This window comes from Arachis hypogaea, chromosome 17, assembly GCF_003086295.3.
Source record: "Arachis hypogaea cultivar Tifrunner chromosome 17, arahy.Tifrunner.gnm2.J5K5, whole genome shotgun sequence".
NCBI classification, from domain to species: domain Eukaryota; kingdom Viridiplantae; phylum Streptophyta; class Magnoliopsida; order Fabales; family Fabaceae; genus Arachis; species Arachis hypogaea.
In genome coordinates this window covers 15,625,688-15,697,776 of record NC_092052.1, presented here as the reverse complement: position 1 = coordinate 15,697,776, position 72,089 = coordinate 15,625,688, and the positions used below count along the sequence as shown (strand labels likewise).

Sequence of the window (72,089 nt, the reverse complement as noted above, 5' to 3'; positions counted from 1 at the left end):
CCTAGCATGACGCGTTTTGACGAGTGAGTGTGGGGGGCTTCGGCTAGCATCCCTATCGTCAAAGGCAAAACCATGAGGCCTTGTGTGCCAAAGCGGACAATATCGTGCTAGCGGGTGGTCTGGGCTATTACAGATGGTATCAGAGCCAGAACCCGGATCGATGTGCTAGCGAGGGCGTTGGGCTCCCTTAGGGGGGTGGATTGTAAGGCCCACATCGGTTGGGGAGGGGAACGAAGCATTCCTTATAAGGGTGTGGATACCTCTCCCTAGCATGACGCATTTTGACGAGTGAGTGTGGGGGGGCTTCGGCTAGCATCCCTATCATCAAAGGCAAAACCGTGAGGCCTTGTGTGCCAAAGCGGACAATATCGTGCTAGCGGGTGGTCTGGGCTGTTACACTATCGAAGGAGAAAGTTTTCATTCACTAGGGTACTCAGGTATTGGCATCTAACCCATCTTATTTCAATAAAGTTTTAAGCACAAAATAGATCAATAGGATTACTTTATTACTTCCGCTGCGTGTTATGAACACTTGTAATCCTACAGTGGTATCAGAGCCATGGCCCTTTTGTGTTTAAAATTTTATTGCAAAAATTTACAGAATTAATAGGATTAATTTAAGTTTTGTTATTATATTGGATGTGATTCCTAATAATGACATAGGATGCTATTATCAAAATTATAAATTTATATGGGATAAAATTATATGTATGTTAAAGAACATACTGTTATTATTATTTTTATTTATTTATGAAATAAAACTAAAAGGAAAAAAATGGATAAATAAATTTTATACTTTGTTTACAAAGAGTTACCTGACAACCAGGAGATTCGTACTCAAGGATAAAATTTATATATATATATTTGATACATGGAATGAATTAATTTTTACTTGAACCTAGACAACCTAGGGGTATAAAATATAATTCAATTAAATAATAACCTGACAACCAGGTAATTATTTGGGATTAAAATTGTATGTGATACATTTAATCATCTGTTTAAAAATGTATGAGTAATGACTTGACAACCAAGATACTCATTCATGATTTTAAATATTTTTTTAACACTTAATTTAAGAAATAAAGATTTCTTAATTTTCTATAGTAATAATTATTGTAGAAAGTGTTATTTGTATGTGTGAATACGTACTTATATTTGTTTTTTTTTTCCTTTTAGATTCATAAATAATATGTCTACTCTGTCACTGCGTGGCATACTTGAAAATAACAAATTGGCTGGAGCCAATTATGATGATTAGTATCACAATTTGAGAATTGTTCTCATGCATGAAAGGCTAATTGATATAATCGATAAGCCTGCTGTAACGGCCCCAGTTCCTAAAGAGGATGGAAGTATTGATAATGAGGCAACCAAGGCTTATGAGAAGTACTTGGAAAATTGTCTTACTGCCAAATGCATCATTCTGGCATCCATGGGTTCTGATCTTCAAAGGCAACATCAGGATATGGATCCACCAACTATTGTTGAACATCTTAAGAAGATGTATGGTGCACAAAGTAAGATGGCCCGATATCAATTGTCCAAAACTTTGTTTAGATCCACACTTGATGTGGACTTTCCTGTTGGACCCCATGTTCTTAAGATGATTGATCTTATTGAACAACTCGAGAAGTTAGGATGCAAATTGGGCAAAGAACTTTCACAAGATTTGATCTTGCAATCTCTTCTAGAAACATTTTTACAATTCATTGTTAGCTTTAATATGATTAAAGTAAGCTGTGATCTTCATGAAATGCTCAACATGCTAATTGATTATGAGAATCAAATTGCATATGAGAAAAAGAAAGGAGTTGCTATGGTAGTTGGCAGCTCTTCTAAGAAGAAAGGAAAGTGGAAAGCAAAAGGAAATGGAAAGAATAATTTTTAAAGAGAACCCATGGCACCTAAAGGTGGTGTGACCAAACCCAAGGGCAAACAAGAAAAGGCTGACAAAAATGATGCTAAATGCTTTTATTGTAAAGGTAAAGGTCATTGGAAAAGAAACTGCAAGGAGTACCTTGCTTCTTTGAAAACCAAAGAGGAAGGTAAGACATGCTTGAAAACAGTTTTCATGATTTCTTTAGCTACTATTAATTCTTCTATATGGGTATTAGATACTGGAAGTGCTCATAATATTTGTAATTCGTTGCGGGGACTACGAGTAAGTAGATGGCTGAAGAAGGGAGAAACTTACCACAAGTCAGAAACAGAGCAAATGTTGCTACTGTAGCTATAGGATTTATTTCTTTAGCAATGCCTACGGGCAAGACATTAGTATTGGAGAATTGTCATTATGTTCCTAGTTTTGTTGCAAATGTTATTTCTATTTCCATGTTGGACAAACGTGGTTTTTATTTTAATATTAAAAATGACATTTGTTCTACTTATTATGGTGATGACTTATACGTAAATGGCTATCTCCAATATGGCATTTATATTCTTCCCGATTTAAATGGTAATTATGTCATGCATGTTTCTACTCTCAAAAGAGAGAGGAATAATCAAGTAAATGAATCATATCTTTGGCATTGTAGACTTGGTCATATAGGAGAAAAAAGGATTTCTAGGTTACACAAAGAAGGTTACCTTAACAAATATGACTATGAATCATATGTAACTTGTGAATCCTGTCTCATAGGAAAAATGACCAAAACTCCATATATGGGACATGGAGAAAGGGCTACAGAATTATTGGGACTAATACATACATATGTTTGTGGACCAATGAAAATTCAAGCCAAAGGAGGATATTCCTATTTTATCACTTTCATTGATGATATGTCTAGATATGGCTTTGTGTATCTTATGAAACACAAATCTGAGTCATTTGAAATGTTCAAAATTTTTCGCAGTGAAGTTGAAAATCAAACAGGTAAAAGCATTAAGGTGCTTAGATCTGATAGAGGAAGAGAATATCTAAATGATAATTTTCTTGAGTACTTAAAGAAAAATGGGATTCTTTCTCAATGGACACCTCCTGATACTCCACAACACAATGGTGTTTCAGAGAGGAGGAATCGAACTTTATTAGATATGGTTCGATCCATGATGGGTTTTACTGATCTTCCATTGAATTTATGGGGCTATGCTTTAGAAACAGCAGCATATTTGCTAAATAAAGTACCCACTAAATCAGTTTCTTCAACACCATATGAGATATGGAAAGGACGAAAACCAAATCTCAAGCACATTAGAGTTTGGGGATGTCCAGCATATGTTAAGAAATTGCAAAGTAATAAACTTGATGCTAGGTCAGATAAATGTAGATTCATTGGTTACCCTAAAGAAACAATGGGTTATTATTTCTATCACCCTTCTGATCACAAAGTGTTTGTGGCAAGAGGTGGAACCTTTTTAGAAAAAGAATTTCTTTCTGAAGGAAGACAAGGTGAAGAAATAGAACTCGATGAAGTTCAAGAAACCAATGAAATAGTACAAGCTCAAGAATATGAAATTCAAGTTGAGCAACCAACTTTGGATGTACTCAAACTAACACCAAATTTATCATCTTCAAGAGTTGAGGATAACGAACCAATAGTAGTTCAAAGAGAGATTCATGAACCAATCCTTGAACTACCTTTGGAACCGGTTCAGCAACCTCCAAATTTGGTACAAGAACTACCTCTTCGACGGTCCACAAGAGAACATCGTCCACCACTAAGGCTAAACCTAATGGTACAAGATGATGTGGAAAATGGGATCGATTATGATGATAATGATCCTAAGACTTATGAAGAGGCAATGCAAAGTTTCGAAAGTCTAAAATGGCAGAGTGCCATGAAAACCGAAATAGAGTCTATGAGGATCCACAATGTTTGGACTTTGGTTGAACCCTCAAAAGACATAAAACCTATTGGTTGCAAATGGATTTACAAGAAAAAGATTGGAGCAGATGGTAAGGTAGAGACCTATAAAGCCCGTCTAGTTGCCAAGGGATACCGTCAAAAGGAGGGAATAGATTATGAAGAAACATTTTCTCCTATGGCAATGCTCAAATCTATTCGGATTCTTCTTGCTATAGCAGCATACTATGATTATGAAATATGGCAAATGGATGTGAAAACAGCTTTTCTTAATGGAGAACTCAAAGAGGAAGTGTACATGACACAACCTGAAGGTTTCACACTTCAGTCTGATCATAGTAAAGTTTGTAAGCTGCAACGCGCCATTTATGGGCTAAAGCAAGCTTCTAGAAGTTGGAACATTTACTTTAATAAGACAATCGAAAAGTTCGATTTTATCCGGTGTGAAGAGGATCCTTGCATATACAAAAAGTTTAGTGGGAGTACAGTCATTTTCTTAGTACTCTATGTTGATGACATATTACTAATAGGAAATGATGTACCAGCATTGCAAAATATCAAAACTTGGCTATCTCAACAATTCTCCATGAAAGATTTGGGAGAAGAAGCCTATATTCTAAGAATAAAGATCTATAGAGATAGATCTAAAAGGTTGCTTGGACTCTCACAATCTATGTACATTGATACCATATTGAAAAGGTATAACATGGAAAACTCCAAAAAGGGCTATTTACCAATAGGCACTGGAATTACTCTCAGTAGAAAGGATTGTCCTAAAACTTCTGAAGAGAGAGTACGCATGAGTAGAATACCATATGCTAGTGCAGTGGGAGCTATCATGTATACAATGACATGTACACGTCCTGATGTCGCATATGCGCTAGGAGTAGCCAGTGGATATCAGGCAAATCCTGGTGAGGAACATTGGAAGGTGGTTAAATCCATTCTGAAATATTTAAGAAGAACCAAAGACCAATTCCTCGTCTATGGAGATTCTGAACTTATACCAAAAGGGTTCACTGACGCAAGCTTTGCCTCAGACAAAGATGATAGCAAATCTACTTCAGGTTATGTTTTCACCTTAAACGGTGGTGCAGTGAGTTGGAAAAGTTCCAAACAAGCTACTGTAGCTGATTCAACAACTGAAGCTGAGTACATAGCAGCAAGTGAGGCTGCTAAAGAAGCTGTGTGGATGAAGAAGTTCATAAACAAGCTTGGTGTAGTGCCTTCAATTAAAGAACCACTTCCATTACTGTGCGACAATAATGGAGCCATTGCACCAGCAAAAGAGCCAAGATCACATCAAAAATCTAAGCATATCTTGAGAAAGTATCATTTGATAAGAGAGATCGTTGAACATGGAGACGTTGAAATTCAAAAGGTTGCTGGGAAGGATAATGCAGCAGAACCATTCACTAAGGCACTTGGATCAAAAGAGTTTGATAAGCACATGTGGGAATTGGGATTGAAATATATGACTGATTGGCTCTAGTGCAAGTGCGAGATTTTGTTGGAACTACATGTATGCCCTAGATCCAATCTGTCATTGGCTCTAGTGCAAGTGGGAGATTGTTGGAGATAAGTGTATATGTCCAACAAAATACTATCATGAATTATTATTATTATTATTATTATTATTATTATTATTATTATTATTATTATTATTATTATTATTATTATTATTATTATTATTATTATTATTATTCCTTTTTATAAGAATAAAATTTTATAATTTATGATAGTGTCCTTAATTAAAATTAGAAACGAATAATTATGATAGAGATCGTAATAATGAGATATACGTTTTTTTAGTACTTTTAATTTAAATTGTTCTTAATCGTAGAATCACTACAAATGGGACATTAGTGATTCGGATATATATATATATATATATATATATATATATATATATATATATATATATATATATATATATATATATATATATATATATATATATATATATTATATATATAACCATTGAACTGACTCACTCTAAGAATTCCTAATGGTTATAGTTACCGTATATTTGTCAATAGGATATTCTTATGATGAACATAATATTAGAATTTTCCTTTGACCTGCGACTATCATAGTAATTGACAATGTATTTGTTATACTTTGATTCCGGACACCTAACACCCTACGGTGTTAGTTGAATGGACATTGGGTATGATTTAAATACTTGTAGAATTAATGATTAGTCAAAATGGAATCCATCAACTATGGTAATGAGTTTGAGCTCTACGATTATAATGAATGAAATAAACAATGCCATGGCCAAGGGGTTTGAATGAATTAAAAAATGAGTTTCTTAAGTAATTCATAATTCATTATAATAATGGTAACAAGTTAGAGTTTGACAATCAAACCGTACTCTAAAAGTTAGCCAAGAGCTGAAAAGATGGAAGGAGTTATATTTTTTGTTCATCTTGGGTTCTTAGTAAAAATATTATTACTTCATACTATCGGGTCGTCAAGGAGCGTTGCTAGACGCCAACCTTGATTAGTAAATTTAGTATGACTAATTTACTACCCGCTTAGTATTGAACCTATGAGGTCACACATTAACGAGTGTTCTAATCCTTGGTAAATAATCATTTAATTATTATTTTGATTAGATCAAATAAATAATTATATTAATTCAAATGGAATATTATTATTTTCTTTGCTAGCACCATGAATATAATAATATGATAATTGAGAATATTAAATAATTAATTATTTATTCTATGATGAGTTTTAAATATGAATAAGATCCTAACTGATTCTGTTTCAAATTAAGTTGTAATTTGATTCACAAATCAGTCACCAATCTTATACTATATATATGTGTATATGATAAAAGAAAGAACACACAAGTTTTTTCTTTTACCTCCACATACACAAATATTCCAATTCTTAGTGAAGAATTGCTGGTGCAAGGAGTTGCAAGAAATTTCTCAGTTAAATCCATTGGTCAAGGAGTTGACAACAACGATCAGTCTCGGTGTGGATGCACATAGTACCTTCGTACTATCGAAGGAGAAAGTTTTCATTCACTAGGGTACTCAGGTATTGGCATCTAACCCATCTTATTTCAATAAAGTTTTAAGCACAAAATAGATCAATAGGATTACTTTATTACTTACGCTGCGTGTTATGAACACTTGTAATCCTACAGTTTTCTTATTCAATTCAAGCTTATTCCTATTCTAAGATATTCGCTTGCACTTCAACATGATGAATGTGATGATCCGTGACACTCATCACTATCCTCAACCTATGAACGCGTGCCTGACAACCACTTCCGTTCTACCTTAGATTGAGCATATATCTCTTAGCCTCCATTCCAAAGGAGCGGAGTCTTCGTGGTATAAGTTAGAATTATTGGCAGCATTCTTGAGATCCGGAAAGTCTAAACCTTGTCTGTGGTATTCCGAAGAGGATCTGGGATGGGATGACTGTGACGAGCTTCAAACTCGCGAGTGCTGGGCGTAGTGACAGACACAAAAGGATCAACGGATCCTATTCCAACATGAGTGAGAACCGACAGATGATTATTCGTGTGGTGACAGCGCATTTGGACCATTTTCACTGAGAGGACGGGAGGTAGCCATTGACGATGGTGATACGCAACATACAGCTTGCCATGGAAAGGAGTATGAATGATTGGATGAAGGCAGTAGGAAAGCAGAGATTCAGAAGGAACAAAGCATCTCCATACGCTTATCTGAAATTCCTACCAATGAATTACATAAGTATCTCTATCTTATTTTATATGTTATTTATATTTTAATTACTAAAACCCCATCACCATTTGAATCTGCCTGACAGAGATTTACAAGATGACCATAGCTTGCTTCAAGCTGACAATCTCCGTGGGATCGACCCTTACTCACGTAAGGTTTATTACTTGGACGACCCAGTGCACTTGCTGGTTAGTTGTGCGAAGTTGTGAAGAAGAATTGAGATTATGAACGTGCGTACCAAGTTTTTTGGCGCTATTGAGATCACAATTTCGTGCACCAAGTTTTTGGCGCCGTTGCTGGGGATTATTCGAGTTTGGACAATTGACGGTTCATCTTGTTGCTCAGATTAGGTAATTTTATTTTATTTTTAAGCTTTTATTTCTTATTTTCGAAAAATACAAAAAAAATTAATAAAATCATAAAAACTAAAAATTTTATGTTTCTTGTTTGAGTCTAGAGTCAATTTTTAAGTTTGGTGTCATTTACATCTTTTTAATTTTTCTTAAAATTTTTTAAAACTCATGCATGGTGTTCTTCATGATCTTCAAGTTGTTCTTGATGATTTTATGCATTTAATCTTTGCATTTTTATGTTTTGTGTCTTTTCTTGTTTTTGATATGCATTTTAGAATATTTAGTGTCTAAATATTGAAAATTTCTAAGTTTGGTGTCTTGCATATTTTTCTTTTCTTAAAAATTTTCAAAAAAAATAAGTTCTTGATGTTCATCTTGATCTTCAAAGTGTTCTTGGTGTTAATCTCGACATTCAAGGTGTTCTTGCATGCATTTTTTGTTTTGATTCATAATTTTATGTCTTGCATCATTTTATGTTTTTCTCTTTCCTCATTAAAATTCAAAAATCAAAAATATATATTTCCTTATTTCACTCATAAATTTCGAAAATTTGAATTAAATTAGTCATAAAATTTTTAAAAAAAATTAGTTGTTTCTTATTAGTCAAGTCAAAATTTTCAATTTAAAAATTCTATTTTTTTCAAATCTTTTTCATTTTTTTATATTTTTAAAAATTTTAAATTGATTTTCAAAATCTTTTCTTATTTTTATTTTATATTTTCGAATTCATTACTAACATTTAATGTTTTGAATAAAAAAAATTTTCAAGTTGATACTTGCCTATTAAGAAAGGTTCAATCTTTAAATTTTAAAATCATATCTTCAAGTTTCTTGTTAGGCAAGTAATCAACTTTAATTTTCAAAATCAAATCTTTTAATTTCCTCTTCAAATCTTTTTCAAAATGAATTTCAATCATATCTTTTTCAAAATCAATTTCAAAAATTTTTTCTAACTTCTTATCTTTTCAAAATTGATTTTCAAATCTTTTTCAATTAACTACTTAACTTTTTATTTGATTTCAAAAGTTTTCTATTTCAATCATATCTTTTTCAAAACCACCTAACTACTTTTCTCTCTCCAATTTTCAAAAATCACTAACAACTTTTTTTCAAAAATCTTTTTAATTAAGTACTTTATTTAGTTTTCAAATTTTATTTTATTTCTCTTTTTAATTTTCGAATTCTAACTACATTTTAAAATAAAAACAAAAATATTTTCCTTTTATTTTAAATTAAATTCAAATTCTCTTCCCCTCTCTTATCTCCTTCTATTTATTTATTTATCTACTAACACCCCTCTCCCACTCAAAATTCGAACCCCCTCTTCTTCTCTGAGTTCGAATTTTTTTTCTTCTCCTTCTTCTATTCTTCTCTTCTTCTACTCACAAAAGGGAATCTCTATACTGTGACATAGAGGATTCCTCTTCTTTTCTGTTCTCTTCTTTTTTATATGAGCAGGAACAAGGATAAGAACATTCTTATTAAAGCTGATCCTAAACCTGAAAGGACTCTGAAGAGGAAGCTAAGGGAAGCTAAGGCACAACTCTTTGGAGAGGACATGACAGAAATTTTCAAAAAAAAAGGAGACATGGCCGAACCTAATAACAATGGTGGAGATGCAAGGAAGATGCTTGGTGACTTTATTGCACCCTCTTCCAACTTCTATGGAAGAAGCATCTCAATTCCTGCAATTGGAGCAAACAACTTTGAGCTTAAGCCTCAATTATTTTCTCTAATGCAGCAGAATTGCAAGTTTCATGGACTTCCAATGGAAGATCCTCATCAGTTTTTAGCTGAATTCTTGCAAATCTGTGACACTGTCAAGACCAATGGAGTTGATCCCGAGGTCTACAAGCTTATGCTTTTCCCTTTTGTTGTAAGAGACAGAGCTAGAACATGGTTGGATTCACAACCTAAGGAAAGCTTGAACTCTTGGGATAAGCTGGTCAGTGCTTTCCTGGCCAAATTCTTTCCACCTCAAAAGATGAGCAAGCTTAGAGTGAAAATCTAAACCTTCAGACAGAAGGAGGGTGAGTCCCTCTATGAAGCTTGGGAAAGATATAAGCAATTGATCAAAAGGTGTCCTACTGACATGCTTCCAGAATGGAGTATCATATGTATATTCTATGATGGTCTGTCTGAGTTGTCAAAAATGTCATTGGACCATTCTGCAGGAGGATCTCTTCATCTGAAAACCCCTGCAGAAGCTCAGGAACTCATTGAAATGGTTGCAAATAACCAGTTCATGTACACCTCTGAGAGGAATCCTGTGAATAATGAGACGCCTCAGAAGAAGGGAGTTCTTGAAATTGATACTCTGAATGCCATATTGGCTCAGAACAAAATATTGACTCAGCAAGTCAATATGATTTTTCAGAGTCTGAATGGATTGCAAGCTGCATCCAATAGTACTAAAGAAGCATCTTCTGAAGAAGAAGCTTATGATCCTGAGAACCCTGCAATGGCAGAGATGAATTACATGGGAGAACCCTATGGAAACACCTATAATCCTTATAGAGAAATGGTGCACAGAAATCGTGACGGTCCATCTTCTTTGGTAACGGCGCTGAAAACTCAATACGCACGTTTATATTCTTAATTCTTTGTCACAATTTCGCACAACTAACCAGCAAGTGCACTGGGTCGTCCAAGTAATAAACCTTACATGAGTAAGGGTCGATCCTAGGTGAGAATGGTGATGAGTGTCACATAATCATCACATTCATCATGTTCTTGGGTGCGAATGAATATCTTAGAATAGGAATAAGCTGAACTAAATAGAAAATAGTAGTAATTGCATTAATACTCGAGGTACAGCAGAGCTCCACACCTTAATCTATGGAGTATAGAAACTCTACCGTTGAAAATACATAAGAACAAGGTCCAGGCATGGTCGAGAGGCCAGCCCCCTAGACGTGATCAATATGATCCAAAGATAAATTAAGAATGCATAAGATGTTTTAAAAGGACCAGTAAAAAGTTCTATTTATACTAAACTAGTTACTAGGGTTTACAGAAATGAGTAAATAATGTAGAAACCCACTTCCAGGGCCCACTTGGTGTGTGCTTGGGCTAATCATGAGCTTTAAACGTGTAGAGACTTTTCTTGGAGTTAAACGCCAGCTTTGGTGCCAGTTTGGGCGTTTAACTCCACTTTGCAACGTGTTTCTGGCGTTTGACTCCAAAATTGGGCAGAGAGCTGGCGTTCAACGCCAGTTTGCGTCATCTAAACTCAGGCAAAGTATGGACTATTATATATTGCTGGAAAGCCCTGGATGTCTACTTTCCAACGCAATTAAGAGCGCGCCATTTAAAGTTCTGTAGCTCTAGAAACTCCATTTTGAGTGAAGGGAGCTCAGAATCCAACAGCATCAGCAATCCTTTGTCAGCCTCTGAATCAGATTTTTCCTCAAGTCCCTCAATTTCAGCCAGAAAATACCTGAAATCACAGAAAAATACACAAACTTATAGTAAAGTCCAGAAATGTGATTTTTAATTAAAAACTAATAAAAATATAATAAAAACTAACTAAATCATACTAAAAACATACTAAAAACAATGCCAAAAAGCGTATAAATTATCCGCTCATCACAACACCAAACTTAAATTTTTGCTTGTCCCCAAGCAACTGAAAATCAAATAGGATAAAAAAGAAGAGAATATACTATAAAATCCAAATTATCAATGAAACTTAGCTCCAATCAGATGAGCAGGAATAGTAGCTTTTTGCCTCTTGAATAGTTTTGGCATCTCACTTTATCCTTTGAAGTTCAGAATGATTGGCATCTATAGGAACTTAGAATTTAGATAGTGTTATTGATTCTCCTAGTTCAGTATGTTGATTCTTGAACACAGCTACTTTATGAGTCTTGGCCGTGGCCCAAAGCACTCTGTTTTCCAGTATTACCACCGGATACATGCATGCCACAGACACATAACTGGGTTAACCTTTTCAGATTGTGACTCAGCTTTGCTAAAGTCCCCAATTAGAGGTGTCCAGGGTTCTTAAGCACACTCTTTTTGCTTTGGATCACGACTTTAACCGCTCAGTCTCAAGCTTTTCACTTGACACCTTCACGCCACAAGCACATGGTTAGGGACAGCTTGGTTTAGCCGCTTAGGCCAGGATTTTATTCCTTTAGGCCCTCCTATCCACTGATGCTCAAAGCCTTGGATCCTTTTTATTACCCTTGCCTTTTGGTTTTAAGGGCTATTGGCTTTTTTTGCTTGCTTTTTCTCTTTTTTTTTTCTTTCTTTTTTTTTCGCCATTTTTTTTCTTTTTTTTCTGCAAGCTTTTGTATTCACTGCTTTTTCTTGCTTCAAGAATCATTTTTATGATTTTTCAGATCATCAAATAGCATTTCTCCTTTTTCATCATTCTTCAAGAGCCAACATATTTAACATTCATAAACCACAAATTCAAAAGACATATGCACTGTTCAAGCATTCATTCAGAAAACAAAAAGAATTGTCACCACATCGAAATAATTAAACTAATTTCAAGGATGAGTTCAAAATCATGTACTTCTTGTTCTTTTGTAATTAAAACATTTTTCATTTAAGAAAAGTGATGGATTCATAGGACATTCATAACTTTAAGGCATAGACTCTTAGACACTAATGATCATATAGTAAAGACATAAACATAAATAAAACATAAAGCATAGTAAACGAAAAACAGGTAAATAGGAACAAGGAGATTAAGGAAGGAGTCCACCTTAGTGCAGGTGCCGTCTTCCTCTTCTTGAAGAACCAATGGTGCTCTTGAGCTCCTCTATGTCTCTTCCTTGTCTTTGTTGCTCCTCCCTCATAGCTCTTTGATCTTCTCTAATCTCATGGAGGATGATGGAATGCTCTTGGTGTTCCATCCTTAGTTGTCCCATGTTGGAACTTAATTCTCCTAGGGAAGTGTTGATTTGCTCCCAATAGTTTTGTAGAGGGAAGTGCATCCCTTGAGGCATCTCAGGGATTTCTTGATGATGAGCTTCCTCATGCGTCTCTTGAACTCCATGAATAGGCTCTCTTGTTTGCTCCATCCTCTTCTTGGTGATGGGCTTATCCTCATCAATGAGGATGTCTCCCTCTATGTCAATTCCAGCCGAATTGCAGAGGTGGCAAATGAGGTGAGGGAAGGCTAACCTTGCCAAAGTGGAAGGCTTGTCAGCCACCTTGTAGAGTTCTTGAGGTATAATCTCATGAACTTCTACTTCCTCCCCAATCATGATACTGTGGATCATGATGGCCCGGTCTACAGTAACTTCAGACCGGTTACTAGTAGGAATGATTGAGCATTCAAAGAACTCCAACCATCCTCTAGCTACAGGCTTTAGGTCCAGTCTTCTCAGTTGAACCGGTTTGCCTTTTGAGTCAATCTTCCATTGAGCTCCTTCCACACATATGTCCATGAGGACTTGGTCCAACCTTTGATCAAAGTTGACCCTTCTAGTGTAGGGGCGTGCATTTTCCTCCATCATTGGCAAGTTGAATGCCAACCTTACACTTTCCGGACTGAAATCTAAGTATTTCCCCCGAACCAAGGTAAGCTAATTCTTGGGATTCGGGTTCATACTTTGATCATGGTTCCTAGTGATCCATGCGTTTGCATAGAACTCTTGAACCATTAGGATCCCGACTTGTTGAATAGGGTTGGTGAGGATTTTCCAACCTCTTCTTTGGATCTCAAGTCGGATCTCCGGATACTCATTCTTCTTGAGCTTGAAAGGAACCTCAGGGATCACTTTCTTCTTGGCCACAACTTCATAGAAGTGGTCTTGATGGACTTTTGAGATGAATCTCCCCATCTCCTATGACTCAGAGATGGAAGCAATTGCCTTCCCTTTCCTCTTTCTTGTGGTTTCTCTGGCCTTAGGTGCCATCAATGGTTATGGAAAAACAAAAAAAGCTATGCTTTTACCACACCAAACTTAGAATGTTGCTCGTCCTCGAGCAAAAAAAGAGAGAATAGAAGAAGAAGAAGAAGAAGAAGAGATGGGGGAGAGGGAGAGAGGTGTGTGTTTCGGCCAAGGGAAGAAGAAAGGGTTGTGTTGTGTGAAAATGAAAAAGGAATAAGGGGTTTATATAGTGTAGGGAGAGGGGTTAGGGTTCAGCCATTTAGGGTGGGTTTGGGTGGGAAAGAGATTTTGAATTTGAAGGTAGGTGGGATTTATGGGAAAATGTGGTGGAGGTGATTGGTGGAAGGGTGTTTGGGAAAGAGTGGTTAAGTTGATTGGTGAAGGGTGTTTTGAGATAGGTGGGGATCCTGTGAGGTCCACAGATCCTGAGGTGATCCTGTGGGGTCCAGAGATCTTGAGGTGTCAAGGAATTCATATCCCTACACCTTTTAGGTGTGTAAAATGCCCTATGGATGCAATCCTGGCGTTAAACGCCACTTCTATGCCCATTTCTGGCGTTAAACGCCAGTTCCATGCTTGTTTCTGGCGTTTAACGCCAGCTTTCCCCAGGATGCAATCCTGGCGTTTAAACGCCAGACTGCTGCTTGTTTCTGGCGTTTAACGCCAGTTTCATGCTCTGTTCTGGCGTTAAACGCCAGACTGGTGCCCATTTCTCGCGTTAAACGCCAGTAAGCTCTTCCTCCAGGGTGTGCTATTTTTCATTCTGTTTTTCATTCTATTTTTGATTTTTCAGTAATTTTTGTGACTTCACATGATCATCAACCTACAGAAAACATAAAATAGCAATGGAAAATAAATAAATATAGTTAAATAACATTGGGTTGCCTCCCAACAAGCGCTTCTTTAATGTTAATAGCTTGACAGTGAGCTCTCATGGAGCCTCACAGATGTTCAGAGCAATGTTGGGACCTCCCAACACCAAGCTTAGAGTTTGGATATGGGGGTTCAACACCAAACTTAGAGTTTGATTGTGGGGGCTTTGGTTGACTCTGCAGTGAGAAAAGCTTTTCATGCTTCCTCTCCATGGTTACAGAAGGAGATCCTTGAGTTTTAAACACAAGGTTGTCCTCATTCAGTTGAAGGATCAATTCTCCTCTGTCCACATCAATCACAACTTTTGCTGTGGCTAGGAAGGGTCTTCCAAGGATGATGGATTCATCTTCATCCTTCCCAGTGTCTAGATGAGCCTCAGATTCCTCTGGTTCCTTAAAGGAAAACTCCTTATTGGTCATTGAACGTCCCAGGAGGTCTTCCTCACTAGGATTCATGTTCTCCTCCGCCTCATTGCATTTGGCCACACCAAGCAAGGTTATGGCCTTGCACTCTCCTTTTGGGTTTTCTTCTGTATTACTTGGGAGAGTACTAGGAGGAGTTTCAATGACTCTTTTACTCAGCTGGCCCATTTGTGCCTCCAAATTTCTAATGGAGGACCTTGTTTCATTCATGAAACTCAAAGTGGCCTTAGATAGATCAGAGACTAAATTTGCTAAGCTAGATTGATTTTTCTCAGAATTCTCTGTCTGTTGCTGAGTGGATGATGGAAAAGGCTTGCTATTGCTAAACCTGTTTCTTCCACCATTGTTAAAGCCTTGTTGAGGCTTTTGTTGATCCTTCCATGAGAAATTTGGATGATTTCTTCATGAGGAATTATAGGTGTTTCCATAGGGTTCACCCATGTAATTCACCTCTGCTATTGCAGGATTCTCAGGATCATAAGCCTCTTCTTCAGAAGATGCCTTTTGAGTACTGTTGGTTGCAGCTTGCAATCCATTCAGACTCTGAGAAATCATATTGACTTGCTGAGTCAATAATTTGTTCTGAGCCAATATGGCATTCAGAGTATCAATTTCAAGAACTCTCTTCCTCTGAGGCGTCCCATTACTCACAGGATTCCTTTCAGAAGTGTACTGGTGCACGAAATTATTACTCTCTTACAATTTCGCACACATGACCAGCAAGTGCACTGGGTCGTCCAAGTAATACCTTACGTGAGTAAGGGTCGAATCCCACAGAGATTGTTGGTTTGAAGCAATCTATGGTTATCTTGTAAATCTTAGTCCGGAAGTCAATTATGTTTATCAGTTGAATTGTGAATAACTAGTAGAGCATAAATTAAAAGTTACTTGTTGTGCAATAATGGAGAATATGTTGGAGTTTTGGAGATGCTTTGTCTTCTGAATCTCTGCTTTCCTCTGTCTTTTTGTTCACGCACGCACGTCCCCCTACGGCAAGCTGTGTGTTGGTGGATCACCGTTGTCAATGGCTACCTTCCATCCTTCCAGTGAAAACTACGCTCACGTGCTCTGTCACAGCACGGCTAATCACCGGTTGGTTCTCGATCCGGTTGGAATAGGATTTACTATCCTTTTGCATCTGTCACTAACGCCCAGCCTTCAGGAGTTTGAAGCTCGTCACAGTCATTCAATCCTTGAATCCTACTCGGAATACCACAGACAAGGTTTAGACTTTCCGGATTCTCATGAATGCCGCCATCAGTTCTAGCTTATACCACGGAGATTCTGATTAAGGAATCTAAGAGATACTCATTCAATCGGATATAGAACGGAGGTGGTTGTCAGGCACATGTTCGTGGTTTGAGGAAGGTGATGAATGTCACAGATCATCACCTTCATCACAGTTAAGCGCGAATGAACATCTTAGATAGGAACAAGCGTGTTTGAATGGAAAACAGAAATACTTGCATTAATTCATCGAGACACAGCAGAGCTCCTCACCCCCAACAATGGGGTTTAGAGACTCATGCTGTCAGAGAATACAAAGTTTAGATCTGAAATGTCATGAGATACAAAATAAGTCTCTAAGAGTTGTTTAAATACTAAACTAGTAGCCTAGGGTTACAAAATATGAGTGGACTATGATGGATGATGCAGAGATCCACTTCTGGGGCCCACTTGGTGTGCTGGGGCCCACTTGGTGTGTACTGGGGCTGAGACTTTAAGCAATTCACGTGCAGAGGCCATTTGTGGAGTTGAACGCCAGTTTTTGTGCCAGTTTGGGCGTTCAACTCCAGTTTTTGATCCTTTTCTGGCGCTGGATGCCAGAATTGGGCAGAGGACTGGCGTTGAACGCCAGTTTACGTCGTCTATTCTTGTGCAAAGTATGGACTATTATACATTGCGGGAAAGCCCTGGATGTTTACTTTCCAACGCAATTGGAAGCGCGCCATTTCGAGTTCTGTAGCTCCAGAAAATCCACTTTGAGTGCAGGGAGGTCAGAATCCAACAGCATCAGCAGTCCTTTTTCAACCTGAATCAGATTTTTGCTCAGCTCCTTCAATTTCAGCCAGAAAAATACCTGAAATTACAGAAAAACACACAACTCATAGTAAAGTCCAGAAATATGAATTTTTCCTAAAAACTACTAGAAATAGACTAAAAACTAACTAAAACATACTCTAAACTATATGAAATTATCCCCAAAAAGCGTATAAAATATCCGCTCATCACAACACCAAACTTAAACTGTTGCTTGTCCTCAAGCAACTAGACAAATAAAATAGAAGACTAATAGGTTGAGAAGCAATAATATCTCAGAGTTTTTGATTGAAGCTCAGATTCTAATTAGATGAGCGGGACTAGTAGCTTTTTGCTTCTGAACAGTTTTGGCATCTCACTTTATCCATTGAAGCTCAGAGTGATTGGCATCTATAGGAACTCAGAATTCAGATAGTGTTATTGATTCTCTTAGTTCAGTGTGATGATTCTTGAACACAGCTTCTTTATGAGTCTTGGCCATGGCCCTAAGCACTTTGTTTTCCAGTATTACTACCGGATACATAAATGCCACAGACACAAAACTGGGTGAACCTTTTCAGATTGTGACTCAGCTTTGCTAAAGTCCCCAATTAGAGGTGTCCAGAGTTCTTAAGCACACTCTTCTTTTTGCTTTGGACCTTGACTTTAACCGCTCAGTCTCAAGTTTTCACTTGACACCTGCACGCCACAAGCACATGGTTAGGGACAGCTTGGTTTAGCCGCTTAGACCAGGATTTCAGTCCTTTAGGCCCTCCTATCCACTGATGCTCAAAGCCTTGGGATCCTTTTTAATTGCCCTTGCCTTTTGGTTTTAAGGGTTATTGGCTTTTTCTGCTTGCTTTTTTTTTTTTTTTTTTTTTGCAAGCTTTGTTCTTTGCTGCTTTTTCTTGCTTCAAGAATCATTTTTATGATTTTTCAGATTATCAATAACATGTCTCATGTTCATTATTCTTTCAAGAGCCAACATATTTAACAGTCTTAAACAACAAATTCAAAAGACATATGCACTATTCAAGCATTCATTCAGAAGACAGAAAGCATTGCCACCACATTTAACCAATTAGAATTTGTTTTATTTAAACTCGAAATTTTATTGCTTCTTATTCAAAAGATCTACTATTTTATTCATGTCTAATGATGATGAGAAAAATAAACTATAGCTTAATTGGAGATAAAATCAAATAGATACTAATTACTATTATATGACTTCTAAGGTAAACTTTTTATAAGGACACTGTCACAGAGTTACGGCAGAAATTGGAAATTAACAACCTTTATTCTGGGGGTATGGGAGTTCCTCTAATCCTTGGGAGACTTGGTATCACAGAAGACTTTTGGCGCTTCAGTTCCCTTAAGTCACGTCCCTGCTCCTCTTGTTCTTTAAGCATATGGGTCAGTATTTGACTGTGTTCCTTCTGTTGTTTTATTATTTGCTCCATAGCTTCCTGTATCTTGGTGACAGACGTCTCAAGATATTCCCAATATTCCGCTTGAGGAATCTCTGGGAGGAATTCCTGTGCTCTCTTCTTGATATGTTCCTCCTGTGCTTGTTGTCTCTCCATTGATGCTTTGGTGATTGACTTTTCAATTAGGATATATTCAGTTATTCCCATCTTGACTCCAGCGTCCTTGCAGAGCAGAGAGATCACGCTTGGATAAGCCAACCTGGCCTCTCTTGAATTTTTGTTAGCAATCTTATAGAGCTCTGTTGAAATCAGCTGATGAACCTCCACTTCCTTTCCCATCATGATGCAATGAATCATCACTGCTCTTTTAACTGTGACTTCAGAACGGTTGCTGGTGGGCAACAGAGAACGCCCAATGAAGTCCAGCCATCCTCTGGCAACTGGTTTGAGATCCTCCCTCTTGAGTTGATTTGGGACGCCCTTTGTGTTGGCGGTCCACCTGGCTCCAGGGATACAGATGTCCTCTAGAATCTTATCCAGGCCAATGTCTGCTTTCATCATCCTCCTGTTGAAGGAGTCTGGATCATCCTTTAGCTGAGGTAGCTTTAGTATCTCTCTGATCTTGTCAGGGGTGGTATGAACAATTTTTCCCCTGACCATGGTCCGAAATTCGTAGCAGGCAGTTCCAGATAGTCTTTGCTTGTCAGTCTGCCACATATTAGCATAGAACTCCTGGACCATGTTCCTTCCTACTTTCGTTTCAGGATTAGCTAGGACTTCCCAGTTCCTGATTCGAATTTGCTCCTGGATCTCCGGATATTCGTCTTCTTTCAGATTGAATCTAACTTCCGGGATCACTGATCTCAGACCCATTACTTTAAGATAATGGTCTGAATGTTCTTTAGATAAGAACTTCCCTTGATTCCAAAGTGGTTTTGGAACGCTCTCTTTCTTGCCTCTAGGAGTGTATTATTTCCCTTTGGGAGCCATGATCTTAGTGATCTCGGAAAAACACACCAAACTTAGAGGTTTGCTTGTCCTCAAGCAAAAGAAAAGAAAGGAGAGGGATAGAAGGAGATTGATTAGCACTTGTTGATGAAGGAGGGGGGAGGCCGAACCCAATTTAAAGGGGTGGGGGGGTTGGATTTTCGAAAAATTGGAAGAGATAAGATAAAAAGATTGAGTTGAAAAAGATAAAATAGAAGATAGAGTTTAATTTTGAAAAGATATGATAGATTTTTGAAAAAGATAACTCTGAATTTTGAAAAAGATAATATGGATATTTGAAAAAGATATGGATTAGTTGAAAAGATTTTTTTTTTTTTGAGTGAAAAAGATAGATTTGGTTTCAGAAAAGATTTTGAAAAGAGTTGGATTGAATTTGGAAAGATGGATTTTTAGAAATTAGGGATTTTAGAAATCAGGGTTCTTGATATGTTCATGTAAAAATCATGCATTGAAGCATAAAATTTGAAATTAAGATGGAAATACGTGTGGGATTACTGGATTTGGCTCCTCCCTGTCCTCCTGGCGTTTGAACGCCCAAACACTGCCTATTTTGGGCGTTCAGCGCCCAAATGCTGGTCTCCTGGGCGTTCAGCGCCCAGTTGCTGCCATTCCTGGCGTTCAACGCCTAGTGGGTGGCCATTTCTGGCGTTGAACGCCCAATTGCTGCCATTACTGGCGTTCAGCGCCCAGTGGATGCCCATTTTGGGCGCTGAACGCCCAAAATGCCCCTTTACTGGTGTTTTCTTGCCATTGAGCTCTTTTACTCTGTTTTGTGTGCTGATTCCTTCTGTAACCCTGTAAACTTATACAAATGATTCTGTACCTTAGTGTCAGTGAACTTTATATAAACAAATAAAAATAAAAATAGGGCAAAAATGCTTAGAGGATTGATGCCTCATGGCTGGGTTGCCTCCCAGCAAGCGCTTCTTTATTGTCTTTAGCTGGACCTTGCTGAGCTTTTAATCTAGCTTCAGCCTTGAGCATTCTTGCTCAATGTTGCCTTCAAGATAATGCTTGACTCTCTCTCCATTGACAATGAACTTCTTATCAGAATCAATATCTCGAAGCTCCACATAACCATATGGTGACACACTTCTAATCACGTATGGTCCTCTCCACCGGGATTTCAGTTTCCCGGGGAATAGCCTGAGTCTAGAGTTAAACAACAGGACCTTCTGTCCTGGTTCAAAGATTCTAGATGACAGCTTTCTGTCATGCCATTTTTTTTATTTTTCTTTATAAAGCTTGGCATTTTCGAAAGCTGTGAATCTGAATTCCTCTAGCTCATTTAGCTGGAGCAATCGTTTTTCTCCTGCTAATTTGGCATCAAGGTTTAGGAATCTGGTTGCCCAGTAGGCCTTATGTTCCAGTTCCACGGGCAGGTGGCATGCCTTACCATACACAAGTTGGTATGGAGAGGTCCCTATAGGGGTCTTGAATGCTGTTCTGTAAGCCCACAGAGCATCATCCAAGCTCCGTGCCCAATCCTTTCTACGGGTACTTACTGTCCGTTCCAGGATTCTCTTTAATTCTCTATTAGAGACTTCAGCTTGCCCATTGGTTTGTGGATGATATGGAGTGGCCACTTTGTGGCGAATTCCATACCGAACCATGGCAGAGTAAAGCTGTTTGTTGCAGAAGTGAGTGCCCCCATCACTGATTAACACTCTAGGGACACCAAACCTGCTAAAGATATGTTTCTGGAGGAACTTTAGCACTGTTTTAGTATCATTGGTGGGTGTGGCAATAGCCTCAACCCATTTTGATACATAGTCAACTGCCACCAGAATATAAGTGTTTGAGTATGATGGTGGGAAAGGTCCCATGAAGTCAATTCCCCATACATCAAACAACTCTATTTCCAAGATCCCTTGTTGAGGCATGGCGTAACCATGAGGCAGGTTACCAGCTTTTTGGCAACTGTCACAATTACGTACAAACTCTCGGGAATCTTTATAGAGTGTGGGCCAATAAAAGCCACATTGGAGGACCTTGGTGGCTATTCGCTCACCTCCGAAATGGCCTCCATATTGAGATCCGTGGCAATGCCATAGGATTCTCTGTGCTTCCTCTCTGGGGACACACCTACGGATAATTCCGTCTGCACATCTCTTAAAGAGATAGGGTTCATCCCACAAGTAGTACTTTGCATCAGTAACTAATTTCTTCTTTTGTATTCTATTGTACTCCTTGGGTATGAACCTTGCAGCTTTATAGTTTGCAATATCGGCAAACCATGGTGCTTCCTGAATGGCAAATAGATGCTCATCAGGGAACGTCTCAGAGATCTCAAGAAAGGGGAGGGACGTCCCTTCCACTGGCTCTATCCGGGACAGATGATCAGCCACTTGGTTCTCTGTCCCTTTTCTGTCTCTTATTTCTATATCAAACTCTTGCAGAAGCAATACCCATCTGATGAGCCTGGGTTTTGAATCCTGCTTTGTGAGTAGATATTTAAGAGCAGCATGGTCAGTATACACAATCACTTTTGATCCTACTAAGTATGATCTGAACTTGTCAATGGCGTAAACCACTGCAAGTAGTTCTTTTTCTGTGGTTGTGTAATTTTTCTGGGCATCATTTAGAACGCGACTGGCATAATAAATGACATGCAGAAGCTTGTCATGCCTCTGTCCCAATACTGCACCAATGGCATGATCACTGGCATCACACATTAACTCAAATGGCAATGTCCAGTCTGGTGCAGAAATGACTGGTGCTGTGACCAGCTTAGCTTTCAGCATTTCAAACGCCTGCAGGCATGCTGTGTCAAACACAAATGGCGTGTCAGCAGCTAGCAGATTGCTTAGAGGTTTTGCGATTTTTGAAAAACCCTTTATAAACCTCCTATAGAATCCTGCATGCCCCAGAAAGCTTCTGATTGCCTTAACATTGGCAGGTGGTGGTAATTTTTCAATTACCTCTATTTTTGCTTGATCCACCTCTATTCCCTTGTTTGAGATTTTATGCCCAAGAACAATTCCTTCAGTCACCATGAAGTGACACTTTTCCCAGTTTAAAACTAGGTTGGTTTCTTGGCATCTTTTCAGAACAAGTTTCAGGTGATCAAGACAGGAGCTGAATGAGTCTCCATATACTGAGAAGTCATCCATGAAGACTTCCAGAAATTTTTCCACCATATCAGAGAAAATAGAGAGCATGCATCTCTGGAAGGTTGTAGGTGCATTGCATAGCCCAAAGGGCATCCTTCTATAAGCAAACACTCCGGATGGACATGTGAATGCTGTTTTCTCTTGATCCTGGGGATCTACTGCAATCTGGTTATAGCCTGAGTAGCCATCCAAAAAGCAGTAATAATCATGACCTGCTAGTCTCTCTAGCATCTGGTCTATGAATGGTAAAGGAAAATGATCCTTTCTGGTGGCTGTATTGAGCCTTCTGTAGTCAATACACATGCGCCACCCTGTAACTGTTCTTGTAGGAACCAGTTCATTTTTTTCATTATGAATCACTGTCATGCCTCCCTTTTTTGGGACGACTTGAACAGGGCTCACCCAGGGGCTATCAGAAATGGGATAAATAATCCCAGCCTCTAGTAGTTTGGTGACCTCTTTCTGCACCACTTCCTTCATGGCTGGATTTAGCCGCCTCTGTGGTTGAACCACTAGTTTGGCATTATCCTCCAGTAGGATTTTGTGCATGCATCTAGCTGGGCTTATGCCCTTAAGGTCACCTATGGACCACCCAAGAGCTGTCTTGTGTGTCTTTAGCACTTGAATAAGTGCTTCCTCTTCCTGTGAATTTAAAGCAGAGCTTATGATCACTGGAAAGGTGTCACCTTCTCCTAGAAATGCATATTTCAAGGATGGTGGTAGTGGCTTGAGCTCTGGTTTAGGAGGTTTTTCCTCTTTTAGAAGAAAGTTCAGAGGCTCTTTCATGTCCCCTGAATCCTCCAAATCAGGCTGAACATCTTTAAAGATGTTTTCCAACTCTGATTCGAGACTCTCAGCCATGTTGATCTCTTCTACCAAAGAGTCAATAAGGTCAACTTTCATGCAGTCTGTTGATGTGTCTGGATGCTGCATGGCTTTGACAGCGTTCAACTTGAACTCGTCATCGTTGACTCTCAGGGTTATTTCCCCCTGCTGGACGTCAATGAGGGATCGTCCAGTTGCTAGGAAGGGTCTTCCTAGAATGAGAGTAGCACTCTTGTGCTCCTCCATTTCCAGTACAACAAAGTCAGTGGGAAAGGCGAATGGCCCAACTCTGACAATCATGTCCTCAACCACGCCTGATGGGTATTTAGTGGAACCATCAGCAAGTTGGAGACATATCCGGGTTGGTTTAACTTCTTCAGTTAAGCCAAGCTTCCTGATAGTGGATGCAGGTATCAGGTTGATGCTTGCCCCAAGATCGCATAAAGCTATCTTGGTGCAATCACCTTCTAATGTGCATGGTATCAGAAAACTCCCAGGGTCTTTAAGCTTTTCAGGAAAGCTTTTCAGAATGACTGCACTGCATTCTTCAGTGAGGAGAACTCTTTCTGTTTCTCTCCACTCCTTTTTATGACTCAAGATCTCTTTCATGAACTTGGCATAAGAAGGTATTTGCTCAAGTGCCTCTGCAAATGGAATCTTTATTTCAAGAGTCCTTAGATAATCTGCAAAGCGAGCAAATTGCTTATCCTTCTCCTCTTTCCGGAGTTTTTGAGGATAAGGTATCTTGGCTTTATATTCCTCAACCTTAGTGGTTAAAGAAGCCTTTTTAGAGGGGTTGTTATCAGCACTTGTGTGTGTCTGATCCCTCACTGGCAATTGAATGCCAGGGTCAGAAGCTGGAGTGACGTTAGACGCCAGCTCACTGTCTGTTCCTGGCGCCTGAACGCCAGAAATGTGCCCCTGTTGGGCGTTCAACGCTGGATTCTGCCCCATTTGGGCGTTCAAAGCCAGATTCTTGCCCATTTCTGGCGTTGAACGCCAATCCTGCATTGTTTCTGGCGCTGAACGCCAGTTTTGGGCATGGTCTGGGCGTTCAGCGCCAGCCTTCCACCCATTTTCTGGCGTTTTAGTGCCACAATTATTTTTCCCTGGGCTCTTACTGTCCTCAGGGGAATCTTTCGTGGGTTGCTCATTTCTTGAATTTTTGATGCCTTGAGGTGGGGTATTTAATGTTTTCCCACTTCTTAATTGAACTGCTTGGCATTCTTCTGCTATTTGCTTTGATAGCTGCTGCTTTGTTTGCTTAAACTGTTCTTCCATATGCATATTAGCTATCCTTGTCTCCTGTAACCTGTCTTTGAATTCAGCTAGCTGCTTTGTTAGAAAATCTAATTGCTGATTGAATTCAGCAGCTTGTTTTACAGTACTGAATTCAGCAGTTACTGTTTTAACCTCTTCATTCATGGAAGGGTTGCTGCTTAGATACAGAAGCTGATTCCTGGCAACTGTATCAATGAGCTCTTGAGCTTCTTCAATTGTCTTTCTCATATGGATAGATCCACCAGCTGAGTAATCTAAAGACATCTGAGCTCCTTCTGCAAGCCCATAGTAGAAGATGTCTAACTGAACCCACTCTGAAAACATTTCGGAGGGGCATTTTCGTAGCATCTCTCTGTATCTCTCCCAGGCATCATAAAGAGATTCATTATCTCCTTGTTTAAAGCCTTGGATGTCCAGCCTTAGCTGTGTCATCCTTTTTGGAGGGAAATATTGATTCAGGAATTTTTCTGTCAGTTGTTTCCATGTTCTTATGCTGGCCTTAGGTTGGTTATTTAACCACCTCTTAGCTTGATCTTTTACAGCAAATGGAAACAGTAATAGTCTGTAGACATCCTGATCTATTTCCTTATCATGTACTGTGTCAGCAATTTGTAAAAATTGTGCCAGAAACTCTGTAGGTTCTTCCTGTGGAAGACCGGAATACTGGCAACTTTGCTGCACCATGATAATGAGCTGAGGATTCAACTCAAAGCTACTAACTCCAATGGAGGGTATGCATATGCTACTCCCATACGAAGCAGTAGAGGGGTTAGAATATGACCCCAAAGTCCTCCTGGACTGTCCATCTCCACTTATGTCCATGATGGATATATGGATATAACTTGGACTGATTTATCTTTTTATTTATTTTATTTTATAAGAAGTAAATACTTAAATAAAATAAAATAACTAAAAAGAATTTGAATTTTGAAATAAATTTTTTTTCGTAAAAATAAAAATTAATTAGTTAATAAAAAAGAAATTTTTGAAAAAGGGGGAAGATATTTTCGAAAATTAGAGAGAGAGAGAGTTAGTTAGGTAGTTTTGAAAAAGTTAAGAAACAAACAAAAAGTTGGTTAGTTAGTTGAAACAAATTTTGAAAAGATAAGAAGTTAGGAAGTTAGAAAAGATATTTTGAAAAAGATAAGATGAGAAGATATTTTTGAATCTAGTGAGGAGAGAGAAAAACAATAAGATAGTACAAGATTTAAAATTTTTAGATCTAATGCTCCTTGTTTTTGAAAATTTTGGAGGGAAAACACCAAGGAACACCAAACCTAAAAATTTTAAGATCAAGACACAAGGAAACTCAAGAACACTTTGAAGACTCACAAGAACACAAGAACATGAAGGAAGAACACCAAACTTAAAATTTTTTTTAAAACCAAACCAAAATTTTCGAAAATCAAAGGGAAATCAACAAGAAAACACCAAACTTAAAGTTTGGCACAAGATTTAATAGAAAAAATATTTTTTGAAAAAGAAGGTTTTGAAAAGAGTATAAAAGATTCTAACCCAATTACCAAGAACACAGATTAACGCTCTAGCCAAATGAGTTATGGGACCTTAGGATGAAATTTTAAGAAAGATTATTTTTGAAAAAGGTTTTTTTTTTTTTAAAAAAAATATGATAGCCAATTATCATGAACATAAACACCACGTTCTAAATAACTGAGCTATAAGTTTAAAGTATTTTAACAAGGGATAAATAATAAAAGACTCTAAACTAAAAAAAAAAAGGAAAGATTTTTTTCCTAATCTAAGCAACAAAATAATCCGTCAGTTGTTCAAACACGAACAATCCCCGGCAACGGCGCCAAAAACTTGGTGCACGAAATTATTACTCTCTTACAATTTCGCACACATGACTAGCAAGTGCACTGGGTCGTCCAAGTAATACCTTACGTGAGTAAGGGTCGAATCCCACAGAGATTGTTGGTTTGAAGCAATCTATGGTTATCTTGTAAATCTTAGTCAGGAAGTCAATTATGTTTATCAGTTGAATTGTGAATAACCAGTAGAGCATAAATTAAAAGTTACTTGTTGTGCAATAATGGAGAATATGTTGGAGTTTTGGAGATGCTTTGTCTTCTGAATCTCTGCTTTCCTCTGTCTTTTTGTTCACGCACGCACGTCCCCCTACGGCAAGCTGTGTGTTGGTGGATCACCGTTGTCAATGGCTACCTTCCATCCTTCCAGTGAAAACTACGCTCACGTGCTCTGTCACAGCACGGCTAATCACCGGTTGGTTCTCGATCCGGTTGGAATAGGATTTACTATCCTTTTGCATCTGTCACTAACGCCCAGCCTTCAGGAGTTTGAAGCTCGTCACAGTCATTCAATCCTTGAATCCTACTCGGAATACCACAGACAAGGTTTAGACTTTCCGGATTCTCATGAATGCCGCCATCAGTTCTAGCTTATACCACGGAGATTCTGATTAAGGAATCTAAGAGATACTCATTCAATCGGATATAGAACGGAGGTGGTTGTCAGGCACACGTTCGTGGTTTGAGGAAGGTGATGAATGTCACAGATCATCACCTTCATCACAGTTAAGCGCGAATGAACATCTTAGATAGGAACAAGCGTGTTTGAATGGAAAACAGAAATACTTGCATTAATTCATCGAGACACAGCAGAGCTCCTCACCCCCAACAATGGGGTTTAGAGACTCATGCCGTCAGAGAATACAAAGTTTAGATCTGAAATGTCATGAGATACAAAATAAGTCTCTAAGAGTTGTTTAAATACTAAACTAGTAGCCTAGGGTTACAAAATATGAGTGGACTATGATGGATGATGCAGAGATCCACTTCTGGGGCCCACTTGGTGTGCTGGGGCCCACTTGGTGTGTGCTGGGGCTGAGACTTTAAGCAATTCACGTGCAGAGGCCATTTGTGGAGTTGAACGCCAGTTTTTGTGCCAGTTTGGGCGTTCAACTCCAGTTTTTGATCCTTTTCTGGCGCTGGATGCCAGAATTGGGCAGAGGACTGGCGTTAAACGCCAGTTTACGTCGTCTATTCTTGTGCAAAGTATGGACTATTATACATTGCTGGAAAGCCCTGGATGTCTAATTTCCAACGCAATTGGAAGCGCGCCATTTCAAGTTCTGTAGCTCCAGAAAATCCACTTTGAGTGCAGGGAGGTCAGAATCCAACAGCATCAGCAGTCCTTTTTCAGCCTGAATCAGATTTTTGCTCAGCTCCTTCAATTTCAGCCAGAAAAATACCTGAAATTACAGAAAAACACACAACTCATAGTAAAGTCCAGAAATATAAATTTTTCCTAAAAACTACTAGAAATAGACTAAAAACTAACTAAAACATACTCTAAACTATATGAAATTATCCCCAAAAAGCGTATAAAATATCCGCTCATCATGTACATAAACTGGTTATTTGCAACCATGTCTATGAGTTCTTGAGCTTCTGCAGGCATTTTCTTTAGGTGAATGGATCTACCTACAGAAGTGTCCAATGACATCTTAACTAATTCAGACAGACCATCATAGAATATGTCCAGGATGGTCCATTCTGAAAGCATGTCAGAAGGACACTTTTTGGTCAGTTCCTTGTATCTCTCCCAAGCTTCATAGAGGGATTCACCTTCTTTTTGTCTAAAGGTTTGAACATCCAATCTAAGCTTACTAAGCTTTTGAGGAGGAAAGAACTTGGCTAAGAAAGCCGTGACCAGCTTATCCTAAGAGTTCAGGCTATCTTTAGGTTGAGAGTCCAACCATATTCTAGCTCTGTCTCTTGCAGCAAATGGGAAAAGCATGAGCATGTAGACCTCGGGATCAACCCCATTGGTCTTAACAGTATCACAAATCTGCAAGAATTCAGTTAAGAATTGAAAAGGATCTTCAGATGGAAGTCCATAAAACTTGCAGTTTTGTTGCATCAGAGAAACTAATTGAGGTTCAAGCTCAAAATTGTTTGCTCCAATGGTAGGGATTGAGATACTTCTTCCATGTAAATTGGAATTTGGTGCAGTAAAGTCACCAAGCATCTTCCTTGCATTATTATTATTTTCAGCTGCCATCTCCTTTTCCTTTTCGAAAATTTCTGTAAGGTTGTCTCTGGATTGTTGTAATTTAGCTTCTCTTAGTTTCCTCTTCAGAGTCCTTTCAGGTTCATGATCTACTTCAACAAGAATGTTCTTGTCCTTGCTCCTGCTCATATGAAAAAGAAGGGAACAGAAAATAATAATAAGGATCCTCTTTACCACAGTATAGAGATTCCTTTGTGTGAGTAGAAGAAAAGAAGAAAAGGAATGAAGAAGAGAAGAATTCGAACACAGAGGAGAAGAAGGGGTTCGAATTTTGGGTGGAAGAGAAGTGTTAGTAGATGAATAAATAAATAGAAGGAGATTAGGAAGAGAAGAATTCGAAAATTTAAATAAAAATAAAATTTAAAGTTAAAATTCGAAAATTAAAATTGAAATTAAATTAAATTAAAATTTAAAATAATTAGTTAATTAAAAAAAGGAATTTTGAAAAAGAGGGAAGGGATTTCCGAAAATTAGAAAGAGAGAATTAGTTAGATAGTTTTGAAAAGATAAGAATTAAACAAAAAGATAAGATTAATTGAAAAGGATTTAAAAATCAAATTTTGAAAAGATAAGAAGTTAGAAAAGATTTGAAATTGATTTTTGAAAAAGATGTGATTGAATTTTATTTTGAAAAAGATTTGAAAAAGAAATTTAAAAAGATTTGATTTTGAAAACTAAAGTTGATTACTTGACTAACAAAGAAACAAAAAGATATGATTTTAAAATTTAAAGATTGAATCTTCTTACTAGGCAAGTAACAAACTTAATATTTTTGAATCAATCGCATTAATTGTTAGTAAAGATTTGAAATTATGAAAAAAAGATAAGAAAAAGATTTTGAAAATTATTTTGAAATTTTCGAAAACATAAAGGAAAAATTGAAAAAGATTTGATTTTTGAAAAAGATTTGAAAAAGATAAGATTTTCAAATTGAAAATTTGATTTGACTCATAAGAAACAATTAAATTTTAAAAAGTTTTGAAAAGGTCAAGTCAAATTTTCGAAAATTATGAGATAAAAAAGGGAAAGATATTTTTTTTATTTTTGAATTTTTAATGAAGAAAGAGAAAAACACAAAATCAATGCAAAACATAAAAATTATGAATCAAAACAAGAAAATTATGCAAGAACACTATGAATGTCAAGATGAACACCAAGAATACTTTGAAGATCAAGATGAACATCAAGACTTATTTTGAAAATTTTTAAGAAAAGAAAAACTTGCAAGACACCAAACTTAGAACTTTTCAATGCTTAGACACTATGAATGCAAAAATGCATATGAAAAATAACAAAAGACACAAAACAAGAAAATATGAAGATCAAACAAGAAGATTCATCAAGAACAACTTGAAGATCATGAAGAGTGCAATGCATGAATTTTCGAAAAATGCAAGAAACATAAAAACATGCAATTGACACCAAACTTAAAAATTGACACTAGACTCAAACAAGAAACATCAAAAAAATTTTTTTTGGTTTTATGATTTTATTAACTTTTTTTTATTTTTCGAAAATTACTTTGTGAAAAACGAAAAAGAAAAAAATTTTTTTTGTGTTTTTCGAAAATAAGAAATAAAAAGCTTAAAAATAAAATAAAATTACCTAATATGAGCAACAAGATAAACCGTCAGTTGTCCAAACTCGAACAATCCCCGGCAACGGCGCCAAAAACTTGGTGCGCAGAAATCATGACGGTCCATCTTCTTTGGTAACGGCGCTGAAAACTCAATACGCACGTTTATAATCTTAATTCTTTGTCACAATTTCGCACAACTAACCAGCAAGTGCACTGGGTCGTCCAAGTAATAAACCTTACGTGAGTAAGGGTCGATCCCATGGAGATTGTCGACTTGAAGCAAGCTATGGTCATCTTGTAAATCTCAGTCAGGCAGATTCAAATGGTTATGGAGTTTTATTAATTAAAATATAAATAAAACGTAAAATAAAGATAGAGATACTTATGTAATTCATTGGTAAGAATTTCAGATAAGCGTATGGAGATGCTTTGTCCCTTTTGTCTCTCTGCTTTCCTACTGTCTTCATCCAATCCTTCTTACTCCTTTCCATGGCAAGTTGTATGTTGGGCATCACCGTTGTCAATGGCTACATCTCGTCCTCTCAGTGAAAATGGTCCAAATGCTCTGTCACAGCACGGCTAATCATCTGTCGGTTCTCGATCATACTGGAATAGGATTTACTATCCTTTTGCGTCTGTCACTATGCCCAGTACTCGCGAGTTTGAAGCTCGTCACAGCCATCCCTTCCCAGATCCTACTCGGAATACCACGGACAAGGTTTAGACTTTCCGGATCTCGGGAATGGGCATCCATGGGTTCTAACTTATACCACGAAGACTCTGATCTCACGATCAGGAGGCTAAGATACTCATTCAAGCCTTGTTTGCATGTAGAACGGAAGTGGTTGTCAGGCACGCGTTCATAGGTGAGAATGGTGATGAGCGTCACATAATCATCACATTCATCATGTTCTTGGGTGCGAATGAATATCTTAGAATAGGAATAAGCTGAACTGAATAGAAAATAGTAGTAATTGCATTAATACTCGAGGTACAGCAGAGCTCTACACCTTAATCTATGGAGTGTAGAAACTCTACCGTTGAAAATACATAAGAACAAGGTCCAGGCATGGCCGACAGGCCAGCCCCCTAGACGTGATCAATATTAGGGGTGGGCAAAAAAATCCACATTTTGGATTTTAAACCACATCCAATCCAAACCATTTAAAAAAAAACCAGTTTTTAATAAAAAAAAATCCAAACCAAATTGGATCCTTTTTATAATTTGGTTTTCAAATCCAAACCATTTAAACAAGTTTAAATCCAGATCCAAATCCATATCCAAATTAAAATCCAAAATAAAAAAACCCTAATCAGTGAATCCAGTCCACAATCCAGTTTCACACACAACCGTGTCCTTGTCGGTCTTCTCTCTTCGGCTCTTCCCTCTTGGTCTCTGCCGCAGCCGGCACCAGAGCAAGCACCGTGTTGGCTCTTCCCTCTAGTGTTCACCTGCCGTTTGATCATCGTCTGCTTGTCCAAAATCTTACTGCTCAGGTAATAATTTGTCATTCAATTTGGTTATTTGCTTGCGTTCAAGAACTATGCTTCCAAAATTACTCTCAGTTTCATGCTTGTTTAGGTCGTTAGTGTTATGAACTGATGCTTCTAAATGATGTAAATGGTGGAGACTCCCAAGAGTTTAGGTCAATATTGGGAATATGGTTTTTATTTTGAAACTGAGAATCTCAAATACTCCAAAAATTAGTTTGTGGTTTGGTCAATGGTAGTTTCAAATTTTGGTTGGTTTTGATTGAAGTTTCAATCTTTCCCCTGTTTCCTGGATTTTGATTTCTGCCTCCAAAGGAGAAGAAAAGGTGGGTTTCTCTTACATTTTTTCATTTTACATATTTGAGTTTCTAAATCAATTTTGTTTCAGTAGAATTTAATTTCCTGAACCAAAACTCTTGAGGAGGAAGTGTTCACTGATGATGATAAAGTGTGGGTTGGTCTAATCAATCTTTTTATTTATTCATGTCAATTGAATTATCCAGTTATGTATTTTTATAGTTGTTAATGCTCTTGACTGTCTCCGAGGAAGGCATTTCATGAAGAGATTGAATATGAGCTCATATGTTTGTTGAGGATATTTCCAATATTGCTTTTGGAAATCCATCATTAGATAGGAGCTCATGTATTTCCAACAATTGTTTCCTTGAGCACATCGATTTATGTTTCAGCTAGAAGCCATAAATAGTTTGCGTAAAGGAAGTTATGTATCAATGGCAAATGCCACTTTATATGTACTCATTTCTTGATATGTGCCCCTCCCTGTATTAGGCTTTGTATAGAAGTTTTGTTTCTTTATATTTGTGATTCCACTTCATCTTTGCAAAGTTTTGGTTTGAAATGACTTTATTATTAATTTTACTTTTAAAAATATTATGGTTTGAAAATTGAATTTCTAAAAATTAGTTTTAAAAGTGGATATTTTGTTAAAAAAGCTGGTTTGGAAATTAGATTTTTTAAAACTAGTTTTAAAACTGGATTTTTGGTTGAAAAAACTGGTTTTAAAACTGGATTTTCAAAAACTGGTTTTAAAACTGGATTTTTTGTTAAAAAATCAGGTTTTAAAACTGGATTTTCAAAAAAAAAAACTGGATTTTAGATTTGGATATTAAAAAACTGGATTTAAAATCGGTTTATAAGTAAAACCGGATTTAAATTCTAAAACCGGTTTAAAATCGGTTTTTGTTCTTTCAAACCGGTTTAAAACCGGTTTCTCTCTTCAATCCAGTTCCAGTTTGGTTTTATGAACCATAAAACTGGTTCTGAAGTGGATCCAGTTTGGATTTTTAAAAATCTAAACCATGCCCACCCCTAATCAATATGATCCAAAGATAAACTAAGAATGCGTAAGATGTTTTAAAAGGACCAGTAAAAAGTTCTATGTATACTAAACTAGTTACTAGGGTTTACAGAAATGAGTAAATGATGTAGAAATCTACTTTTGGGGCCCACTTGGTGTGTGCTTGGGCTGAGCATGAGCTTTAAACGTGTAAAGACTTTTCTTGGAGTTAAACACTAGCTTTGGTGCCAGTTTGGGTGTTTAACTCCACTTTGCAACGTGTTTCTGGCGTTTGACTCCAGAATTGTGTAGAGAGCTGGCGTTCAACGCCAATTTGTGTCGTCGAAATACAGGCAAAGTATGGACTATTATATATTGCTGGAAAGCCCTGGATGTGTACTTTCCAACGCAATTGAGAGCGTGCCATTTGGTATTCTGTAGCTCCAGAAAATCTATTTCGAGTGCAGGGAGGTCAGAATCCAACAGCATCAGCAGTCCTTTGTCAGCCTCTGAATCAGATTTTTGCTCAAGTCCCTCAATTTCAGCCAGAAAATATCTGAAATAAACAAAAAAACACAGAAACTCATAGTAAAGTCTAGAAATGTGATTTTTAATTAGAAAATAATAAAAATATAATAAAAAACTAACTAAATCATACTAAAAACATACTAAAAATAATGCCAAAAAGCGTATAAATTATCCGCTCATCAAGAAATCATCCAAATTTCTTATGGAAGGACCAACAGAAGCCCCAACAAGGCTTCAATAATAATGGTGGAAGAAATAGGTTTAGCAATAGCAAGCCTTTTCCATCATCTTCTCAGCAACAGACAGAGAATTCTGAATGGAGCCTTTTTGGCTTGGCAGCCATAGTCTCTGATCTATCCAAGACCATACTAAGTTTCATGAATGAAACAAGGTCCTCCATTAGAAATTTGGAGGCACAGGTGGATCAGCTGAGTAAGAAGATTACTGAAACTCCTCCCAGTACTCTCCCAAGCAATACAGAAGAAAACCCCAAGAGAGAGTGCAAGGCCATAACCATGACCAATATGGCCAAACCTGGAGAGAGTGAGGAGGACGTGAGTCCCAATGAGAAAAGCCTCATGGGACGTCCTCTGGATAGAAAGGAGTTTCCCTTTAAGGAACCAAAGGAATCTGAGGCTCATACAGAGACCATAGAGATTCCATTAAACTTACTTCTGCCATTCATGAGCTCGGATGAATATTCTTCCTCTGAAGAGGATGAAGACATCACTGAAGAGAAAGTTGCTAAGTATCTAGGAGCAATCATGAAGCTGAATGCCAAGTTATTTGGTAATGAGACTTGGGAGGATGAACCCCCCCTTGTTCACCAATGAACTAAGTGCATTAGTGAGGCAAACATTACCTCAGAAGAAACCAGATCCCGAAAAATTCTTCATAACTTGTACCATAGGCACCATGACCTTTGAGAAGGCTCTATGTGACCTGGCGTCAGGGATAAACCTCATGCCACTCTCTGTAATGGAGAAACTGAGAATCTTTGAGGTACAAACTGCAAGAATCTCACTAGCGATGGCAGACAAATCAATGAAACAGGCTTATGGACTAGTAGAGGATGTGCTTGTGAAGGTTGAAGGCCTTTACATCCCTACTGATTTCATAATCCTAGACACTAGGAAGGATGAGGATGAATCCATCATCCTTGGTAGACCCTTCCTAGCCACAGCAAACGCTGTGATTGATGTTGACAGAGAAGAGTTGGCCCTTCAGTTGAATGAAGACTACCTTGTATTTAAGACTCAAGGTTCTCCTCCTGTAACCATGGAGAGGAAGCATGAAAAGCTTCTCTCAATACAGAGTCAAACAAAACCCCCACATTCAAACTCTAAGTTTGGTGTTGGGAGGCCACAACCAAACTCTAAGTTTGGTGTTGAGAGGCCCCAACCATGCTCTGATTATCTGTGAGAATCCATGAGAGCTCACTGTCAAGCTATTGACATTAAAGAAGCGCTTGTTGGGAGGTAACCCAATGTTATTTAATTATTTCTATTTATTTTCCATTGCTATTTTATGTTTTTCTTTAGGTTGATGATCATGTGAAATCACAAAAACAACTGAAAAATAAAAAACAGAATGAAAAACATAATGAAAAATAGCACACCCTGGAGGAAGAGCTTACTGGCGTTTAAACGCCAGTAAGAGTAGCAGAATGGGCATTAAACGCCCAGTCTGGCACCATTCTGGGCATTTAACACCAGAAACAGGCACCAGACTGGCATTTAATGCCAAAACAGAGCATCAAGTTGGCGTTAAACACCAAGAAAGGGAGAAAAGCTGGCGTTAAACGCCAGAAACAAGTAGCAACCTGGCGTTTAACGCCAGAATTACACTCTAAGGGCATTTTGCACGCCTAAATGGAGCAGGGATGCTAAGTCCTTGACCCCTCAGGATCTGTGGACCCCACAGGATCCCCACCTACCCCACCTCTTCTTCTCTCCTCTTCACACCTTTCCATAACACTCTTTCCCAAATACCCTTCACCAATTACCTCATTCACTTTTCCACAAAACACCACCTACCTTCAAATTTAAACCTCTTTTTCCCTCCCAAACCCAAACCCCAAATACACGAACTAAACATCCCCCCACTCCTATATATACCCCTCATCACTCCTTCAATCTCACACATCCCAAACCCCTTATACCCCATTGGCCGAATTTTCCTCTCCCTCCATCTTCTCCATTTTCTTCTTCTTCTCCTTCATTCTTTCTTCTTTTCTCGGGGACGAGCAAACACTTCATGTTTGGTGTGGTAAAATCATTTATTTTTTGTTTTTTCATAACCATTTATGGCACCTAGGGCCGGAAAAACCTCTAAAAAGAGGAAAGGGAAGGCAATTGCTTCCACCTCCAAGTCATGGGAGATGGAGAGATTCATCTCACAAGCCCATCACTAAGAAAAGGATGGAGCAAACAAGAGAGCCCACTCATGGACCTCAACAAGAGCATCATAAAATCCATGAGATGCCTCAAGGGATGCACTTTCCTCCACAAAACTATTGGGAGAAAATTAACACCTCCCTAGGAGAATTAAGTTCCAACATGGGACGACTAAGGGTGGAGCACCAAGAGCACTCCGTCATTCTCCATGAGATTAGAGAAGATCAAAGAGCTATGAGGGAGGAGCAACAAAGGCAAGGAAGAGACATAGAGGAGCTCAAGAGCACCATTGGTTCTTCAAGAGGGAGAAGACGCCACCCTCACTAAGGTGGACCTGTTCCTTAATCTCCTTGTCTATTTATTTTTTCTGTTTTCATTCTCTATGCTTTATTTATGTTTGTGTCTTTACTACATGATCATTAGTGTCTAGAAACTATGTCTTAAAGCTATGAATGTCCTATGAATCCATCACCTCTCTTAAATGAAAAATGTTCTAAAAACAAATGAACAAGAAGTACATGAATTTCAAATTCATCTTTGAGATTAGTTTAATTATCTTGATGTGGTGGCAATACTTTTTGTTTTCTGAATGAATGCTTGAACAGTGCATATTTTTGAATTTGTTATTTATGAATGTTAAAATTGTTGGCTCTTGAAAGAATGATAAAAAAAAGGAGAAATGTTATTGATGATCTGAAAAATCATAAAATTGATTCTTGAAGCAAGAAAAAGCAGTGAATACAAAAGCTTGCAGAAAAAAAAAGAAAGAAAAAGAAAAAGCAAGCAGAAAAAGCCAATAGCTCTTTAAACCAAAAGGCAAGAGCAAAGAGCCAGTAACTCTTTAAACTAAAAGACAAGGGTAAAAAGGATCCAAGGCTTTGAGCATCAGTGGATAAGAGGGCCCAAAGGAATAAAATCCTGGCCTAAGCGACTAAACCAAGATGTCCCTAACCATGTGCTTGTACCGTGAAGGTGTCAAGTGAAAAGCTTGAGACTGAGCGGTTAAAGTCATGATCCAAAGCAAAAGAGTGTGCTTAAGAACCTTGGACACCTATAACTGGGGACTCTAGCAAAGCTGAGTCACAATCTGAAAAGGTTCACTCAGTTATGTGTTTGTGGCATTTATGTATCCGGTGGTAATACTGGAAAACAAAGTGCTTAGGGCCACGGCCAAGACTCATCAAGTAGATGTGTTCAAGAATCAATATACTGAACTAGGAGAATCAATAACACTATCTAAATTCTGAGTTTCTATAGATGCCAATCATTCTAAACTTAAAAGGATAAAGTGAGATGCCAAAACTGTTCAGAGGCAAAAAGCTACTAGTCCCGCTCATCTGATTGGAGCTAAGTTTCATTGATATTTTGGAATTTAATAGTATATTCTCTTCTTTTTATCTTAATTGATTTTCAGTTGCTTGGGGACAAGCAACAATTTAAGTTTGGTGTTGTGATGAGCGGATAATTTATACGCTTTTTGGCATTGTTTTTAAGTAGTTTTTAGTATGATTTAGTTAGTTTTTAGTACATTTTTATTAGTTTTTAAATAAAAATCATATTTCTGGACTTTACTATGAGTTTGTGTGTTTTTCTATGATTTCAAGTATTTTCTGGCTGAAATTGAGGGACTTGAGCAAAAATCTGATTCAGAGGCTGAAGAAGAACTGCAGATGCTGTTGGATTCTGACCTCCCTGCACTCGAAATGGATTTTCTGGAGTTACAGAAACCCAATAGGCGCGCTCTCAAATGCGTTGGAAAGCAGACATCCAGGGCTTTCCAGCAATATATAATAGTCTATATTTTTCCCAAGTGTTGACGATGCAAACTGGCGTTCAAACGCCAACTTCCTGCCTTATTCTGAAGTTAAACGCCAGAAACAGGTTGCAAATCAGAGCTAAACGATAGAAACAGGCTACAACCTGGCGTTTAACTCCAAAAGAAGTCTCTACACATGAAAGCTTCAATGCTCAGCCCAAGCACACACCAAGTGGGCCCCGGAAGTGAATTTCTGCATCATTTACTTATTTTCTGTAACCCTAGCTACTAGTTTAGTATAAAAACTACTTTTAGTGATTTATTTCACATCTTTTGACCGATCTTTGATAAGTTTTATGCTATCTTAGACTTTTATGGGGGGCTGGCCATTCGGCCATGCCTGGACCTTCATCACTTATGTATTTTCAACGGTGGAGTTTCTACACACCATAGATTAAGGTGTGGAGCTCTGCTGTTCCTCGAGTATTAATGCAAAGTACTATTGTTTTCTTATTCAATTCAAGCTTATTCCTATTCTAAGATATTTGCTTGCACTTCAACATGATGAATGTGATGATCCGTGACACTCATCACTATCCTCAACCTATGAACGCGTGCCTGACAACCACTTCCATTCTACCTTAGATTGAGCGTATATCTCTTAGCCTCCATTCCGAAGGATCGGAGTCTTCGTGGTATAAGCTAGAATTATTGGCAGAATTCTTGAGATCCGAAAAGTCTAAACCTTGTCTGTGGTATTCCGAGTAGGATCTGGGATAGGATGACTGTGACGAGCTTCAAACTCGCGAGTGCTGGGCATAGTGACAGACGCAAAATGATCAACGAATCCTATTTCAACATGAGTGAGAACCGACAGATGATTAGCCGTGCGATGACAACGCATTTGGACCATTTTCACTGAGAGGACGGGAGGTAGCCATTGACGACGGTGATACCCAACATATAGCTTTCCATGGAAAGGAATATGAATGATTGGATGAAGGCAGTAGAAAAGCAGAGATTCAGAAGGAACAAAGCATCTCCATACGCTTATCTAAAACTCCTACCAATGAATTACATAAGTATCTCTATCTTATTTTATATGTTATTTATATTTTAATTACTAAAACCCCATCACCATTTGAATCTGCCTTACTGAGATTTACAAGATGACCATAGCTTGCTTCAAGACGACAATCTCCGTGGGATCGACCCTTACTCATGTAAGGTTTATTACTTGGACGACCCAGTGCACTTGCTGGTTAGTTGTGCAAAGTTGTGAAGAAGAATTGAGATTATGAACGTGCGTACCAAGTTTTTTGGCACTATTGAGATCACAATTTCGTGCACCAGATGCAAATTAAGAATAGAGCCCTTTTACAATATAGGAGAGGTGTCAAGGAGTTCTTAGATTTTACCTTTAGTCATAAAAAGGATGATAAGATATATTGTTCGTGTTTTAAATGCAATAATTGCCTTAGAAAATCTCGTGAGCAAGTAGATTTTGATCTTCTAAGTCATGGCATAGTGAGAAATTATACAATTTGTTACCACCATGGAGAATCGCTACAAGATGAGTCACCCTATTCAAGTTCATTTGATAGTGAGGATGATTATATGGATAAAGATGACATGAAAAATATGTTAAGGGATCATTTTGGAGTTTGGGATATAGAAGAGGATATTGAAGAATCTAATGAAGAGCATATAGAAGAGGATATAGGAGAACCTTATGAAGAGCATGTAGAAGAACCTAATGAAGATGCAGCAAAGTTTTACAAACTTTTGGATGATTCTGAGAAAGAACTATATCCAGGATGTACGTAATTTTCAAAGCTCTCATTTTTTATGAGATTATTCCATATTAAATGTCTTGGTGGATGGAGTAATAAATCATTTTCTATGTTACTTGAGTTATTGAATGGTTCCTTTCCAAAAGGGGTACAACTACCGGCATCTTACTATGAAGCTAGGAAGATTATTCGAGATCTTGGCTTGGATTATGAGAAAATAGATGCTTGTATTAATGATTGTATGCTATTCTGGAAAGATCATGATAAGAAAGAAACTTGTGATCATTGTGGTGCTTCAAGGTGAAAGTTTGAGGAGAAAGATGGAAAGATAAAAAAAATTCCTATAAATGTTCTCCGTTACTTTCGAATAACTCCAAGGCTTAAAAGGTTATATATGTCAACGAAGACAGCATTTGATATGATATGGCATGATGCAAAGCGAATTGATGATGGGTATTTACGTTATCCAACTGACTCAGAAGCATGGAAATCATTTGATGAGTTACATAAGTCCTTTTCTGATGAACCTAGAAATGTAAGGCTTGGATTAGCAAGTGATGGGTTTAACCCCTTTGAAAATATGAGTACTAAATATAGTATTTGGCCTGTGGTACTTATACCATATAACTTGCCACCTTGGAAATACATGAAGGATTCTTATCTGATGTTATCATTGCTTATACCGGGTTCAAAATCTCTAGGAAAGGCAATAGATACATATCTAAGGCCTTTAATTGAAGAATTAAAAGAATTATGGAATATAGGAGTTGATACCTTTGATGCATATGAAAAAAAATTTCAAAATGCGTGCAGCTATATTATGGACAGTAAATGACTTTCCAGCATATGGAGATCTATCTGGATGGAATACGAGAGGGGCACTTCGTTACCCCACTTGTAATGTTGAGACTCAATCTAAGTTTCTTACTAATGGAAAAAAATTTTGCTTCCTAGGTCATCGACGCTTCTTGCCAATTAGACATAGATGGCGACGTGAAAAAGAATTGTTTGATGGCACAAAAGAACTTAGGCGTCTTCCCAAGCAACTCTCTAGTGATGATATTCTTCAACAAGTTTTTAGCTTAGAAGGGTTAGTAGTTAGTAATCATAAAGATATTAAAAAAAGGAAGAGAAGTGCAGTAGGAAAAGAAATGGTAAGTTCCCATCCATGGTTGAAAAAAAGCATCTTCTTTGAATTGCCATATTAGAGGACTTTATTGTTGCATCATAATTTAGATGTCATGCACATAGAGAAGAATATATGTGACAATGTTCTTGGGAAATTGATGGATATTCCAGGAAAAACAAAAAACAATTTAAATTCTCGTTTGGATATGAAAGAGTTAGGCATAAAGAAAGATTTGCATCCTATTAGAGAGGGAGAAAAGGTGTTGTCATTACCTGATGCTATTTATAAATTGAATAATAAAGAAAGAAGGAGTTTGTGTGAATTTTTGCAAAATGTCAAAGTACCAGATGGATATTCTTCAAATATTAGGAGATGTATTAACCTAAAAGAGAAAAAGATTTATGGCTTAAAGACTCATGATTGTCATGTTCTTCTAGAGTGCTTCCTTTCGATTATTTTACGGGGTCTTTTCTCATCACATGATGTGCATAGTGCATTAATAGGACTTTGCAGTTTTTTCAAGGAGTTATGCTCAAAAGTTCTAACAGTGAAAAATCTTGAAAAGATTGAAGAACAAATCATTATCACACTTTGCAAGCTGGAAATGATATTTCTGCCTTCATTTTTTGATGTCATGATCCATTTACCTATCCATTTGGCAAGTGAGGCGAAGACTGCAGGACCGGTCCATTATCGATGGATGTATCCTATTGAGAGGTAAATATTATTTTATCATGTAATTTTTTAGATAAAATGTTCAATAAATTCCTTTACTTATATATTGTCCCTTTTTGAACAAAGCTATTTATGTAGCTTAAAAGCTTATGTCGTAATCGAACTCATCCAGAAGGTTTAATTGCTGAAGGATATCTTGCAAATGAATGCTTATTATTTTGCTCAAGATACTTTAATGGTATTGAAACAAAGCATAATCGAATTGGAAGAAATTGGGATGGCGCAATAACTCATGGTTATAAAGTTGAAACAAAGGATAAAGTATTACCAATTTTCAAGCAAAATGGAAGACCTACAAGAATTGTAAAGTGACAAGAAGATTGAGTCTAGAAGAAATAAAGCAATCCCATCTTTATATTTTGAAGAACTGTGATCAAGTTACTTCTTTCATATGGTAAGCATAGTTGTATTTGGATAATATTTAGCTTTTATTTTAGAAGTATTGCTTGAAACTTATTGGCCTTTATAAATGCAGCAAACATAAAAAAATATTAGAAAAAGAGAACCCAAGAAATGTTCAAAAACGACATGATCAAGAATTTTCAGATTAGTTTGAAAGTCATGTAAGTCCTAAATATGGATGAAATATTACATACTACTTTTTAATCAGGTTACATACTACTTTTTAAAGTCATGTAAGAATTTTTTTTTAACTATATCTTTTCTTTTTCAAATCAGGTTACATCTTTGTACAACGAAAAAGATGAACAAGTAACCCATCAACTTTTATATTTAGCAAGAGGTCCAGCAAGAGAAGCCATATGCTATAAAGGATACAAAGCAAACGGTTTTATCTTCCACACAAAAGATTGTAAGAATCATAGAAAAATTCAAAGTAGCGGAGTTATGGTAAAGCTAAATTGTGGAAAGGAGTATTATGGAGTCATTGAGAATATTGTGGAGTTATCATATATGAATGATAAAAAAGTTGTAATATTCAAATGCTTATGGTGGGATATGGACAATTATGGTAGAGGAGTGAAAGTAAATGAATATGGTGTCATCCTGGTAAATAAAGGTCGCACTTTGAAAACAAAAGAAGTATTTGTTATGGCATGTCAATCTGAGCAAGTATTCTATGTTGACGATATTTGTAACTCCAATTGGCAATGTGTTATAAAAGTAACACCACGTGACTATTTTAGTATGCCTTTAGAAGAGGAGGAGGAGGAGGAAGTGGCTGATGATATGTTTGATGAATAAATAGAGTAATAGATAGATTTTCTTTTTCTACTTGAAACCTTTTCTAATAGAAATTAATTGCAGTTATGTTTTTAGGATTTTAATGTTTCTATTTAAAATTTTTATTGAAATTTTTCGATGTGCCGTTGTTAGTTTTAATAATGAATATGATTTGTTGATTTAGCCAAAGGCCTCAAAGCTTGTTAATAGTGTTACTGCTAGAAGAAATAAAGGGATTTAGAGTCTTGTATCTAGAGGAAATTTAGCTCGATCAAGTCACTTACAACAAGCTGATTTTCTTTCTAATAATAATAGAGTGCATGGAAAAAAAGCAAGTTTATCAAGTCACTAACAAGTTAGAAGGACATTTGACTCCCTTTCTAATGATGAGGGAGTGCATGGAAAAAAAGCAAGTTCATCAAGTCACTCACAAGTTAGAAGGACATTTGACTCCCTTTCTAATAATGATGGAGTGCATGGAAAAAAAGCAAGTTCATCAAGTCACTCACAACTTAGAAGACAATTTGACTCCCTTTCTAATGATAATATAGTGGATGAAAAAGAATTCGAATCCGATATATTCTTTAGCATTCTTTAATTTCATTAGTCTCTTTTGGATATTTATTATATGGTGGATTTAGTTTTCTAACATAAAAATATTAATAGCATGACTAATTTTATTTGTATGTCTTCTTTCTAACATTAATGCTATACCATAAACTTTGAAGCTAGTGACTACAATCAGAAAAATATTAATGGTATACCATATAGATTTAAAGGGTGATAGGGTGTGAGAAGAGAAGAGAAAGGCAGTAATTAAAAACTAAAGGAGGGGCCAGGGGCATAGGTCAGGGGTGGGTGCGTGCAGTGCAGTGCAGGGTGTGACAAAGACAAGCTCTTTATTATTATTTTCCCCACTAAATTCTAAGCTACAGAGGTGAGTCTTATACACTAGTATATTATTATATATCTGGCTAACTAGGAACCCTGCTTATGCCATCTAGTCTATGTATAATGTATGCTTCTTTTGTCCTTTTCCTATACTAGTTATTTTTTTGTCCTCTAAATTAAAATCCACTGTTTTCTTTGTATTTTCTCCAGTTGTTGTCTAAATAAATTCCTTGTATTGAACAATGTATAGACTAGAATTTAACATGTTGTGCCAACTTGGACTTAATGTCTGATTTATCAAAGACTAATATATGCCTGAAAAAATAACATCTTGCTCCTATTATCGCACTGATTTAAACAGCTTTTGTTGCACCGAAAAAAAAAAGTGAGAGGACCTACACGCAATCTTGAGTTAGCAAAGTTACTAGCTGGAAAAAGACTTGACATAAACTGGAGAATGAATAGGCCAGTTGGTCCAAATACAAAGTTGTTCAAATCAAGATGTACTGTTCTAGTTCGTGAAGTGAAGAATGCACCACTAAAGGTTAAAGAATGGGCTGATATCAAAATAGAGAACAAAATAAAGATGTTTGACCTAGTTTTGGTAATATTCATGTTCTCCTTATTATGTTTTCACTTATTTTTTTTTTATTTTTATGTCTATGAACTCAAACTAATAGTATATGTTATGTTCTCTTAAGACATACTTCAAAGTTGAAGGTCGAAAGCATTTAGTATGGGATCAAATGAATTCTTCTTACCGGAGTTATCGACATCTACTAAAGAAAAGGTATTTTGAACCTTATGATAACCCTGAAATTGCTCGAGCCAATATACCATTGGAAATGGAAAAAGAGGATTGGGATTACCTTGTGAATCTTTGGATTGATAAAGGCTAGCAGGTTTGTACTTCACATGACATAATAATTGTTAATTGACTTAGATTTAACTAGCCTCTTTTATCACATGTTATGACATATTTTGTTAATTATTAGAAAATAAGTCAACAAAACAAGATGAGTCGAGCTGCAAATAGTATTATCCATACCACTGGTGCTAAGGGAGCCCAACAAAGAGCTGAAGAGGCAGTATCTAAATTTTACTAATTTATAGACTTAATTTAAAGATATTTATTAGTTACTATATTTATAAGATATGTTATTTGTGGCTACAGTTTGAGCAAACAGGACAAGAAATTGACCATCTTCGCTTTTGGGAGCTTACGCATACCCGTGCTAATGGACAAGCTTGCAATGAAGAAACTCAAGAAAAACTTGTAAGATATGTTATCACATGTTGTGAGTTTTGTTTATTACTTTGATAACTTCTCAAAATTATTTCTTCCTTCTTTGATAACTTGTGTAATTGTTTAAATAATTTCTACAAAAGATAGAATCATTAAAAAATTAGTTGTGCTTTATCGGAAGTACTAGTATCTTAGGAGCTGTTTCTGCTTCAGATTTTATTGTGAAAGTCTTGAAAAGTTGTATTTGTTTTGTCCTTAGTTTATATATGTTAAATTTTCTGCTTGTTAAAGAAGCTTCTGATTTTGGTTTTAGCTTCAGTTGTACTGAATGTGAAAGAGATTTATATTATTATAACTTATGTGAGAAACTTTTTATGGCATTAAGTGGTAGTTATAAAGAAGTATTTTTCTTTATTTTTTATTTTATTTTTATTCACTCTATTTGTTGGGATTCATGAGTATCTGGGTCTATCAATTTAGTTTTATGATAATTGTATGAATGGGATACATGTTAAGTGTTTTGTTTTGATTTGGGAAGTAGTAGTGATTTTGAATGTTTAATTGTTTACTGTCCTCATTCATAGGATATAAAACACTTAATTCGAGTGTCTGTCTGGCACTTAATGTTGCTAATTGGTTTATTTATGGTGAATAGTTCAATTCTTTAACATTCCCCCGACAAAAAAAAAATCATTGTTAGTCTGTAATGCAGGACCAGTGTATAATTTAAGAGGATTCTCACTACCCAGTCAAAATGAATTTTGATGTTGAAATGTTCTGGTGAATGTCGATATTTATGAAATTCAACATTTAGGGAAAAAGTGTTTAAATGGACTATGAAGTCTTGAAAAGTTCTGTTATGCAATGAAAAAATTGAATTAATTAGGCATTAATTTTTACAGTAAGCATTTTATATTTATGTTTACATATATTTTTATTGATTTTATTAGGTTGATTTGATCCCATTTAGGATTTACTTAAGGAATTATCATCTCAAATAAATGAAGGAACATTAGAGATGAATGAACATGAGGTGATGGTAGAAGTATTTGGATCTGAACGACATGGACGAGTTCGTGGTTATGGGGCTGGCGTGACACCTACACAGTTATGGGGTCCTAATTCATTCATATTTTCTGATCTCCAAACAAAGCTTTAATGTGCAGAAAAAATATGAAGACTCTAAAATAGAGGTGAAAGATTTGAAGAAAAAGGTAGATCATATAGCAAGAATACTTGAGCAACTATTGGATGGAAGGTTGCCTATAGTTCAAAGTGATAACAATCCTACTTCACTTGATTAATGCTCAAGACTTTGATGAGTTTATGTGTGATTCATATAGCACTATACAAAAAAGAACATTAATATGATATTATGATATTGAGTATTAGTTTTGGTACTTAGTGTTATATCTCACCTAATGCTGTCAAAGGTCTAGCACACTCAAACGACACAACTCAATTTTCCCAAGAAAGATCCCACCTAGATCACATTAGAGACCCACCTAGATCGGCCAGAAAGCAAACGTTTCCACCTCTTCGTGCGCATTTTCAGTATATATGTGGAATAAAACGTGACCTATCAACGTGCCTGATAAGGTAAGCATCACTCCACCAACACACTTCCTGCGCGGTAATCAACCGAAAGACGTGCTCAATGGAAGAGGAGGCAGAAAAGAAACCAGCTTTGGAGGTATGCGGAGTTGAATAACCCCGTATAAGGTAAACATTTATGTCTCCTCACTGACCTGTATTGACTAGTGTCACACTTGTTTGTAGGACGGATTGGTGGCGGCGGCTCTGTTGAAGGTGAACGCCACGATGGATGCACTGAACAGGAACATTGTGAGACTGCTTGAGGTATATATGATCATCGTCTATCTGCATGCATACTCTATTTGCCCTTAGATTGGCCATCCCCCACTTCGGTCTGACCCAGATCTGTCTTTGCTTTCCCAGTTTCTCGAGAAAGAGCACTCTTAGGTGGACGTATTCACTGATGACCTTAGGAAAGCACTCGGCCAGGTTGACGAGTACCTGAACAAGTACTTCAGGACGGGAGGGGAGCCTAGGACGAGGACCGTGGGTGCTGGGTCCCAGGTCACCGCAGCCATGCCGAAAAGCAGCGCTCAAAGGAGGGGAGAACGGAGCTCAGCGGCGGATGTCGACATCATCGACCTAACTGCGGGACCCGCAAGGGACGCATGGCAAGACCCGGAAGTGGGGGTACAATGGCTTAATTCAGATTCAAATTGAAATAAAAAAAATATTGTGTACAGTAAGACTTATAAGTGATTAATGAGTAAAGAAACCAATTGTATATTTCAAAAAAAGGGGTTGTTGTTCATTAGACCACTTTTGTTCATATATTTTTATTGGGAGTGACAAGAATTTCAGTTCTTTTATTGGACTAATAAACTCTTTTGTTATTAACTAAACATGAATATAAAGTGAAATTATGAAATATCAATAAGTTATATTCACGTTCAATTAAAAAATATGTCTAATTGATGTTATTAAAAAAATTTAACTAATTTATTTATCACCAATATGAGAACATTCTTTTATAAATTGGACGCAATATTAATTTAACAATTGATATCTTTACGTAATGGTCTATTAATATATTAACAGAAATTATGTCCATAGTTACTTTCAAATATACATAATACTAATTTTATCTACAAATTTTTTTATATATTTAGTTAAAATATATTTTGAAGGTTACCAAATAAAAAAAATTATAAAAAATATATTAATTTTAACTAAAATATTAAACAACATAACTATGCCAGATTTTATACATTAATTTTTAAAGTCAAATTCTATATCAATATAACTAATTAGGTTATCTACATAATAAGTAAATTAAATTTTCTCATTAATATATACTAATCTATTTGAAAACAAGTTATATCTAAATACAATAAAATAGATTACGTACACAACTCGCGCGTCGTGCGAGCTTTATACTAGTTCGCTATGTATAAAGTTATTAGTCACTCTTTTGATTAGAGAAGATTGGTTTTGTGTTTTGGGTATCTTCTCTTTATATTTTGGATGTATATTGGAACTTGGTTTTGGGTGGAGTATCACAGATTACCACTTTATATCTCTGTGTGAGATATTTGGTTTGGGTAGAGTAGTTATCCGTTTAGGATATCTTTAGAAGAGATTTGGTTAAGGTGGAGTAGCGTCATCAATTACCACTTTGTATCTCATTAGAGATTTGGTTAGGATAGAATAGTTACTTATAATTTTGTAATTTTGTTATATCATATTTTTTTAGTAAATATTTAGTATTCATTTATATCAATTACGTAAATTCGCACTTTCGCTTGTACGCTCCATTTTCTAACCACTTTAACCACCTAAATTCAAAATCCAAATTTAAAATCCATATCCATACATAAATGAAGAAAATTAAGGTACTGATGATAAACTTTAATTTTATCTATACCAAACATTTTGAGCATTCCATAGGGATTAGTAGGGTTTGAACAAAAAGAAATTTAGTATATAATTGTCCTAAGATTTATATATGTTTTGATTGATTATAATATTTCTACGCATATTTATTCATTCTTTTGATATGAAGCAAATTAAACTAAGGACACCATAGACTAAGATCAGTAGCCGAGATGAAGTACAGGAAAATAGATAAAATAAAATTGCAGAGTAACGTAGGAAGACTTTCTACAAACGTGTCCTCGTCAGGCGAAAAAAAAGAAAGAAGACCACTATGACATGTGTCATGCGTTTTTAGAAGCATATTTCCCTCAAAAGCCACCGTCAACATAAAGAGGACAACCCCGTAAGCAAAAGCTATGCCAAACACTATCTTACCAGCGACATAGCACCACCAAAAAATATAGTATTCTTTTTTTATATTAGGTCTGGAGAAGGCATGGATGCGGTGGGCCTCGCCTAAGATTGCACATGTCAAGAAGGCGAAGAAGGAGAAGGTGTAAGAGATAACGAGGATGTTGGTGCAACCAAGATTTGAGTGCTTGGTGGTCCATAGCAAACCCATTAAAGCCCCCTAATGCGAGGAATGAGTTCATCTTTACCATTCCCTTCACAATATCAGATGGAGTAGGAACCATTTTTTCAAACTCTTTTTCAAGTAAGTGCGTAAGATCTGCTATGTGTAATAAGTGATTTGGTTTTAAATCTTAGGGTTTGGAAACATTTTCCTCATCGTCCGACAATAATGCCATGCAATAGAATGTAGTTTTAACAAACTAATACGGTTTCTTTGGAAGCAAAAATAATATCAAGATGATTGTAGTTCAATTAAGGAGCGAGAATGATGTATCTGCTTATTCCTACTCCTAATTAGTCATCTTAATTTTTAAACAAAGAAGAAAAAATTATGCTTGTATTACTATAATATTTAAAAAAAAAATAAAAAATAATTAACCAAAACAACCATCAGTTATCTTATTTAACATTTATTGATTATCACTAGAATAATTGTGTAATTTTAGATGTAATAAATATGTAATTATAAATATTATATATATAAAATTATGAATATTATGTTATACAGTTTTATTATACATTCAAATTTTGTTGACAATCAAATTCAATCAAATTGGCCAAAACTTAACAAAACCGACTCTCATTACACGCAATGTGTATACACACAATTTAAAGGTTTTGTATCCATACAATTTCTGCATCAGTGGCTGCTAATGCACGGTATTCACCCTTAATATTGGAAGGGCCGGTAGATGTGTGTTTCCTACTAGACCAAGACATAAAATTTGAACCAAGATACACTCCATAGCCACATGTGAATCTGCGATCGTCCAAATCTAACCCGCAATTAGAGTTTGCAAAAGCAAACAAGTGCAGATTAGCACTAGGATGAAAATAATGCCTTACTTGATCGTACCTACTAAGTATAATAGGTGCCGTAATTTTTTTTTATTTGTTTGGTATTAGTATTTGATAATTTCTATCGATTAATTATATATTGGTAAAACAATATTAGTGGCTTAATAAGTCTTTTATTTTAATCTATAAAGTATAATATATACAAGCACTTTATTAAGTTGTTATGTTCATGTGTCAAATATATTTTGAACACCACATATGTTTAATATTTGTCTGATATGCATGCCTTTTATATGATTTTTTTAAATAAATAATTTAATCATTTTAATTACTAAAATAAATAATTATTTTCACATATTTTTATTTGTTAAACACATGTAATCATATTCGGCATCGAGGCTTATATTTAGGATTGATCTATCTTTACCATTGAAAAGTTCGGGTTTTACTCAATCATAACACACGTTTTGCATTCTTGGATTATTTATTCGAAGAAATTAGTTCAATATTGCCTATTTTAGATTTTATATAATTAATAATTAAAAACTTTCTGTGGCTTCTCTTTACAGATATACAGCTGACAGGTCAAGAGATGATGGATCTTACTCTTTTAGAAATTGAAAAGATTCTTAAATCCTACAAGAGTTTAAAAGAGATTTCATCCATGTAATTTCCAAACATCGACCTATCCTCACAGCAGTTGTTTTAGTCGGGGGTTAACAGGTTGATATTAGACTAATTGCACTATGATAAACATAGGCTTAGCGCAGAACTAGCTGACTCTTTGACAAAGCTAACCAATGAACAAGAAAAGGTATTTGACACCATCATGGCAGCTATGAACAACGGACAAGGTGATGCGTTATTTCTATATGGTTATGGCGGCACTAGAAAGACATTTGTTTGGAAGACTCTAATTACTGCGATCAGGTCGAAAGGGCAAATTGTTCTATTGGTTGCCTCGAGTGAAAACGCATTCCTGTTATTACCTGGTGGAAGAACATCACATTTGTGGTTTGCAATCCTAATCAACCTGGATGAATTCTCAACATGCAATATAAAGCAAAATAGTGCTTTGGCAGATTTGATTATAAAGGCCAAGCTTATTATATGGAATGAAACTCCGATGGTAAATAGACTTTGCATTAAAGTCCTTGATAGGATGATGAGAGACCTATTGAGATTCAATAATCCAGAAAGCCCTGACTAGCCATTCGGAGGAAAAACTATTGTATTTGGGAGTGATTTTTGACAAATACTACCGATGATACCTAAAGGTAGTAGACAAGATATTGTAAACGCAACAATAAACTCATCTCTCCCGTGGAATAGTTGCAAGCTTTTGGCACTAACAAAGAACATGAGACTCAGAGTTGAGGTTGATGATGACAGCAACAATAATCTTAGATTGCTTGCTGAATGGATTCTTGCAATAGGAGATGGTAAATGTAGAACATCGATTGAGGGGATAGACAATATTCAAATTTCTGACGATAATCTTATTGAAAAGTAGGATGACCGTATCCTTGAAATTTGCAAAGCAACATACCCTGAATTGTTCAAGTGTTCCAATAGCACACATTAAATACAAAACCAATTTTGCACCTATACTCCAAATGGTGGATGAAATAAATAGTTTCATGATGAGCCTGAATCCTAGAGAAGCCAAAATTATTATAGTTCTAATACGACATGTCAAAATGAGGCGAACAACGATATGTTGGCATCAGTACATACACCAGAATTTCTTAACACTATCAGATGCTTTGGGAATCCTAACCATAAGTTAACACTCAAAGTAGAAACCCCGATTATGTTGTTAATGAATATAGACCACTCTGCAGGTCTATGTAATGGTACTAGGTTAGTGGTGACTAAATTGGAGAACCACATCATCGAAGCAAGAAGCCTAACAGAGAACGACACATAGTAGAAAGTCTTTATTTCACGTATGACGCTAACTCCATCTGATCATAGGATACCATTCAAATTCCAAAAGAGACAATTTTCTGTCATGGTTTTCTATGCTATGTTAATTAGCAAGAGCCAAGGACAATCATTATAAAATGTCAGATTGGTTTTGAAGAAACCTGTCTTCACACATGGACAGTTGTACGTGGCTGTATCCAGGGTTACTCATAGGAGGAGGCTCAAGGTTTTAATATGTCATGATGATCATCAAAAGAAGAAAACAAATAATATGGTATACAAAGAGGTGTTTCAAAACATAGATTAAATTGAATCTGCATACCAATTAAAGGTAAAGCACCCATTTGGTTGCATTTAACTTATTATTTACCCATCCTTATTAAATATTTTATTAATGTGATATTAGATTGTTCAGCTTAGAATTAAGTGATTACAATCACATATGAATTGTAGGATATATTTATATAACTGGCAGGACTTATTCCACGAAGATTTACAATGCTTATATTATTAATGAAATCTTTCAACACACGACAAATTAGTTGTGAATGACCACTTGGGGCCAAATTAACAACTTATTAAGTTATTTATAAAATCATTATTGATTCCAATTTTTTTTTATTTTATAGGCACAGTTAGATGCATTAAATTTGTCAATCATTATCCAAGACATAGGCACCTGGCTTTCCATGTCACAAGCTGTTGTTTTATGGTATTGAAGAATTAACTGAGAGGTCATCACGCATTCACATTCCCTTTGCGTAGTTAATTTTATTTCAAGATTTGTTATCATCCATGCAAATAAATGACATTTGTTTTTCATTTGGCATTAAGAAGTTTTTGCACTTCTTACCACCTCATATCACAAGGTTTAGAAAAAGGCGATATCCCTACAATGGTTCTAATCAATTGTGTGGTCAACATAGCACTTTTAACACACTTATGTTCTCATAGTCTTAATAACAGTTTCTTGATCATTATCAACAATTACTTCCTTTACAATTTCCATAAGATTGGCAGAAACTAATCTACTATTTTTCAATACTATCAACAAAGTAAATTAAATGTACAAATTAATCATGGAATACAAAAAACAAGACTTTCTATTTTCACAAGTTATTAGGACAGGGGTTAACCTCAAATATTCCGTACGACGCCTACAATTTTTAATAAAGGCGGAGCCCACCCAACCGTGACTAGGTATCTTACATATAGTGAAACTCCAAATCTTCGCATGCCAAACTGGAAATTGGCAAACAATACAAATTACATTATTTCACTCAATACAAACTTAACAAACCAAAATTCTTTGGTCAAATTGTAAAGATAGTACCTTAACACCTATTTCTTATGTATAAGAACCCTTTGTATCCTTGGTGCAATCGATGTCTATGAATATGCCATCAACCATTCTTTCAAACGTGTCAATCCTAAAAAATTAAACATTTCATGAATGTTTATTTGCCTATGTTGATTTGCCAATCACAAACAACAACATCAAATGCAAAATTAATTTACTTAGCAAATTCTCTGAATTTTAAACCTTACGACAATACAAATTTAGGCTTCCCATCTCGATATCCAGTATACGGAGCTTAGTGTCCTTCACAAAACAAAAAAGCATCACCATCGACAAGATGGAGTTCAAAGAAAAATAAATCAGAGGAAATAAAAAAAAATAGAGTATATATAGTAGACTACATTAACCCAAATTTGAGCTTACCTTCAATGAACATACACCCCAATTCTTTGGCGAAGTCCGGCACACTTAGCAAAATTCCCGACGAGCTCATTGATTTAGCTCAACACAAGATATGATTATCCACCATAAATGGGAGACAAATTAAAAAAAAGCTACAAACATAACTAAATAGTAACAAACGGCTATGTACTAATGAAAATGGGAAGCTCAGTTTCTATTAGAGGAGATTTTAAGTTGGGTTTATGTATTAACTTGCCAATCAATCCAACCTGTTCAACTCACGGTGAAGCTGAAGCAATAAATCCATTTGCCGATTCCACTCTATTTGGTATAAGAAAAAAAGCTTCCCACTTTCATGTGTTGGTTTTTGTTAGGTAGGATTATTAATTATTGCACACCGTTACAGCTAGCTCATAAATATACCCGTGACATGTGGTTTATAATTAGGAAGCTTATTAATCATCTTATTTTTACAATGATCATAAAAAAGTTTAAAATGTGACTTATCTTTATGAAGCCTCATTTTTATTACTCACATTTTTATCTTTACAATGGCTTAAGTCAGATTCAAATTGAAACAAAAAAAATATTGTGTACAGTAAGATTTATAAGTGATTAATGAGTAAGGAAACTAATTGTATATTTCAAAAAAAAGGGTTGTTATTCATAAGACCACTTTTGTTCATATATTTTTATTAGGAGTGACAGGAAATTCAGTTCTTTTATTGGACTAATAAACTCTTTTATTATTAACTAAACATGAATATAGAGAGAAATTATGAAATATCAATAAATATTATATTTACGTTCAATTAAAAAATATGTCTAATTGATGTTATTAAAAAATTTAACTAATTTATTTATCACCAATATGAGAGCATTATTTTATAAATTGGACGCAATATTAATTTAACAATTGATATCTTTACGTAATAGTCTATTAATATATTAAGAGAAATTATGTCCATAGTTACTTTCAAATATACATAATACTAATTTCACCTATAATTTTTTTTATATATTTAGTTAAAATATATTTTGAAGGTTACCAAATGAAAAAAATTATAATAAAATATATTAATTTTAACTAAAATATTAAACATTATAATTATGCCGGGTTTTATACATTAATTTTTAAAGTCAAATTCTATATCAATATAACTAATTAGGTTATCTACATACTAAGTAAATTAAATTTTCTCATTAATATATACTAATTTATTTTAAAACAAGTTATATCTGAATACAATAAAATAGATTACGTACACAACTCGCGCATCATGCGGTCTTTATACTAGTTCGTTATGTATACCAAGTCATTAGTCACTCTTTTGATTAGAGAAGATTAGTTTTGTGTTTTGGGTATCTTCTCTTTATATTTTGGATGTATATTGGGACTTGGTTTTGGGTGGAGTATCACAGATTATCACTTTGTATCTCTGTGAGAGATATTTGGTTTGGGTAGAGTAGTTATCCGTTTATGATATCTTTAGAAGAGATTTAGTTAAGGTGGAGTAGCGTCATCAATTATCACTTTGTATTTGTTTCGAGGGTTACCTGAAACTGTAGGTCGATCTCGGACGAGATTTTCTGTGCTGATCGAAGATGACGTGTCCGGTTTGTGCGTGGTGGCCGGAGCTGTCATATTCGACTTGTTGGACTAGCAATGTTGCTGATCCTCTGTAATGGGAGGGTGGTGGTACCTACAAGTGACTCCGATGCTTAAGTTAGCAAGGGTATTAAGTAGGTTTTTAGTAGAATCAGAGTGTGAGTTATACTTGGGTGCTCCAGTGTATTTATAATGGTGTGGAGTAACCTTTCTAGAGATAAGATAGTTATCTTATCTTATCTTTGAGTGAAGTCATCTTATCTTTAAGAGGAACTGCCTTTATCTTTCTGGGCTTTGGCTACTTTAGATTGGGCTGTGTTCGTTTGTTTTGGGCCTGCTTTGGGCTCCTCTGGCGATTTGGCCGAGCACTTGGAGAAAAGGTCGGATAGTCCTGACCTGAAGAGGTCGGTTGGCTTGTCTTCGATCATCTCGGGTCGGACATCTCGATCCAGGGTATGAACAGTGCCCCTGCTCGAGTGCGGTCTTCCTTTTGAGGTCGAGTCCTTAGTTTCGGGACTTCAATCCTTCTCTGGTGAAGCCGAGCTCGAGCATCGTCGATTTCTTCTTGTAGAGCTTCCCCCTGAGTGTGGAACGTTTTATTTTTTATTCTTTTTTAATTTTTGAAAACGTGCGTTCCTTGCCTTGGGAACGCGCGAGGGTTTTAAATGCTCCTTAACTTCCTCCTTTGCCGTTTCTTTTGCTTCCCACTCTTTACTTCCTTTCAAAATTTTTCAAAGAGTTTCGTTTCTCCCTTTCTTGTTTCACTGCAACCTTTCTTCCTTTTGCGAGTTCTCTATTTTTCGGTTGCTCCCCAGCTTTCACATCTCCGTGCCTTCTATCTTCCTGCTTTCGGAAGTGATTTGTTGGTGTGGGCCCTTCGTTCTACGAGCAATTTTCCGTCTCTTTCTTCTACATGTTAGTTTTCGTCTTTTTCTTCCCGTGATTTGTCCTTTCACGCTTGCCTATAAGAAAGTTTTGATCTTTGCTTGAATTCTTGTTAGAAAGTTTGAATCTTTTCTGCCTATGTCATGCATCTTGATCAAATGTGTGTTCTGAGGGTTTATTTAATGACTTTCTGTGTCTCCTGTTAGTTAAAGTTTTGAATGTTTGGTACTTGTTGCTTCTTCTTGGTTTGCGCTTTTGATGATTTCCCTTTTGAAATGCTGAACCTGTTTGATCCTGAGAAAGGTTGTGCCCTTGACAATTACCTCCTTTGCATGCTTTGATGTTTGATTTTTCTGACAGATTGTAAGGGTAATGACTTTGGTAGTTTTTGTGTTTTTTGTGGAATGTCGCTGTCGAAGGAAGGTTGCTTGATCAATTTTAGGTCGTAGTTTTTTCCTGAAACCTTACTTTGTTAACTGCCTCCAAAGGATGCCCCTGGGCCTTGGTGTGAGTCTTGGGGTCTCATTTTGCTGTTTGTGTGTTTTAGCCCGAGTTGCATCCATATTTGTCCGAGATGTTTTGGTTAGTAATCCATTTTCTTTTTCTTACTATAGGACTAGTTGACCCATGTCGTCTCGCAAAAACATTGTTGAGACCTCCTCCAAAGTTCTCGAGGGCATGTCGGACTCGCTGGACTCCCTCGTGTTGCTGTGTGTCTCTGTGGTAAATTCTGAGTATTGTGTAGAGCTGAGAAAACGTCACAGGATTCGTAGTAGACCAGAACAAGAGAAAGATTACGAACTAATAACGCCTGATTCCGATGAGAGGGTTTGTTTCCCGACCTCGGTTCAGGGGAGAGAGCATCCCTTTTTTTATGCCTATGACTATTTTTTCAGCCAGCTGAAAATCACTTTTCCTTTTACTTCTTTTGAGACTAATTTATTGTGGTCGTGCAATGTATCTTCGTCCCAGCTTCACCCGAATTCGTGGGGCTTTATCAAGATATTTCAATTACTTTTCCAAGAGTTGGATATCACACCTTCTCAAACACTCTTTCTTTATCTCTTTGTTTTGACTAAGCCCGGGACTACCAAAAAGAAAGCTTCTTGGGTTTCTTTTAGGTCTTCCCAAGGGCACAAAGTGTTTTCTATGTACGATGAGTCTTTTAGGGATTTTAAGAACTATTTCTTCAAGGTACGAGCTGTTGAAGGAGCTCGGCCTTTCATTTTAGATGAGAATGGCAAGCCCAGCTTTCCTTTAGAGTGGCAAAAGAATGTAGTGGTATCTAGATATACCTGGGAGATGTTGGATGAAGTCGAGCAAGCCTTTGTAACTGTGTTGGAAGAGACCTGGGGGCAGCCTCCCCATCTTGATACAAAGAAATTTCTAGTAAATCCCTCACTTCTCCGAGCTAAGCTGGGTAGTGGTCGACTTCTTTCACGTCTTGTTGTACTTGTTTATTTTGTCGAGTTTATTCCCTTTCCTTCCACTTTGTAACTCGGTTTCTTGTTGCGTATTTTCAGGGATGATTAAAAACAATGACTCCATGAAGGCCTTTAAGAAGGCGAGAAAAGCCACAGCTACCCAGAGCATTTCGGCTAAGGGGGCTGGGGAGGGATCTTCCCAAGTTCTTCCTAACAAGCTGGTATCAAGCACTTCTGGGCCGAGGAAGATGATTCCTACTCCTCAAGTCCATTTGGTTGATCCTCCCCAGACCTCTGCTGTTACCTTTTCCCCTACTGCCATCCCTCCTTCGAAGAGACAAAGGACTGTGGAGCCTTTCAATCTGGATGCCCCCAACTTTGATGCTGTCAGGTTTGTTGATCAACAAATTGCTCCTTATGGTGTTATTCCTACTGACGATGTATCCATTCTTCGTCATTTGGACTTCATTACTCGGAGCAGTTTAAAGATGGCACACATGGGGGCAGCATTATTTTGGACTGCCCAGGATGTTCCAATTCACACGACAAAGGCCTTTATACAGGAGGCCAAGTCGGAATATGACAGGATCAAGGGGTTAAAGGAGGAGCTCGAGGTGAAGGTGGCTAAGCTGGAAAAAGAGTTGGAGGGTGAGAAGACTCGGGCTACTGCCTTGGCGGCTTCGGCAAAGTTGGCTGAGGATATGGCGCTGAAGCATAAGGAGAGCTATGTCACAACTTATGGGGAGATGATGGATCTTAGGGCGAGTTTGGAGTCTGTTCGAGCTGACTATGCCGTGCTCCAGGGTCATCTTGTAGGCAGTGTAAACGCTGCTTATGAGAATTTGAAGGATCAAGTTCGAGTTCTTGCGCCCGAGCTCGACCTTGCCCTTTTTAGCTTGGACAACATTGTAAAAGATGGTAAGATTTTCCCTGATGACCCTGATGATGATGATGATGTCGACCCTCCTCCTGCACTATCTACCAAAGCCTCTGTTGCCCCGCCTTCCTCAACTCTGGCAGCTGAAGTCGGTCAGCCTGAGTCTGATCCTGACGTCCAGATCCTGAACCGGGATGATGGAACGGTAGATACGGTACCCCTTCAGACTCGTCCTCCTTCACCCTGGGATGCTGCGACTGGGAAGTCTTTGGATCCTCTATAATTATTTCTGATGTATTATGTATAGCCCGGTCTTTGTGGGCTTTTGAACTCTTTATTTTGTAATTGGTGGTTTATTCTGACTTTGGATATTTTGGTTGCTTTTCTGTTAGCAACTTTATTTTTAGAAAAACAAAGTAGTTTCTCAGGCTCTTGGGATCAGCTTCAAGCGACCTCTTGAGTCTGTTTGTTATAACAACCTTGTTTCTTTGGGATATGCTTGTCGGTTGCTTGCTTTAGCGCTTTCTAGGAATCTTCAAGGTGTTGGAATCTTGTCTTCCGACCTCTTTCGATTGCCTTTGTACTTTAATACTTGTAGATTTGAGGTTATGGCTTTCTGGGTCCGATCTGGAGTCCCTTATGGCGCATATCTTTTGTCGATCGATGTCTTTGCGAACAAATTTTCTTTTTATAATTTTGTAGCTTTGGTCCGACTTCTTCATCTCGGTTTGTCTGCAGTTATTTCTAGTAATCCATTTTATTTGGACCTTGTCAGGTCTCTTTTATGGATTACTTTTTATAACTTTTGTGGGTTTGTTGGGCCGACTTCCTCATGCCAATCCTTTCTAAGTTATTTCTAGTAATCCATTTTATTTGGATCTTTGTCAGATCTCTTTTATGGATTACTTTTTATAACTTTGTGATTTTGTTGGGCCGATTTCATCATGTCGGTCCCTTCTTAGTTATTTCTAGTAATCCATTTTATTTTGATCTTTGTCAGATCTCTTTTATGGATTACTTTTTATAACTTTGTGATTTTGTTGGGCCGACTTCATCATGTCGGTCCCTTCTAAGTTATTTCTAGTAATCCATTTTATTTGGATCTTTGTCAGATCTCTTTTATGGATTACTTTTTATAACTTTGTGATTTTGTTGGGCCGACTTTATCATGTCGGTCCCTTCTAAGTTATTTCTAGTAATCCTCTTTTTTAGGGCTGGCCAGGCTTCTTTCTAGGGATTTACTTTTTATAAATTTTGTTTGTTGTGGTCGACTGGTCCGACTTCTTAACGTCGGTCTGTCTTTAAGTTATTTTTAGCAATCCATTTTTATTAAGACCTCGCCAGTTCCTTTCTTATGGATCACTTTTGATAACTTCTTGCATTTAATCTGTTTTGTCGCTTTTCATCTTTACCGATTTTGTAGAAATTGAATTTGATCCTCGCTTGGTCGACCTTTGATGAATTCACTTTTCATCTTCGTTGGTCTTTATCGTGATCGAGCAGTGAGTTTAATTTTCACTTTTTGCCGACCTGTAGCTTTATAATCGGACGATGAATTTCGCGTTTCAGATTAATGCGTCTTGGTAAAGAGGATTTGTAGAGAATCTAAAAAAACTTTATTCAAGATAGAAAATATGCAAATATATACATGTGGGCGTTTTCTCTTCTAAGTTGGGTAGTTTGTAGATCTTGGCTTGGCGCCTCATTAAAAAATCTTTTCAGGAAAAAGAGTGCACCTTATCCTAAGATTTTTATTACCTCTAGCTATAATACCTTCTTAGGTTGTAGGCGTGCCATGACCTTGGAAGCTCTTGCCCTTCGAGTTCGGACAGCCTGTAGTAGCCCTTTTCCAGTATTTCTATAACTCGGTAGGGTCCTTTCTAATTTGCTGCCAGCTTTCCTTCTCCAGGTCGAGTTGTTCCGATATCATTTCGGATTAGGATGAGGTTGTTCTCAGCAAAACCTCACGGCACTACCTTTTGATTGTATCTTGAAGCCATTCGACGTTTTAATGCCTCTTCCCTGATCCGAGCTCTTTCTTAGATTTCTGGAAGTAGGTCAAGTTCTTCCCTTTAAAGTTGGGAGTTGGCCTCTTGGTACACGAAATTGTGATCTCACACTTTTCTCACAACTTCGCGTAACTAACCAGCAAGTGCACTGGGTCGTCCAAGTAATACCTTACGTGAGTAAGGGTCGATCCCACGGAGATTGTCGGCTTGAAGCAAGCTATGGTCATCCTTGTAAATCTCAGTCAGGCGGATTAAATTGGTTATGAGGTTTTGATAATTAAGATATAAATAAAACATAAAATAAAGATAGAGTTACTTATGTGAATTCATTGGTGGGAATTTCAGATAAGCGTCTGGAGATGCTTTGTTGCTTCTGAACCTCTGCTTTCCTATTGTCTTCTTCCAACCATGCGTTACCTCCTTCCATGGCAAGTTGTATGATCCTCTCGGATGAAAACAAATCCATGTACGATTTTTGTACGGCTAATCAACTATCAGATTTCTCGTCTCGGATGAAAAATACCATGTACAGCTACCGCACGGCTAATCATCTGTCGGCTCCCGCTAGTGTTGGAATAGGACCATTGTCCTTTTTCACACTGTCACTTGCGCCCAACATTCGCAGGTTTGAAGCTCTTTACAGTCATCCCTTCCCGGATCCTACTCAGAATACCACAGACAAGGTTTAGACTTTCCGGATCCCGGATCCTACTCAGAATACCACAGACAAGGTTTAGACTTTCCGGATCCCAGGAATGCTGCCAATGGTTCAAGCCTATACCACGAAGATACTAATCTCACGGACTCGGTCCGTGTATTAGATATCCAAGAGAATATACTCCAGCTGGCGTCCAATGACAACATTGAACATCATGTAGACCGCTTTGTGGTTGTCAGGCACGCGGATCTTGGCTAAGCGAGTAACTAAGATTGGGTGATTGTCATGGGTCACCCCTTCATTCTGACCTAACTGAATTAAGAACAAGAGTATATCTTGGAGAAGAAGTAGGTATGAATTGAAAGAAAAATAATAGTACTTGCATTAATTCATGAAGAACAGCAGAGCTCCACACCTTAATCTATGGGGTGTAGAAACTCCACCGTTGAAAATACATAAGTGAAAGAGGGTTAGGCATGGCTGAGTGGCCAGCCTCCCAACGTGTACAATAGCATCCAAGTCTAAGGACTAAACGTCCAAAGATGTAAAATAAATCTCTAAAAGTAGTTTTTATACTAAACTAGTTACTAGTGTTTACAGAAAATGAGTAACTAAGTGCAGATAGTGCAGAAATCCACTTCCGGGGCCCACTTGGTGTGTGCATGGGGCTGAGAATTGAAGCTTTTTCGTGCTTACGCTGTTTCTGGAGTTAAACGCCAGCTTTAGTGCTAGTTTGGGCGTTTAACTCCAATTCTGGTGCCAGTTTGGGCGTTTTACGTCAGAAATTTTAGGCTGACTTTGAACGCCAATTTGGGCCATCAAATCTCGGGCAAAGTATAAACTATTATATATTGCTGGAAAGCCCAGGATGTCTACTTTCCAACACAATTGAGATCTTGCCAATTGAGGTTCTGTAGCTCCAGAAAATCCATTTCAAGTGCAGCAGGGTCAGAATCCAACAGCATCTGCAGTCCTTTCTCAGCCTCTGAATCAGATTTTTGCTCAGGTCCCTCAATTTCAGCCAGAAAATACCTGAAATCACAGAAAAAGACAGAAACTCATAGTAAAGTCCAAAAATGTTATTTTTGAATAAAAACTAATAAAAATATAATAAAAAGTAATTAAAACATACTAAAAACTATGTAAAAACAGTGCCAAAAAGGGTATAAGTTATCCGCTCATCATAACATCAAACTTAAATTGACTTGCTGGATGCAGCTTGTATTCCAGTCAAACTTTGAGAAATCATATTGACTTGCTGAGTCAATATTTTGTTCTGAGCCAATATGGCATTCAGAGTATCAACCTCAAGAACTCTTTTCTTCTGAGTCATCCCATTATTCACAGAATTTCTTTCAGAAGTGTACATGAACTGGTTATTTGCAACCATGTCAATGAGTTCCTAGGCTTCTACAGGCGTCTTCTTCAGATGAAGGGATCCACCAGCAGAATGGTCCAATGACATCTTGGACAATTCAGATAGACCATCATAGAATATACATAAGATTCTCCATTCTGAAAACATGTCAGAATGACAATTTCTGATCAATTGCTTGTATCTTTCCCAAGCTTCATAGAGGGATTCACCTTCCTTCTATCTGAAGGTTTGGACTTCTACTCTAAGCTTGCTCAATTTTTGAGGTGGAAAGAACTTGGCCAAGAAAATATTGACTAACTTTTCCCAAGAGTTCAGGCTTTTTTTAGGTTGTGAGTCCAACCATGTCCTAGCTCTGTCTCTTACAACAAAAGGAAAAAGCATAAGTCTGTAGACCTCAAGATTAACCCCATTGGTCTTAACAGTGTCACAGATTTGCAAGAATTTAGCTAAAAATTGATGAGGATCTTCCAATGAAAGTCCATGAAACTTGCAATTCTGCTGCATTAGAGAAACTAATTGAGGCTTAAGCTCAAAGTTGTTTGCTCCAATTGTAGGAATTGAGATGCTTCTTCCATAGAAGTCAGAAAAGGGTGCAAAAAAGTCACCAAGCATCTTCCTTGTATCTCCACCATTGTTGTTGGGTTCGGCCATGTCTTCTTCTTTTTCGAAAAGTTCTGTAAGGTTCTCTCCAGAGAGTTGTGCTTTAGCTTCCCTTAGCTTCCTCTTCAGAGTCCTTTCAGGTTCAGGATCAGCTTCAACAAGAATGTTCTTATCCTTGTTCCTGCTCATATGAAAAAGAAGAGAACAGAGAGAGAAGAGGAATCCTCTATGTCACAGTATAGAGATTCCTTTATGTGAGTAAAAGAAGAGAAGAATAGAAGAATGATATAGAGAGAAGAGATGAAGAATTCGAACACAGAGAGGGAGAGAGGGTTCGAATTATAAGAAGAAGAGAAGTGTTAGTGAACAAATAAATAGAAAGAGATGAGAGAGAGAGAGTTTTCGAAAATAATTAAAAATATTTTTGTTTTTATTTTAATTATTAGTTAGAATTTGAAATTATTAAAAGAGATAAATTAAAATTAGACTTTAAAACAATTAGCTAAATAAAAAGATTTTTGAAAAAGATGTTAGTGATTTTCGAAAATTAGAGAGAGAGAAAATTAGTTAGGTGGTTTTGAAAAAGATAAGAAATAGTAAACTAATAAAATCAAACAAAAAAATCAAGTGGTTAATTGAAAAGATTTGAAAATCAATTTTGAAAAGATAAGAAGTTAGAAAAGATTTTGAAATTGAATTTTGAAAAAGATATGATTGAAATTTATTTTGAAAAATATTTGAAAAGGAAATTAAAAAGATTTGATTTTTGAAATTAAAGTTGATTACTTGACTAACAAGAAACTAAAAGATATGATTCTAGAATTTAAAGATTGAATCTTTCTTAATAGGCAAGTAACAACTTGAAATTTTTGACTCAAAACATTAAATGTTAGCATTAATTTCGAAAATCATGAAATAAAAGTAAGAAAAAAATTTTGAAAATCAATTTTTAAAAATTTCGAAAATATTAAGAAAAAATGAAAAAGATTTGAAAAGATAGAATTTTTAAATTGAAATTTTGACTTGACTAATAAGAAACAACTAAATTTTAAAATTTTTTTTTGACCAAGTCAACTCAAAATTTTCGAAAATCCTGAGTAAAATAAGGGAAAGATATTTTTCTTTTGAATTTTTTTTATGAGAGAGAAAAACACCAAATTGAAACAAAACATAAAAATTATGAATCAAAACAACTAATGCATGCAAGAACACTTTGAATGTCAAGATGAACACTAAGAACACTTTGAAGATCAAGATGAACATCAAGAACTTATTGTTGAAAATTTTTAAGAAAAGGAAAACATGCAAGACACCAAACTTAAAAATTTTTAAACTTTAGATACTAATAATTCAAATATGCATATGAAAAATAAGAAAAGACACAAAATAAGAAAAATTAAAGATCAAACATAGAAAATCATCAAGAACAACTTGAAGTTCATGAAGAACACATGCATGAATTTTCGAAAATTTCAAAAAAAAATAAAAAGATGCAATTGACACCAAACTTAAAATTTGACACTAGACTCAAACAAGAAACACAAAATTTTTGGTTTTTATGGTTTTATCAAATTTTTTTTGTATTTTTCAAAAATATTTTTTTGGAAAAATGAAAAAGAAGAAAAATTTTTGAAAGATTTTTGAAAACTTTTTGAAAATAAAATCAAGGTTGAAACAAGAAGAAAATTACCTAATCTAAGCAACAAGATGAACCGTCAGTTGTCCAAACTCGAACAATCCCCGGCAACGGCGTCAAAAACTTGGTACATGAAATCGTGATCTCACACTTTCCTCACAACTTCGCGTAACTAACCAGCAAGTGCACTGGGTCGTCCAAGTAATACCTTACGTGAGTAAGGGTCGATCCCACGGAGATTGTCGGCTTGAAGCAAGCTATGGTCATCCTTGTAAATCTTAGTCAGGCGGATTAAATTGGTTATGAGGTTTTAATAATTAAGATATAAATAAAACATAAAATAAAGATAGAGTTACTTATGTGAATTCATTGGTGGGAATTTCTGATAAGCGTCTGGAGATGCTTTGTTGCTTCTGAACCTCTGCTTTCCTATTGCCTTCTTCCAACCATGCGTTACCTTCTTTCATGGCAAGCTGTATGATCCTCTCGGATGAAAACAAATCCATGTACGATCTCTGTACGACTAATCAACTGTCAGATTTCTCGTCTCGGATGAAAAGTACCATGTACAGCTACTGCACGACTAATCATCTGTCGGTTCCCGCTAGCGTCGGAATAGGAACATTGTCCTTTTGCACACTGTCACTTGCACCCAACATTCGCAGGTTTGAACCTCTTTACAGTCATCCCTTCCCGGATCCTACTCGGAATACCACAGACAAAATTTAGACTTTCCGGATCCTACTCAGAATACCACAGATAAGGTTTAGACTTTTCAGATCCCAAGAATGCTGCCAATGGTTCTAGCCTATACCACAATGATACTAATCTCACAGACTCGGTCCGTGTATTAGATATCCAAGAGAATATACTCTAGCTTGCGTCTAATGACTACGTTGAACATCATGTAGACCGCTTTGTGGTTGTCAGGCACGCGGATCTTGGCTAAGCGAGTAACAAAGATTGGGTGATTGTCACGGGTCACCCCTTCATTCTGACTTAACTGAATTAAGAACAAGAGTATATCTTGGAGAAGAAGTAGGCGTTAATTGAAAGAAAAATAATAGTGCTTGCATTAATTCATGAAGAACAGCAGAGCTCCACACCTTAATCTATGGGGTGTAGAAACTCCACCGTTGAAAATACATAAGTGAAAGAGGGTTAAGCATGGATGAGTGGCCAGCCTCCCAACATGTACAATAGCATCCAAGTCTAAGGACTAAATGTCCAAAGATGTAAAATAAATCTCTAAAAGTAGTGTTTATACTAAACTAGTTACTAGGGTTTACAGAAAATGAGTAACTAAGTACAGATAGTGCAGAAATCCACTTCCGGGACCCACTTGGTGTGTGCTTGGGCTGAGCATTGAAGTTTTTTTGTGCTTAGACTATTCCTGGAGTTAAACGCCAGCTTTGGTGCCAGTTTGGGCGTTTAACTCCAATTCTGGTGCCAGTTTGGGCGTTTTACGCTAGAAATTTTAGGCTGACTTTGAACGCCAGTTTGGGCCATCAAATCTCGGGTAAAGTATGGACTATTATATATTTCTGGAAAGACCATAATGTCTACTTTCCAACGCAATTGATAGCGTGCCAATTAGGCTTCTGTAGCTCCAGAAAATCTATTTCGAGTGCAGTAGGGTTAGAATCTAACAGCATCTGCAGTCCTTTCTCAGCCTCTAAATCAGATTTTTGCTCAGGTCCCTCAATTTCAGCCAAAAAATACCTGAAATCACAGAAAAATACGCAAACTCATAGTAAAGTCCAAAAATATTATTTTTGAATAAAAACTAATAAAAATATAATAAAAAGTAATTAAAACATACTAAAAACTATGTAAAAATAGTGCCAAAAAGGGTATAAATTATCCGCTCATCACCTCTTCATTATAGTGGATCACTCTAGGCGATCCTTCTTCAACCTCCACTGGGATCATTGCCTCCATTCCGTAAGCTAATCGGAAAGGTGATTCCTTTGTGGTGGAGTGTGGAGTTATCTGATATGCCCATAGGACTTGTGGGAGCTCTTCAGCCCAGGCTCCCTTTGCATCCTGTAATCTCTGTTTTAGCCCGGCTAATATGAATTTGTTAGTAGCTTCTACTTGTCCGTTGGCCTGGGGGTGTTCTACGGATGTGAATTGGTGTTTTATGTTCAGATCGGCCACCAATTTTCTGAAGCCTGCATCTGTAAACTGAGTGCCATTGCCTGTGGTGATGGAGTATGGAACCCCAAACCTTGTGATAATGTTCCTGTATAGGAATTTCCGACTTCTTTGAGCGGTGGCATTGTCCGAGATGTTCCTTAGTTTTGTCTAAGTATTTTTTCATGGTGGGATCTTTGGCTTGGTAGCTCCCTACTATTTGTGAGGTGACTATTTGCGATTCGCTAAAGATGATAAGCTTTTGAGCTCCAACCTCCTTAGCCAGCTTCAAACCAGCTAGTAATGCCTCATATTCGGCCTGGTTGTTTGAAGCAGGGAACCCGAATTTGAGGAAAAGTTCGATTTGGGTTCCCTGGTCGCTTTCTATTATCACGTCTGTGCCACTTCCAGTTTTGTTTGAGGAACCGTCTACGTAGAGATTCCATTCTGTAGGGATTTCCGGGGTGTCCGTAAACTCTGCAATGAAGTCGGCCAGATACTGTGATTTGATGGCCGTTCGAGTTTCATATTGAAGGTCAAATTCGAACAACTCAACTGCCCATTGCAAGATTCTTCCTGCTAAATCTGTTTTCTGCAGAATGCCTTTTATGGGATGGTTGGTCCGAACCCTGATGATGTGGGCTTAGAAATATGGGCGAAGTCGTCGAGATGTTAGTATGAGGGCATAGGCAAATTTTTATATTTTTTGGTAGTTCAGTTTGGACCCTTGTAGTGCTTTGCTGATGAAGTATATAGGTTGTTGTCCATTGTCATCTTCTCGGACCAGTACTGAGGCTACTGCCCGATTTCCTACTGCGAGGTACAATACAAATGGTTCTCCTTCCCGTGGCTGAGTTAGAATAGGTGGTTGTCCCATGAACCTTTTGAAATCCTGGAAGGCCTGCTCGCACTCCGTTGTCCATTCAAACCTCTTTCCCTTCCTTAGAGTGGCGTAGAAGGGTAGAGATCTTACTGCCGATCCGGCTAGAAATCTGGAAAAGGCTGCCAATCTTCCATTGAGTTGTTGTACCTCTTTGACACAGGTCGGACTCTTCATGTCGAGTATAGCCTGGCATTTATCCAGATTTGCCTCGATTCCTCTTTGTGTGAGCATAAAACCCAAGAATTTGCCAGCTTTTACTGCGAAGGTGCATTTTGCAGGGTTAAGTCGCATGCCATGGCTTCTTATAGTGTCGAATACTTGGGTTAGGTCGGACAGTAACGACTCTTCACTTTGTGTCTTTATTAACATGTCGTCCACGTAGACTTCCATGACTTTCCCGATATGGTCTGCGAAGACCTTATTCATTAATCTTTGATAAGTGGCTCCTGCGTTTTTGAGTCCGAATGGCATGACAATGTAGCAGTAGTTTGCTTTCGGGGTTAAGAATGAGGTTTTTTCTTGATCAGGTAGGTACATTGGGATTTGATTGTATCCTGAATAGGTGTCCATAAACGAGAGGTATTTGTATCCGGAGGAGGCATCCACCAGATCGTCGATACTTGGGAGTGGATAAGGATTTTTTGGGCAGGCTTTGTTGAGATCAGTGTAGTCGGTGCACATCCGCCACTTCCCATTCGATTTTTTTACCAAGACGACGTTAGCTAGCCATAATGGGTACTTGACTTCTCTTATGAATCCTGCCTCCAGTAGAGCTTGTACCTGCTCTTCCACAGCTTGGGATCGTTCTGGTCTGAGCTTTTTACGTCTCTACTGTACTGGCCGAGATCCGGGGTAAACTGCCAACTTGTGGCACATTATCTTAGGGTCTATGCCCGGCATGTCTGCGGCCTTCCATGCAAAGAGGTCGACATTGTCTCTTAAGAACTGTATGAGGGACTCCTTTACATCTCCTTTTAGGATTGTGCCAATATTAGTTGTTTTTTCTGAAGTATCTCCGATTTGGACTTTTTCTGTCACGCCTTCAAGTTGTGGACGAAGTTCTTCCCGTCCTCGAACTCTCCCGAGTTCAATGGTGTGGATTTCGTCTCCTTTGCCCCTGAGGTTCAAACTTTTGTTGTAACAGCGGCGCGCTATCTTCTGATTTGCTCTTATTGTAGCGATCTCTTCCGTAGTTGGGAACATCATGCACAGATGTGGAGTCAAGACTACTGCGCCGAGCTGATTTAGCGTTGTCCGACCTATCAGGGCATTGTATGCTGTGCTCACGTCGACCACGATGTAGTCTATGTTCAGTGTCTTTGACTGATTTCCTTTTCCAAAGGTTGTGTGCAATGAGATGTATCCAAGTGGTTGGATTGGAGTGTCTCCCAGCCCGAATAGGCAGTTCAGATATGCTCTGAGCTCTTTTTCCTCTAGGTCGAGTTTGTCGAAGGCGGTTTTTAACAATATGTCAGCCGAGCTTCCTTGGTCTACCAACGTGCGGTGGAGATTAGCGTTGGCTAATATGATAGTGATGACCATGGGATCGTCATGTTCTGAGATGACGCCAGCTGCGTCCTCTTTGGTGAAGGTAATAGTGGGGAGTTCGGGTGCTCCTTCTCCTCCTTCGACATGATATACTTCCTTCAGATGTCTTTTGCGAGATGATTTGGAGATTTCTCCTCCTGCAAATCCTCCATGTATCATGTGGACATGTCTCTCTGGGGTACGAGGTGGTCGTTCAGTTCGTCCAACCTCTTCGTCCCTTCTTTTTCTTGGCTCATCTGATTTGTTGGCTAAGTACCGATCTAGTCTCCCCTCTCTTACCAATTTTTCTATGATATTCTTCAAATCGAAGCACTCGTTGGTGGGGTGTCCATAGATTCGATGGTATTCGCAGTATTCTGTCCGATTTCCTCCTCCTTTCTTGCTTTTGAGTGGGCGAGGTGGAGGTATTTTTTCCGTGTGGCGTACTTCTCGACAAATATCTACAAGAGACACCCGAAGAGGGGTGTAATTGTGATATTTCTTGATCTTTTCTCCATGCTGATCTTCTTTCTTCTTGGACTCTTTATCCTTATCTCGGGAGGAGTAGGAGAATCCGGATTTTGAGGTCTCTCCTATTCGAGAGTTTTCCTCCATGTTGATATATTTCTCTGCTCGTTCTTACACTTCATTTAGAGACGTGGGATGTTTTTTCGATATGGAGTGACTGAAAGGTCCCTCTCGCAAGCCATTGATAAGACCCATAATGGCTGTTTCTGTTGGTAGATTTTGTATGTCCAAACATGCCTTGTTGAATCTTTCTATGTAGCTATGGAGACTTTCCCGATCTCCTTGCTTGATCCCTAGTAGACTTGGAGCGTGTTTAGTTTTGTCCTTTTGGATGGAGAATCTAGCTAGAAACTTTTTGGCTAAGTCGTCAAAGCTTGAGATGGACCTGGAGGGCAAATTGTCGAATCATTTAATTGCGGTCTTCGTCAAGGTAGTCAGGAAGGCTTTGCACCGAGTTGCATCTGAGGCGTTGGTGAGATACATTCTGCTTCGAAAGTTGCTGAGATGATAGCTGGGATCTGATGTGCCATCGTATAGAGTCATGTCGGGAGGTTTGAAGTCTTTTGGGATTTTGGCCTTCATGATTTCTTTGGTGAATGGGTCTTGGTCCTTGCGGGAACTATCTTCGTGGCTGGATCGAGTAGTTTTAGTTTTGAGATTGGCTTCGAGCTTTAAGAGCTTGTCCTCTAATTTGCGACGTCGCCTAGCTTCCCTTTGTAGGTCTCTCTCGGCTTCCCGCTGATACTCGACCTCTTTTTCGAGTTGTTTTAGGCGATCCTAAAGTGCCTCTATGGCTCTTGTGTTTGGTGACTTCTTGTCTTTGTTAGGTTGAGAAGTATCGTCTAGTGTCACCTCTACGTTCTTATGTGGCGTTCTGTTCTTCAAATCAAAGTTGTGGTCATTGTCAAGCTTGTCCGCCATGATGATGGGATGACTTCCAGGTTCCCCGGCAATGGCGCCAATGTTCCGAGGGTTACCTGAAACTGTAGGTTGATCTCGGACGAGATCTTCTGTGCTGATCGGAGATGACGTGTCCGATTTGTGCGTGGTGGCCGGAGCTGTCGCGTCCGACTTGTTGGACTAGCAATGTTGCTGATCCTCTGTCACTGGAGGGTGGTGGTACCTGCAAGGGACTCCGATGCTTAAGTTAGCAAGGGTATTAAGCAGGTTTTTAGTAGAACCAGAGTGTGAGTTATACCTGGGTACTCTAGTGTATTTATAATGGTGTAGAGTGACCTTTCTAGAGATAAGATAGCTATCTTATCTTATCTTTGAGTGAAGTCATCTTATCTTTAAGGGGAACCGCCTTTATCTTTCTGGGCTTTGGCTGCCTTTAGATTGGGCTGTGTTCCTTTGTTTTGGGCCTGCTTTGGGCTCCTCTGGCGATTTTGCCGAGCTCTTGGAGAAGAGGTCGGATAGTCCTGACCTGAAGAGGTCGATTGGCTTGTCTTTGATCATCCCGGGTCGGACATCTCGACCCAGGGTATGAACAGTATCTCATTAGAGATTTAGTTAGGATTGAGTTGTTACTTATAATTTTGTAATTTTGTTATATCATATTTTTTAAGTAAATATTTATTATTCATTTATATCAATTACGTAAGTTTTGCACTTTTGCTTGTACACTCCGTTTTCTAACCACTTTAACCATCTGAATTCAAAATCCAAATTTAAAATCCATATCCATACATACATGAAGAAAATTAAGGTACTGATGATAAATTATAATTTATCTATACCAAATATTTTGAGCATTTTATAGAGATTAGTAGGGTTTGAACAAAAAGGAATTTAGCATAGAATTGTCCTAAGATTTTATATATGTTTTGATTGATTATAATTAGTGATTGTATGGTACTAGTACAGGGGCATTGTTTAGCTAAAAAGCTCATACTAATACAGAGACATTGAGTAAGGAATATGTGCATAAAGGTAGGATTATGTATTAGGATTGTAGTTGGAGTAGATGGTTATGTGTAGGGTGTAGGGTGTTTTTTGTGGTTTTGCTATTAGAAAATAACTATTGTATGTGAATATGTCTTATAAAAGATTAACTATCTTGATGATAATGTCAAAAGAATTAATTGATTATACATAAATTATTTCATGAACTTTTCTTTTGATTTGGGTCAAGCTATCTAATAATTTAATGATAAAAAAATCCAATGATATTGGGTTTTAAGAGAAAGAACTGGAAAGAAATTGATCCGTCCGTATAAGTTGGCCACGTAAGCTATAACTTGGTCACGTGCAAATTTAAAACAGAGCAGTTTGTGATCTGTCCGTATAAATCGGCCGCGTGTGCTATAACTCGGCCATGTGTAGCAAATTAAAAAAAACGGTTACTTGGTGATAACCCTAAGAGGACCTCTTCAACAAAGCCACCAAACAATTCCTTGCAAGATTTTTGGACCGTATTCATGCCTCATATCTCGGAATGAGAAAAACATAACACAATCAAGTCAGATACAAATCTTATATAAATAGAACCAAGTAAACATAGCATGATAAGTACACAAAGAACTCTCCCTTTTTATTTTCTCTTTCAAAGAAAGTTAAAACACTCTTTCTGACTTAAGCTTTGTAGTCTCTTTATAGGTCCCAACTCCCTGTGGTATTCCCTGACAACTGAAGTATAGCTCGATGTCTATGTTCTTAGGACAGAAAACTCCATATAAAC

The 72,089-nt window shown here is 37.2% G+C and overlaps 1 protein-coding gene, 1 long non-coding RNA gene and 2 other non-coding genes across 4 annotated transcripts; 3 read left to right on the top strand and 1 right to left on the bottom strand.

Moving 5' to 3' along the window:
- Positions 1–1,285: 1,285 nt before the first annotated feature.
- Positions 1,286–2,168, top strand: LOC112762886 (uncharacterized). The gene is made up of 2 exons (XM_025808702.2): positions 1,286–1,822; positions 2,118–2,168. Exons 1-2 carry the CDS (start codon positions 1,286–1,288, stop codon positions 2,166–2,168), a joined length of 588 nt encoding a protein of 195 aa, XP_025664487.2.
- A 7,712-nt stretch (positions 2,169–9,880) lies between these two features.
- Positions 9,881–9,988, bottom strand: LOC112768900 (small nucleolar RNA R71). The gene has a single exon (XR_003186277.1). It is a non-coding gene; the product is annotated as a small nucleolar RNA R71 (small nucleolar RNA).
- An 18,262-nt stretch (positions 9,989–28,250) lies between these two features.
- LOC112768352 (small nucleolar RNA R71) lies at positions 28,251–28,358 on the top strand. The gene has a single exon (XR_003185787.1). It is a non-coding gene; the product is annotated as a small nucleolar RNA R71 (small nucleolar RNA).
- A 15,543-nt stretch (positions 28,359–43,901) lies between these two features.
- On the top strand, positions 43,902–45,884 carry LOC140181104 (uncharacterized). The gene is made up of 3 exons (XR_011875762.1): positions 43,902–44,442; positions 44,536–44,816; positions 45,757–45,884. It is a non-coding gene; the product is annotated as an uncharacterized lncRNA (long non-coding RNA).
- The last annotated feature ends 26,205 nt before the right edge of the window (positions 45,885–72,089 follow it).

What these genes read in the sequence shown, in the direction of transcription:
- LOC112762886 (XM_025808702.2), top strand. Translation starts at nt 1,286, where the DNA reads ATGCATGAAAGGCTAATTGATATAATCGATAAGCCTGCTGTAACGGCC. An exon ending in AAAAGAAAGGAGTTGCTATG is followed by an intron (nt 1,823 to 2,117) that starts GTAGTTGGCAGC and finishes TATGGGTATTAG; the next exon opens with ATACTGGAAGTGCTCATAAT.